This window comes from Perissodus microlepis, chromosome 3 (genome assembly GCF_051167445.1).
Source record: "Perissodus microlepis isolate ML-2025 ecotype Zambia chromosome 3, ASM5116744v1, whole genome shotgun sequence".
NCBI lineage: Eukaryota > Metazoa > Chordata > Actinopteri > Cichliformes > Cichlidae > Perissodus > Perissodus microlepis.
The window spans coordinates 19,072,097-19,144,185 of NC_140463.1; the positions used below are offsets into that span (position 1 = coordinate 19,072,097).

General features: G+C 40.5%; 2 protein-coding genes and 1 pseudogene across 3 annotated transcripts; 1 reads left to right on the plus strand and 2 right to left on the minus strand.

Moving 5' to 3' along the window:
- Positions 1-17,647: 17,647 nt before the first annotated feature.
- LOC146390365 (protein-glutamine gamma-glutamyltransferase 2-like) lies at positions 17,648-27,572 on the plus strand (annotated as a pseudogene).
- A 5,174-nt stretch (positions 27,573-32,746) lies between these two features.
- LOC146390366 (tripartite motif-containing protein 16-like) lies at positions 32,747-36,183 on the minus strand. Its single transcript, XM_084923422.1, has one exon. The coding sequence runs from the start codon at positions 35,813-35,815 to the stop codon at positions 34,130-34,132; it is 1,686 nt and encodes a 561-aa protein (XP_084779548.1). The 5' UTR covers positions 35,816-36,183; the 3' UTR covers positions 32,747-34,129.
- A 17,881-nt stretch (positions 36,184-54,064) lies between these two features.
- Positions 54,065-56,461, minus strand: LOC146390367 (tripartite motif-containing protein 16-like). 2 transcript variants are annotated; one of them, XM_084923421.1, is made up of 2 exons: positions 55,289-56,461; positions 54,405-54,581 (listed from the first exon to the last, which is right to left on the minus strand). In XM_084923421.1, exons 1-2 carry the CDS (start codon positions 56,090-56,092, stop codon positions 54,525-54,527), a joined length of 861 nt encoding a protein of 286 aa, XP_084779547.1. In that variant the 5' UTR covers positions 56,093-56,461; the 3' UTR covers positions 54,405-54,524. The 2 variants fall into 2 exon arrangements, with proteins under 2 accessions (XP_084779545.1, XP_084779547.1); XM_084923419.1 differs by having other exon boundaries at positions 54,065-56,459.
- Positions 56,462-72,089: the final 15,628 nt, after the last annotated feature.

The following is a 72,089-nucleotide window of genomic DNA, read 5'->3' on the forward strand; positions in this document are numbered from 1 at the left end:
CACACATCCTCGGATGCTGAGGATCTACTCTGCCTGTCTGAGAGAGAGAACATGAAACTATTTTAAAACTTTAGGTTTCCCCATTTTTATCCTTTATCTATTTTAATTCAGAAGAAATTAAATTAAAAAGGTCTATGTACATGATGGATGGGCACGACTAAAAAGGACCCGCCTCCCGCGCACTCAGTCACCACAACTATGAAGCAGGGATTGGCTGAGCAGTAGTGGTTGTCGTGGACACTGCGCGTGATTGGCACCCTGCCGTAGCTGTGCTCCTTGGTGGCTGGCTTTCCAAAAATGTGACGAAACTTTGAGCAGCGAAAGGATGATCGCCATGACATCTGGTGGACAAGAGTACAGTAGCATCAAGCTTAGAGGAGTTTAAGTTTTGGTGCAGATTTATATCAAGAAATAATGGGGTGCATTAGATTTATCATATCATAATCATTGGAAGGATTAGTACTAGACTAGATTAAAGTAAGGGAAGTTAGGATAATGTTTAAGGTTAGGATAAATACAGGCTAATTTTGGGTCAATTGAAGATTTGGTTTAGGTTGGTTTAAATACAGGGAGTGCAGAATTATTAGGCAAATGAGTATTTTGTCCACATCATCCTCTCCATGCATGTTGTCTTACTCCAAGCTGTATAGGCTCGAAAGCCTACTACCAATTAAGCATATTAGGTGATGTGCAACTCTGTAATGAGAAGGGGTGTGGTCTAATGACATCAACACCCTATATCAGGTGTGCATAATTATTAGGCAACGTCCTTTCCTTTGGCAAAATGGGTCAAAAGAAGGACTTGACAGGCTCAGAAAAGTCAAAAATAGTGAGATATCTTGCAGAGGGATGCAGCAGTCTCAAAATTGCAAAGCTTCTGAAGCGTGATCATCGAACAATCAAGCGTTTCATTCAAAATAGTCAACAGGGTCGCAAGAAGCGTGTGGAAAAACCAAGGCGCAAAATAACTGCCCATGAACTGAGAAAAGTCAAGCGTGCAGCTGCCAACATGCCACTTGCCACCAGTTTGGCCATATTTCAGAGCTGCAACATCACTGGAGTGCCCAAAAGCACAAGGTGTGCAATACTCAGAGACATGGCCAAGGTAAGAAAGGCTGAAAGACGACCACCACTGAACAAGACACACAAGCTGAAACGTCAAGACTGGGCCAAGAAATATCTCAAGACTGGTTTTTCTAAGGTTTTATAGACTGATGAAATGAATGTGAGTCTTGATGGGCCAGATGGATGGGCCCGTGGCTGGATTGGTAAAGGGCAGAGAGCTCCAGTCCGACTCAGACGCCAGCAAGGTGGAGGTGGAGTACTGGTTTGGGCTGGTATCATCAAAGATGAGCTTGTGGGGCCTTTTCGGGTTGAGGATGGAGTCAAGCTCAACTCCCAGTCCTACTGCCAGTTTCTGGAAGACACCTTCTTCAAGCAGTGGTACAGGAAGAAGTCTGTCCTTCAAGAAAAACATGATTTTCATGCAGGACAATGCTCCATCACACGCGTCCAAGTACTCCACAGCGTGGCTGGCAAGAAAGGGTATAAGAAAAACTAATGACATGGCCACCTTGTTCACCTGATCTGAACCCCATTGAGAACCTGTGGTCCATCATCAAATGTGAGATTTACAAGGAGGGAAAACAGTACACCTCTCTGAACAGTGTCTGGGAGGCTGTGGTTGCTGCTGCACGCAATGTTGATGGTGAACAGATCAAAACACCGACAGAATCCATGGATGGCAGGCTTTTGAGTGTCCTTGCAAAGAAAGGTGGCTATATTGGTCGCTGATTTGTTTTTGAATGTCAGAAATGTATATTTGTGAATGTGGAGATGTTATATTGGTGTCACTGGTAAAAATAAATAATTGAAATGGGTATATATTTGTTTTTTGTTAAGTTGCCTAATAATTATGCACAGTAATAGTCACCTGCACACACAGATATCCCCCTAAAATAGCTAAAACTAAAAACAAACTAAAAACTACTTCCAAAAACATTCAGCTTTGATATTAATGAGTTTTTTGGGTTCATTGAGAACATGGTTGTTGTTCAATAATAAAATTATTCCTCAAAAATACAACTTGCCTAATAATTCTGCACTCCCTGTATAGGCTAAATTGTGGTTCAAATTAAGTTTAATTTAATGTTGCTATTAATTTTGGCTTTAATTTAAGCTTTAATTTCAGATTAGCATAAAGATTTATCCTAATAAATTACGGTTAAAATCAGATTGAAAGGAAGGAATTGTTTGGATACAAAAAAACTTAGAGTAAGTTTAGTTTTAGGTAGAGATGGACCGATCCGATATTACCTATCGGTCCGATACTGATATAAATTACTGGATCGGATATGGAGAGAAGTAAAAAATGTAATCCGATCCATTAAATATCAAAAAAGCACCTCACAAAACTTGCAACATGGCATAACTCAGCTCATAACCGTAGCAGGTAGCAGCAGTGTGCTCACGTGATAGAGCGGCTGTGTGTATTTGTAGCCTTGCTACCAATCCGGCATTTCATCTCCGAGGAAGTTATCCCAGAGAGAAGTAAAGCAAATGTGTAAGTTCATCTCTGAATGTTTGTAAAGCATTCCAGCATTAAGCTTAACAACCGATATATGGAGCGACTGCCTCTTCTCTCCCCCTCCCTCTCCTGCTGCTACTTCAATCATGAAACTGATCAATGATCAGCTGATCGGCTTTTCTGTCGCGAGTCCGTCTCTCTTGTTTGTTTAATGCTCACTTCGCGCCAGAAAGAGAAATCCAGCGGCTGAACAACAGCAGCACGTTTAAGTTTGATAAGCTGTTGTTAGAATTTATTTAATATTACTTTCTACACCAGGATCCTTTTCTATGCAGCTGACGGCTGGTAACTGTGCAGGGGCGGATCTAGCAAAGTTTAGTCAGGGGGGCCGATAGGGCATGAACAGGGAAAAGGGGGCACTAAGACATACTTTTTTATTCTCATTTAAAATGTCTAGCTTTTAATAAAACATTATCTGAATCTTACACCCAAAGTTTTAATCTGATGTAAAATATATAGAAGTCCATTACTGTATATAGTAACTGTTAAGTCTAATATACCCTAGTAAGCTATAGTACTTTTTCCTTTGGGAAGATACCATCTGTGCAGTCTGCAATTCTGTTGAAGAAAGATGTTGAATCTATTTAATTATTCTTGAAAAATAATTGATTTCTGTGCATTTTTTTTCACACTGCACCAAATTAAAAATTGATTACGTCAATTAAGCACCATGAGGTGGAGGGTGGGTGGTTCCCTTTTTCTTTTTTTTTTTTATGGGAGTTTTAGAACCCTATTAGTTAGGTTGCTTACTCTTTAAAATACCAGAATAGGAAGGATGGAGTAGGTTTAAGTTTATTAGATTGATCAGTATTGCTGAACTATGAAATATTTTGGGTGCAGTGTATTTTTTACATACAGGTATAACAGAATAGCTTTAGTGTATTGGTTTTTTTCTAACTTGAGTATGAACTTATACAAAAAGCAGCAAGATATTAAAAAACTGTTTTATTAATTAAAAAACACACTATATCGGATTCATATCGGTATCGGCAGATATCCAAATTTATGATATCGGTACCTGTATCGGACATAAAAAAGTGGTATCGTGCCATCTCTACTTTTAGGCCATGTGAAGATCAGAATAAGTGTAAATTATGGTTATAGTAATGCATAAAAGACAAAGTTTAAGATCTGCTTTATCCTATACATAGGAAAGATCAGGTTTAGGTAGGATTAAGCTTTTGAAAGGCAAGATCGAGGTTATGATGCATATTTTCAACAGTAGCTCTCAGTTTTCTTACATGTTAGAGTAATACTGCTATAATAATGAAATAAATCTTTCAGAATGGCTCTTTGTCAAGTTATAAGAACTTTCCAGTCAATTAATAGTATTTTTTATTCATTAATTGCTTGTAGTATGAATGAGCTAAAGCTGTCAAACTTCAGAAAATATGGTTAAAAGTTTGTGATAGGGTCAGAGGTCAAGGTTAGAACAGAGACAGGTTAAGGAGCATAGGTTAATGGTAGGTTTAGTTAATCATTTTGGAGGATTATACCTAGGTTTGATTGCGATTAGGGAATATTGGTATAAAGTCAGTTTGAGAACAGGATAAAGATTGGTTGTGTTTAGTTTTAATTAGGCTGAGTTTAATGTCAGAGAAGATAAGCTTATTGAGCGTAGGACCATGACATCACAATATGAAGCATTAAGGAGCCTGATGTTCATTTTCAGATAGTTTAATGTCTTATGAAGCAGTGGAGAAACAACTGCATGTGTGTTGGAACGAGCTTTAGAACCTCAGCAGCTGCTTTACTGGCTCTAATCAATAATGCAATTAGCTGTTATTAATGGCTTTCATAATCTTATCAATAATAAATCAGTTTCTTCAATAAATGATCCTAATCATTTACTCACACAGACACGCACAGACACACACAAAGAGAGGGATATATCCATCCTCGAAGACAGCTTATTTGTGTCTATTAAATATTTATTGGCTACACACACACACACTTCCTGTTGTTACAAAGTCCCCTAACCTGACCTTCGACCTTCACTGTGGCTGAGACAGATCACCTTACTGTCGAGTGAGGAGAAGGGAAGAAATAGTAAAGAAGATAAAGAAAGGCAAGAAAATAAAGAAATTTTTAAATAAAATTTACAATATTTGAAATAAAAGCACAGTTTAAGTTTTTTTTACTTTAATTTGGCTAACTGTACCTGTAATATGAACATTATGAGTGGTGGAATGTGATGAAAAAAAAAATATAACAAAGATATACCAGATATACCAGAAACCTCGAAGCACAGGCCGAGGGGGCGGTGTGGCAGCAATTTTTCACACCAGCCTATTAATTAATGAAAGACCAAGACAGACTTTTAATTCATTTGAAAGCCTGATGCTTAACATTGTCCACCCCAGCTGTGAAACTCAGAAACCAGTCTTACTTGTTATCATCTATCGTCCACCTGGGCCTTACACAGAGTTTCTGTCTGATTTCTCAGACTTTATATCTAATTTAGTTCTGAGCTCAAATAAAATAATTATTGTGGGTGATTTTAACATCCATGTAGATGCTAAAAATGACAGCCTCAACATGGCATTTAGTCTGTTATTAGACTCAATTGGCTTCTCTCAAAATGTAAAAGAACCCACCCACCACTTTAATCACACTCTAGATCTTGTTTTAACATATGGCATAGAAACTGAACATTTAACAGTGTTTCCTGAAAACCCTCTCCTGTCTGATCATTTCCTGATAACATTTACATTTACAATAATTGATTACACAGCGGTGGAGAGTAGATTTTATCAAAGTAGATGTCTTTCTGAAAGCGCTGTAACTAAGTTTAAGAATATAATCCACCCACTGTTATCATCTTCAATGCCCTGTACCAACACAGAGCAGAGCAGCTATCTGAACGCTACCCCAACAGAGGTTGATTATCTTGTTAATAATTTCACCTCCTCACTACGTACGACTCTGGATACTGTAGCTCCAGTGACCTCCACTAAGGTCTCTAATCAGAAGTACCTGACTCCGTGGTATAATTCTCAAAGACGTACCCTAAAGCAGATGACTCGTAATCTGGAGAGGAAATGGCGTGTCACAAATTTAGAGGATCATCATTTAGCCTGGAGAAATAGTTTGCTGCTTTATAAGAAAGCCCTCCGCAAAGCCAGAACATCTTACTATTCATCACTGATTGAAGAAAATAAGAACAACCCCAGGTTTCTCTTCAGCACTGTAGCCAGGCTGACAAAGAGTCAGAGCTCTGTTGAGCCAACCATCCCTTTAACGTTAACTAGTAATGACTTCATGAACTTCTTCACAAATAAAATTTTTATCATTAGAGAAAAAATTACCAGTAATCATCCCACAGATGTAATATTATCTACAGCTACTCTTAGTACCATTGATGTTAAGTTAGACTCTTTTTCTCCAATTGATCTTTCTGAGTTAACTTCAATAATTACTTCCTCCAAACCATCAACGTGTCTTTTAGACCCCATTCCTACAAAACTGCTCAAAGAAGTCCTGCCATTGATTAATTCTTCGATCTTAAATATGATCAACCTATCTCTAATGGTCGGCTATGTACCACAGGCCTTCAAGCTGGCTGTGGTTAAACCTTTACTCAAAAAGCCATCTCTAGACCCAGCAGTCTTAGCTAATTATAGGCCAATCTCCAACCTTCCTTTCATATCAAAAATCCTTGAAAGAGTAGTTGTCAAACAGCTAACAGATCATCTGCAGAGGAATGGTTTATTTGAAGAGTTTCAGTCAGGTTTCGGAGCTCATCACAGCACAGAAACAGCTTTAGTGAAGGTTACAAATGATCTTCTTATGGCCTCTGACAGTGGACTCATCTCTGTGTTTGTCCTGCTAGACCTCAGTGCAGCGTTCGATACTGTCGACCATAATATCCTATTAGAGCGATTAGAACATGCTGTAGGTATTACAGGTACTGTGCTGCAGTGGTTTGTATCATATCTATCTAATAGACTCCAATTTGTGCATGTAAATGGAGAGTCCTCTTCACACACTGAGGTTAATTATGGAGTTCCACAGGGTTCAGTGCTAGGACCAATTCTGTTTACATTATACATGCTTCCCTTAGGCAGCATCATTAGAAGACATAGCATACATTTTCACTGCTATGCAGATGACACCCAGCTCTATCTGTCCATGAAGCCAGATAACACACACCAATTCGTTAAACTGCAGGAATGTCTTAAAGACATAAAGACCTGGATGGCCGCTAACTTTCTGCTTCTTAATTCAGATAAAACTGAGGTTATTGTACTCGGCCCTGAAAATCTTAGAAATATGGTATCTAACCAGATTCATACTCTGGATGGCATTACCTTGGCCTCCAGTAACGCTGTGAGGAACCTTGGAGTCATTTTTGACCAGGACATGTCCTTCAACGCACATATTAAACAAATATGTAAGACTGCTTTCTTCCATTTGCGCAACATCTCTAAAATTAGAAATATCCTGTCTCAGAGTGACGCTGAAAAACTAGTTCATGCATTTATTACTTCCAGGCTGGACTACTGTAATTCATTATTATCAGGATGTCCAAAAAACTCACTGAAAAGCCTTCAGCTAATCCAAAATGCTGCAGCAAGAGTACTGACAGGGACTAGAAGGAGAGAGCATATTTCTCCTGTTTTGGCTTCCCTTCATTGGCTTCCTGTTAAATCCAGAATTGAATTCAAAATCCTGCTCCTCACATACGAGGTCTTAAATAATCAGGCCCCATCTTATCTTAATGACCTTGTAGTACCATATCACCCTATTAGAGCACTTCGCTCTCGCTCTGCAGGCCTACTTGTTGTTCCTAGAGTATTTAAAAGTAGAATGGGAGGCAGAGCCTTCAGTTTTCAGGCCCCTCTTCTGTGGAACCAGCTTCCAGTTTGGATTCGGGAGACAGAAACTATCTCTACTTTTAAGATTAGGCTTAAAACTTTCCTTTTTGCTAAAGCATATAGTTAGGGCTGGACCAGGTGACCCTGAATCCTCCCTTAGTTATGCTGCAATAGACGTAGGCTGCCGGGGGATTCCCATGATGCATTGAGTTTTTCCTTTCCAGTCACCTTTCTCACTCACTATGTATTAATAGACCACTCTGCATTGAATCATATCTGTTATTAACCTCTGTCTCTCTTCCACAGCATGTCTTTTATCCTGTCTTCCTTCTCTCACCCCAACCGGTCGCAGCAGATGGCCGCCCCTCCCTGAGCCTGGTTCTGCCGGAGGTTTCTTCCTGTTAAAAGGGAGTTTTTCCTTCCCACTGTCGCCAAAGTGCTTGCTCATAGGGGGTCATATGATTGTTGGGTTTTTCTCTGTATCTATGAAGCGCCTTGAGGCGACTTTTGTTGTGATTTGGCGCTATATAAATAAAATTGAATTGAATTGAATTGAATTGATCATGGGAGCATCAAAAATGACTTCTTGTCTTCTCAATGCATATGTTCTGTTCATTTTATCCATGACTGTCTCTCTGTTGTTGCGCCTCTTCACATCGGAAAGGAGTTCGACCTTCATCTTCTCAAGGGACTGTTCACTTTCTCCAAGTGGAAAAGAGGGGCAGTAATCCACTTCACCCCTCTTTGGTCGCTTAACGGCAGAAGCAGGGGAACATTTCTCAGCTGGCTTATTTTTCAAAGAATTCACACATACTTCAGGACATCCTACTTTGCGGAGATGTGTGCGGTAGTTTGATAACTTGTATTTGAGGCTCAACTTCCATCCCGCATAGCCACTGTGTGAGCCTTTTTCTTTTAAACATGGATGCTTCAGGATGAGTGCCTCTGTAACTTGGTCAAACTTACTGTCTGTGAGGTAGACTGTGTGCTTGCAAATTCAGGCAAGCCACCACAAGAACCATATGACACTATCATACCAGGCCTGTATTGTATTCCCTTACTACAAACATTTTTTGCAATGTGTATTTCAGATACTCCTCCTTGAATCGCTACCTTATCGTGGTGGAGGGGTTTGTGTGTCCCAGGGATCCCAGGGGCTATGTTGTCTGGGGGCTTTTGCCCCCTGGTAGGGTCTCCCATGGCAAATTGGTCCTGGGTGAGGGACCAGACAAAGAGCGATTCAGAAGACCCTTATGAAAAGAATATCGAGGGAACAGTTTACCCTGCCCGGGATAGGGTTACCGGGGCCCCGCCCTGGAGCCAGGCCCGGGGAGGGTGCCCGAGGGCGAGTGTCTGGTGGCCGGGCCTTAGTCCATGGGGCCCGGCCGGGCACAGCCCGAAGAGGAGACATGGGCCCATCCTCCCGCAGGCCCACCACCCGCAGGAGGCGCCATAGGGGTCAGGTGCATTGTGTGCCGGGTGGCGGCCAGGAACGGAGGCCCTGGCGGACTGACCCCCGGCTGCCAAGACTGGCAATAGGGACATGGAATGTCACCTCTCTGGTGGGGAAGGAGCCTGAGTTAGTGCGTGAGGTTGAGAGGTACCGGCTAGATATAGTCGGGCTCACCTCTACGCATGGCTTGGGCTCTGGAACTAGTGTCCTGGAGAGGGGCTGGACTCTGTCTCAGTCTGGAGTTGCCCCTGGTGAGAGGCGGCGGGCTGGGGTGGGTATTCTAATAACCCCTCGGCTTGCTGCCGGTACGTTGGGGTTTTTCCCGGTGGATGAGAGGGTTTGTTCCCTGCGCCTTAGGGTCAGGGAACGGGTCCTGACTGTCATCTGCGCTTATGCGCCGAGTGGCAGTTCGGAGTACCCAGCCTTCTTAGAGTCCCTGGGGGGGGTGCTGGAAGGTGCTCCACCTGGAGACTCTGTTGTCCTGCTGGGAGACTTCAATGCTCACGTGGGTAACGACAGCGAGACCTGGAGGGGCGTGATTGGGAGGAACGGCCTCCCTGATCTGAACCCGAGCGGTGCTTTGTTATTGGACTTCTGTGCTAATCACAGTTTGGCCATAACAAACACCCTATTCGAACATAAGAGTGTCCATAAGTGCACGTGGCACCAGGACGCTCTAGGCCGTAGGTCGATGATCGATTTTGTAATCGTATCACCAGACCTGCGACCATATGTTCTGGACACTCGGGTAAAGAGAGGGGCTGAGCTGTCAACTGATCACCTGGTGGTGAGTTGGATCAGGTGACGGGGGAGGACGCTGGACAGACCTGGTGCACCTAAACGCGTAGTGAGGGTGTGCTGCGAACGTCTAGCAAAGGCCCCAGTCCGCGAGATCTTCAACGCACACCTCCGGCAGAGCTTCAACAGCATTCCGAGGGAGACTGGGGACATTGAGTCCGAATGGACCATGTTCAGCGTCTCCATTGCCGAAGCTGCTGCATTGAGCTGCGGCCGCAAGGTGGTTGGTGCCTGCCATGGTGGTAATCCCCGAACCAAATGGTGGACACCAGAGGTGAAGGGAGCCACCAGGCTGAAGAAGGAGTCCTATCGGGCTTGGTTAGCCTGTGGGACTCCGGAGGCAGCCGACAGGTATCGACAGGCCAAGCGGAATGCGGCTCGGGCAGTGGCTGAAGCAAAAACTCGGGTGTGGGAGGTGTTCGGAGAGGCCATGGAAAAAGACTTTCGGACTGCCTCGAAGAGATTCTGGCAAACCGTCAGGCGTCTCAGGAGGGGAAAGCGGTGCTCTACCTGCACTGTGTATAGTGCTGGCGGAGCGCTGCTGACGTCGACTGAGAGAATTGTCAGGCGGTGGAAGGAATACTTCGAGGACCTCCTTAATCCCACTGACACGTCTTCCGAGGAGGAAGCAGAGTCTGGGGATGAGGGGAATGACCCGCCAATTTCCGGGGGCGAGGTCACTGAGGCAGTTAAACAACTCCTTGGTGGCAGAGCCCCTGGTGTTGATGAGGTCCGCCCCGAGTTCCTGAAGGCTCTGGACGTTGTAGGGCTGTCCTGGTTGACACGCCTCTGCAATGTTGCGTGGAGATCAGGGGCAGTACCTGTGGACTGGCAGACCGGGGTGGTGGTCCCCATCTTTAAGAAGGGGGACCGGAGGGTGTGTTCCAACTACAGGGGGATCACACTCCTCAGCCTCCCTGGGAAAGTCTATGCCAGGGTGCTGGAAAGGAGAGTTCGTCCGCTAGTCGAACCTCGGATACAGGAGGAACAATGCGGTTTTCGTCCTGGTCGCGGAACACTGGACCAGCTCTTTATCTTCTCGAGGATACTTGAGGGTGCATGGGAGTTTGCCCAACCAGTCTACATGTGTTTTGTGGACTTGGAGAAGGCATTCGACCGTGTCCCTCGGGGTGTCCTGTGGGAGGTGTTGCGGGAGTATGGGGTGTCTGGCCCATTGCTACGGGCCATTCGATCCCTATACAACCGTTGCAAGAGCTTGGTTCGCATTGCCGGCAATAAGTCGGACTCGTTCCCGGTGGGTGATGGGCTCCGCCAGGGCTGCCCTTTGTCTCCGGTTCTGTTCATAATTTTTATGGACAGGATTTCTAGGCGCAGCCAAGTGGCGGAGGGCTTTCGCTTTGGTGGCCTCAGAATCTCATCTCTGATTTTTGCGGATGATGTGGTTCTGTTGGCTTCATCGGGTGAGGGCCTCCAGCTCGCACTGGAACGGTTCGCAGCCGAGTGTGAAGCAGCGGGAATGAGGATCAGCACCTCCAAATCTGAGGCCATGGTTCTCAGCCGGAAAAGGGTGGAGTGCCCACTCCGGGTCGGGGATGAGTTCCTGCCCCAAGTGGAGGAGTTCAAGTATCTCGGGGTCTTGTTCGCGAGTGATGGGAGAAGGGAGCCGGAGATCGACAGACGGATTGGGGCTGCAGCTGCAGTAATGCAGACGCTGCACCGGTCCGTCGTGGTGAAGAGGGAGCTGAGTGTAAAAGCGAAGCTCTCAATTTACCGGTCGATCTACGTCCCTACCCTCACCTATGGCCACGAGCTGTGGGTAGTGACCGAAAGAACGAGATCGCTGATACAAGCGGCAGAAATGAGCTTCCTCCGAAGGGTGGCTGGCCTCTACCTTAGAGATAGGGTGAGAAGTTCGGCCATCCGGGAGGGGCTCAGAGTAGAGCCGCTGCTGCTCCACATCGAAAGGAGCCAGCTGAGGTGGTTCGGGCATCTGACAAGGATGCCCCCTGGGCGCCTCCTGGGTGAGGTGTTCCGGGCATGTCCCACAGGGAGGAGGCCCCGGGGCAGACCCAGGACACGCTGGAGAGATTATATCTCTCGGCTGGCCTGGGACCGCCTTGGTGTTCCCCCGGATAAGCTGGAGGAGGTGGCTGGGGAGAGGGAGGTCTGGGCCTCTTTGCTTAGGCTGCTGCCCCCGCGACCCGGCCTCGGATAAAGCGGATGAAGATGGATGGATGGATGGATGTATTTCAGATACAAAAGGATTTCTCTGTTTGAAAGCTTGAGCTAGCTCTTCCTTTAAAACATCTAATGGGACAGTGGATGCTTCTGACACATCCAGCAGTGGTTTATCAATACTTGGAGAGGACAGGTGATAACCAATCATAAACTGATGCTTCACAGCCAAAGACAGAGGGACGTTTTTAAAGCAACTGGTGTGTTTCATAATCTTTTTAAAGAAACTGTGCTTAGCCTCAAATCTGATGGTCCAAAGTCCCACGAGAGGCCCAAAAAGCTGAATTAGTTGTGGGTAATGCTCTATGTAGTGGTGTTTAGGCAGCAATTTGTTGTTAGGAAACACCTCTTGATACCTTTGTTGATGATCTGAAATTTTGCTCTCAAGGTAAGCAATAGACTCTTCACTGTGAACTGGAGAAACCACTAGCTCAACAATCTGTGTTAGATCCAACAAGACCTGCCATACTGGCTCATGTTCAGGGATTTTGGGGCCTATCAGAAATGGGAGTAGTCTTAACAAGCACCAGTTTTCATGGGCATTGCCCCCTATGGTTTTCCTGCTTGAAAGATTTTGTGGCAAAGTATGAGGCTTATTGGTTTTGTCTGTCCACTTGTATGGGAAATGCAATATGGAATTGTTTATAGCATCCAAGGAGATATACTTCTTTGATATCAGTAACTTGAGGCAATGTGCTATTTCAACAGGCACAATGCCTTCGAAGAGATCATGGGCAATGTCAGGAGGGTAGCCACTGACAACATGAAAAATAGAAAGTGCTCCAGTAAAAGGACAGCCTCTTTTAACTCCAAAATAGCTAGTGCCACTATCTATGGCTGCTCTGACATGGGTTTCATGTGTTTCTTTTGTTCTGAGAATGAAAGTTCCTGACCTGACCTCATGTGATGTAATTACAGCAAAAGGTGGTTCTACAAAGTATTGACTCAGGGGGCTGAATAATTACACACACCCTACTTTTCAGTTATTTATTTGTAAAAAATGTTTGGAATCATGTATGATTTTCGTTCCACTTCTCACGTGTACAACACTTTGTATTGGTCTTTCACGTGGAATTCCAATAAAATTGATTCATGTTTGTGGCTGTAATGTGACAAAATGTGGAAAAGTTCAAGGGAGCCGAATACTTTTGCAAGCCACTGTACTGCTTTCTGTAAAAAGGGAGTTCCTAGTGTCACCAAGTGATTGCTGGGGTTGTCTGCTTGTTGTTGTTTTTTCCTCTCTGTTTTTTAGGCTCTTACCTTTCAATATAAAGTGTGTAAAATATAAAGTGCATTAAAAGGAGTATTGTTGTTATTGGCAATATGGAAATAAAATGAAATAAAATTTTGAAAAATTAAATTCAATTGATTTGTACTGACGCTCAACTCATCACACTGACAGTTTGATAATAACTAAAACTAAAGTTTATTTGTTTAAGTTGAACTAGCTGAGCTGGTATGGTGTTATGGTTGTTTGTCGTCATGTATTCATTTTCAGAATAAGAAAATCATCTGGATTCTTTTCTGACTACATACTTTAACACATACTTGGGAAAAATCTCTGAAAAGATGAAAACGTACTCGACACTTCGCCTATAGTTTTAAACCTGATGCCCTCCAGATAAACACCTGCTGATGAAAGCCAAGGACAAAAGGCTTCTGTTAGGTTTAATGTATGTGTTGTAGGTTGCCATTTAAAAAGCTAGAATGCTTCTGTTTGCTATCTATGTAACTCACGCATATGACTATGTGCACGACCTTGATAAGGGGAACAAGCAGCCTTGAGAAGAACAGATTCTACCGACAACAATCTGGGAGAGCTGCACTCCCATCATATAACCACACACATTGTATAACCATGCTTGCACAGCACAATTACACTTTGTAACCAGATATAGTAGTTTCTCATAGGTAATACAGAAACAAGCTTTATGAATATTCATGTGTGTAACCAATAAAAACAACCTGCAGGTGGAAAGCAAGTTGAAGTGGGTTGGAGACAACTGCTTCCCTCTCGCGAGTGAAAACTTGAGCTCTGTGTGACCTCGTTCCTGAGTGAGTTTCTGTTTATCCGGCAGTATCAGGGGTAAAACTCTGACAGTTTCAATTGTTTTAGTTTTTTTTTTTTTTAATCAATGTATCTTTGTTCTGTTGGTGGACTAATAATACAGTAGTACTGTGTGAAAGCATTGAGCTACCTGTGATTTCTTTATGTTTGGCTAGGAAAAAGGCAAATATGTGCTTTGAATTGTGTGCAAACGTACATGGAAATAGACAATATACTCCAAAAAGAGTTTACACAACTCTATTGACCTTGAACACCAGTATCCGGTATGGCCAATTTTATTCTTCTACACAGCCTGCAATATAAATGTCTGCAAGTAGTCTTCAGGAATATCTCTTCAAGCTTCTCAAAGGATAATCAAAGCTCTTTTCTCTCTCTGCGAATGCTGGGGATGTCCAGCTTTTCAGATCCAATTACAATCAAATCACTCATAATGATTCTCTGAGAGTAGAATTCTTAGAACAGAGTTTGTTAAACATTGTCTTATGAACAGCAGAATAGTACATTTAAAAGCAGAAATAACACATAGAAAGAAAGCAAACAAAAAGCAAAGCAACCCCGGGGTGTAGAGCCTTAAAGTAAATGATAGATGGCCTGTATTTGTATAATGCTTTTCTAGTCCCTAAGGACCCCAACGCGCTTTACACAGCCAGTCATCCACCCATTCACACACTGGTGATGGCAAGCTACATTGTAGCCACAGCCACCCTGGGGCGCACTGACAGAGGCGAGGCTGCCGGGCACTGGCGCCACTGGGCCCTCTGACCACCACCAGTAGGCAACGGGTGAAGTGTCTTGCCCAAGGACACAACGACCGAGACTGTCCAATCCGGGGCTCGAACCAGCAACCTTCCGATTACAAGGTGAACACCCAACTCTTGAGCTACGATTGCCCCTTAAAGCACAAACACACACAAAAGACAGACAGGAACGAAGCAGCAGACAGAAGAGGAGCAAGTGCATATTGAACTCATCTTATATAGGAACAGAGATCACCCCTCCCGTCGTTGGGTATCCTTTCATCTCTTGTTTTTTCTCTTTCGTCTTCCACTTATGATATACATGACCCCACACCATAACTTCTTGCAAACCAATCTCTCATCCATCACTGCATTGGGTCCTTTCGACAGTTTAATGGCCAAATTGAGTCTGAAAGTCTACAGAAAAGCAGACCATTGTACATTCAACAATTTTGTTGGGCGTGCATGCCAGACATAAACTGCTATGCATGCTGAGTAAGGGTTTACTTCTTCGCCTTCTGGTATTTGAGGCGAGAACCCGAATTCCAGGTACATGCCCTGCAAAGGCCAGGTTTCTTGTCTTACGGAGATATTGAACGGGGTGTACGCTTTGGCTTTACAGTCATTTAAAGAGCCGCATGCTTTTGTCTTCCAGCCGTTTAGAGGGCCGTATGCTTTTGCCTTACAGAAAGCCCCAGAAAGGGCCACAGGCCTTCGCATTCCAAAAAGCTACATGCTTCTGTTGTACAGTCATTAAAAGGGCTGCACACGCCCTGAAGCAGTCCAGTTAAACACAGCTACTTGCTTCTGCTGCACAGTTAAATTCCGCTGCATGCCGAGAAGGGTCCTATGCACATACTTTAGCAAAGCCAAACTGAATAACCAATTTGTTGGACTAGTCACAGTTGGCCACCATAACACTATCAAAGGTTTCTTACTGATCCTCATTGTTACATTTTAAGCAGTATTAGTCAACCTGTGTTCAGACAACAAGTGGCACAAATTCTTCATTAATATATTTTAGATATAGTTAATCTAAATATGTGGGTTATGTGATTTGAACATGCAGGTTAAATCGCGATCGTGGCTCAAGAGTTGGCAGTTCGTCTTGTAATCGGAAGGTTGCCGATTCGAGCCCCGGCTCGGACAGTTTCGGTCGTTGTGTCCTTGGGCAAGACACTTCACCTACCGCCTACTGGTGTTGGCCAGAGGGGCCGATGGCGCAATATGGCAGCCTCGCCTCTGTCAGTCTGCCCCAGGGCAGCTGTGACTACAACTGTAGCTTGCCTTCACCAGTGTATGAATGTGAGAGTGAATGAATAGTGGAATTGTAAAGCGCTTTGAGGGGTCCCGAAAAGCGCTATATAAATGCAATCCATTATTATTAAATGCTTAACACAGTGACTCCCCTATATAAAAACTTAATTGTGAGTGTGCATATTATATATGAGTGTATATGATTACACACAATTTATGAAAGTAACTATGATTACATGTCTAGTGTATACAGGTATATATATTACAATAAAATCCACAACAAGAGACAAAATGAGATAAGAGATCATTGAAAATGTTTAAATGGACGAATGGACCGGGGTCATGGCTGCAGACATTGTACCGGTCTGTTGTGGTGAAGAGAGCGCTCAGTGTAAGAGTGAAGCTGTGGATTTACTGATTGATCTACATCCCCTGTGCTTCCCCTAAGTGATAGTATTTTACTTTCCTTTATATGTCTTCTGTTTTTTAAATAATTACAGGATCTGACCAAGTTCATGAGATAAGATTCCTCCTGAAACAGCCTGTTGGACAGGTTTTATGAAAGCAAGAGCTCTCTTTGAAAAAACTCGCCCAACACACTGTAGAAAAAGTTTCTCCTTAAACAGGTTGTTTGACCACATTTTTGAAAGAAAGATGTCTTTTCAACAACCTGTTTCAACAAGAATTTTTTTGTCATTAAGTAGGTCACAGCCTGTATCTTTGGGTCTTTAACCCTTTAAAACTGGTCAGAGCGGACACGCTCCGTTTTTCGCAACTACTTTTAAATCCCGGTAGCACTGCAACCACATAAGCTAGCGCAATAATTTTTTTTGCATATGAAACCGGAGGAGTTGTACTTACATCTTATACCATCAGCTTGATCTAGGTCACAGTTTCCTTCCACATATAGCTTTGCAAAAACTGCATAAAAAGCACTTGCAGCAACAAAAACATAATATTCCAGAAACAGGCTTTGCCGATCCGATCAGCTGTTCATGCTGCTTCCTACATTAGCGCGAACTATCGCATGTCCGCCATGACCTGCCCGAAACCGGAAGTGACGTCATTTTCGCGGAAATGTAGTTTTTTACCATCAGGGCCTCATGAGCCTATACTGGTGTTTTTAAAAGTTATGTTTGACTTTATGACTTTCTGTGTCATTTCTGGGATGCTTAGGACTCATATTGCACTGCTGGAAATAGTTTATTTTGATGCATATGCTGCTTTTTTGCAAATTTGCACTATAATATTTATTTTCGTTTTTCCTGCAGTATATAAAAATTGGTGTATTTCACAAATAAAACTATGAAGACACTCAAAATAAATTTCCTTTGGTGGGAAACTATTTTGTGCAACTTTTTTGTATTTACAGTTTTGAGGGATAAGCCTCTTAAATTTCTCTAACTAGAAATATGTAAAAAAAAAAAAAACGATTTTCAATTTTTTTGTAGTTTATTGCACTTTTTTGCAATTTATGTAATTACTATGCACTTAATGCATGCATATTATTAAAATCTAGGCTGTAATGGTTGTATTGATGTATAGCAACTTGAAATGCTCCCAAAAATGGCTCTACAACATGTAAAAAAATAATATAAGCTCTGGCGGACTTGGTTCTATGGTAGGTCTTAAAGGGTTAAAATGCAGGAGGCTACAGAATTGGCAACTGTTTTCAGATCCGAGCTGTTGCTTTCCAAACCTGCAACTGTTGTGATTCCTCCAATAACTGAGACGATGGCGAACAGTGAGTAGAAATTATATATTTATATAATTGAATTATCAATATATATAAATGACAGTACATTTGGAACAGATACAGTTTGTCTGAAATTACATAAAATGTGGAAATAAAATCCACATTTTACATTTTTGGTTAAAATTTTCATCAGTATAGAAGGAGGTCAGGAGAGAGGCCATCTGCAGCCATCTTTTAACATCTTGGTGGTTCTGTCATGATGTGGGGCTGCATTTTAGCCATTGATGTTGGCATTTTTGGAGTTATAAAAAAAACAAACGGCAGCCTGGCTGCCTCAGGAATTTAAACACGAGTCTTTAAAATGAATAGGCCTAGTACTACTATTGTTAATAATAACTACAGTTATTGTTATTATTGTCAAAACACTATAAGCCACAAAATGCTCAGAATTACAACAAAAAGCATATAAAGAAAACTAAATATTATCAAAGCACAGCCACCCTTTGGAGGACTTCTTTCAGCCACTACGCAAAGCTGGTGACCACTGGTCAGATCAACCAGTAAATCAACAGCTTTACTTTGACACTGAGCTCTCTCTTCACCACAACAGACCAGTGCAACATCTGCATCCCTGCAGCCATGACTGTGATACATTTGCCAATTGAAACATATTCCCTTATCTCTTATCTCATCTTGTCTCTCATCTCACCACTTTCTTTGCTTCACCTGGAGGTAAACATGTGTTGTTATTTATTTTGCACAGGGTAAGAACACACTACCAATGCAGTGTGATGACAAAGAAGGCAGTCAGCATACAAAAAAGAGCTTCGAATGTCCTTCAAGAAGCTTGAAGAGATATTCCTGAAGACTACTTGCAGACATTTATATTGGAGGCTGTGTTAAATCATTCAGTAAAAAGGACTAGATGTTACAGTCCCTGAAAATGCATTGCTTTAGATGGAGAGACTCTTGAGGGATGATGTTATGAGGAAAGACGGCCCAGATACATCAGCAGGTGTTTATCTGGAGGGCATCAGGTTTAATATGGCGTTATTTTTGTGCCACTATTCTGAGCGCACGTAAAAAAAAAAATTGAGCGCACGTAAAAAAGGTTTGCAGGTGCAAGTGTTGTATTTTGAGGAGAAATTTATTTTGAGCGAAGAAAAGCTAGATTTGAGTGAACAAAATTATCCACACACACACAATAGCAGCCCCTGTCGCTCAGTTTTTGCATTTGCGCTCGCTCGCAATGTGTTGCTTGTGTTCTCAACATTTCTGCCCATGCGCGCTCAACTCTTTCTCTACACCGTTATTTGTGCCACAAAACCAGCCAATCACAGACTTGGATGCAAAATCCCAGAGAGAAGTAAAGCAAGTGTGTAAGTTCATCTCTGAATGTTTGTAAAGCATTCCCGCGTTAAGCTTAACAACCGATATATGGAGCGACTGCCTCTTCTCTCTCCCTCCCTGCTGCTACTTCAATCAAGAAACTGATCAATGATCAGCTGATCGGCTTTTGTGTCTCAAGTCCGTCTCTCTTGTTTGTTTATCGCCCACTTCGCGAACAACAGCAGCACGTTTAAGCTTGATAAGCTGTTGTTAGAATTTATTTAATATTACTTTTTACACCAGGATCTTTTTCTACGTAGCTGACGGCTGGTAACTGTGCAGGGGCGGATCTAGCAAAGTTTAGCCAGGGGGGCCGATAGGGCATGAACAGGGAAAAGGGGGCACAAAGACATACTTTTCTTTCTTATTCTCATTTCAAATGTCTAGCTTTTAATAAATAATTATCCGAATCTTACAACCAAAGTTTTAATTTGATAAAATGTAAAATGTATAGAAGTCCATTACTGTATATAGTAACTATTAAGTCTAATATACCCTAGTAAGCTATAGTACTTTTTTCTTTGGGAAGGTACGATCTGTGCAGTCTGCAATTCTGTTGAAGAAAGATGTTGAATCTATTTAATTATTCTTGAAAAATAATCGATTTCTGTGCATTTCTTTCACACTGCATCAAATTAAAGTTGATTACGTCAATTAAGCATCATGAGGTGGAGGGTGGGTGGTTCCCTTTTTTTTTTTTTTTTTTTGCTGGGAGTTTTAGAGCCCTATTAGTTAGGTTGCTTAATATTTCTGCTAAGTACTCTTTAAAATACCAGAATAGGGAGGATGGAGTAGGTTTAAGTTCATTAGATTGATCAGTGTTGCTGAACTATGAAATATTTTGGGTGCAGTGTATTTTTTGCATACAGGTATAACAGAATAGCTTTAGTGTTTTTTGTTGTTTTTTTTTAACTTGAGTATGAACTTATACAAAAAGCAGCAAGATATTAAAAAACTGTTTTATTGATTAAAAAACACACTATATCGGATTCATATCGGTATCGGTATCGGACATAAAAAAGTGGTATCGTGCCATCTCTACAAGAAACCAGATGAGTTTCTTATTCTGAGGATGAATACCAGACAACAAACAACTATATCACCATACCAGCTCAGCCAGTTCTAGTTAAAGAAATAAACTTTAGTTTTAATTACTGTCAAAATGTCAATGAGATGAACTGAGAATTTAAAAAAAATCAGTTCAGTTGAATTTCATTAAGTTTAATTCAGTTCTATTCTTATATATTTCTATATTGCCAAATCATAACAACTGTCAACTCAAAATCAAACCACCAGTAGAACCAGGATCAGGGAGGGGCAGCTATCTGCTCCGACCGGTTGGTGGCAACAGAAGAAATGCAAATGAAAGTTCAGTGAATGTTCATGTTTTCACAGTTTTCAAAAGCCTACAGTATGTGAAAGGGGCGTTAACAGAAAATGAATGACAAATTTAAAAGAGGGCATTGCTGGACACAGCAGAGGAATCTATGATCAAAACAGTAAGATAGGAAACCTGTGACTAAAATGCCATCACTCCCACTTCTGAAACATAACTTCATGTAAAACTTCAAGCATGTCAGTTAACAAAGGCTTTTCATATAATGCTGATAATTTATTTGTTTTTTGCACCTACGATAATTAAATTTGTGCTTCTGTTGTGTTTTTTGTTGCAGGAATTAAAAAGGTGAATTTTCACTGCGTGACTAACAACACTGCTCATCGCACCATTGAAATTACAAGAAATCAGCTGATTGTTAGGCGGGGCCAGCCCTTCCTGCTGACCCTGGAAATGGCTCAGCCATTCAGTGTTGGGGACACACTCCTGCTCACTGTGGAGACAGGTAGCCACTTGAACTGGTTTTAAAAGCCAATTTTTCTACCACACTGCTTGTCATCATGCCACATTGCTTCAAAATATTACTGTAAAATAGTGCACTGATAAATAAATATATTACAATATAATGTTTAAAAGTTCTTAATATGGTAGTGTCCACATAGGACATGACTGGTATTATATTTGAACTCAACAATTAACATAACACACGTGTAACTCTACAACATATCCTTTTTATATACTCCAGCTTATTGACAGTCTATTATGGTTAGGCTCTGGTTAACAGACATTGCCTAATCATAGTCATCAGTGACCTGGTGGAAGTAAAGAGGTCAATTGAGGGTAAAGAGATTTTGAAAACAGTGCAAGTAGAGTTTTTGAAGAAAACAACAAAATAAAACTGATTGATCGCTGAAGTGTAACAAGTGCTCTTCCCCCCTTTATCCTTACGTCAGGTCCTGCTCCATCAGAAAGACGTGGAACACGTTCTCAGTTTGGTAACCCGTCTCCCAGGTATACCACTGATGTCAAAGCAATATGGAGGTATGAGATTGACAGGAGTGCTGTCCTGGAGAAGGGCTTTGTGGCCCTCTCTGTGACCCCACCAATTGATGCTCCTGTGGGGAAATACTCCCTGTCTGCAATGACAGATGGTAAAACAATCAGTCTGGGAACCTTGGTGGTGCTCTTCAACCCCTGGTGCTCTGGTGAGAAGCAGTGTTTTAGTCCTGATAAGTAAAACAAAAGAAAAAAGACAGACAATCTGTAACTAATAGAAGTTACTTTCTACACAAAGGAGTTTTTGTTTTTTTGTTTTTATATATGAACTTACCATAGAAGCTGAGTCAGTGTGCTAAAAAATTGCTAAAGATGCTTGCATTATATTTGCATGTGTCTGCAGGTGACTGGGTGTATCTCCCTGATGAAGGAGAAAGACAGGAATATGTGATGAATGAAGAGGGAACCGTCTACACAGGAACATCACACTACATAGGTTAACGGCCCTGGATCTTTGGACAGGTCAGCACCAGAGTGCTGCCATGCTTAGTCTACCATATTTGGCCAATTTATTTGTTTTGAAGGTTACGCAAAAATTGAATGTTAGTTACAAAAAGATTAGCTAGTCAATTATCTTTCAGTTTTATACTTTATATAGACCTGTAATAATTAGTATCGTGTGAAGTAAGAAAGCTGAAAATATATTTGAAAATAAGCTGAAGCATACAGTCCAGCATAATGAAAAACTAAGTACATCCCATGATTTAACAGCTTCTAGAACCTACTTTAACAACAATACACAAAGTTTTGCTTTCTGCATGGCTTTATGACTTTCTTAACTCACTGACCGTTGATATGAGGTTTTTGTGCTAATATGTTCTGTTTGGTTTTTCTCCAAATGTCATTCTGACCAAACATTTGCACTTTGGTCTCATCTGTCTTCTTCTTCCAGAAGTCTTGTGATTTGTTGAGCTGCACTGTAATGTTGTTTTTAGAGAAAACTCATACTTGTCTTTTCTAATTGTACTGTAGAGAACATCAAGATGTAACACTAATTGAGGCCTGTAGAAAAGCTCTGGGATTTTTCCAGTTATCCTGAGTATTGGATGGTTTGACCTTGGGGTGACTTGACATCTAACATCTTTCCTCTTTTATTGTGTCTATTGTGTTATTACAGCCATATGAAAATGATATTTTTACATGTGTATGTTTGAGTTTTGACAGCAACATAAAGTTACAAGAATATAACCAGACAATTATTTAGAGAAACCAGAATCATTAAAACCAGAAGGAATTAGAATTTTTTTTTTCACTTTTTAAAATAATTTTAGGGTCTTTATCTTCCTATATAAAGTGCTTTGAGGCAGCTTTTGTTATGATTTGACACTAGATTTTTTAAGACTTGATTCGAATTTGAATACGACATAAATGCACTAAAACAAACTGGTTTAAAGTATGATGAAGTTGTGATTTTTCTGCTGGTCATAGGTGACTTCTTTTAATAATAATAATACTGCATTTTATTTGTGGCGCCTTTCAGAGACCCAAGGTCACCTCACAAAGAACAAAATTAATAAAAGGAACAATAGTCATAAAATACATAAAATAAGTTAAAATTGCAAAACAGAGCTTGACAACAGATAAAATCAGCACTAAAGTGAATACTAATCAGACTAACAATATTGATGTTTCCATGATGCAGTCACTGGAAGGCAATTGTCAATAATTTTTACATTTAAAAGTTAAATGTTGGTCAAAAATAATAATCATGCAGCAATACGCACCGGTAACATATTCTGTTGGAAATCATCTTTACAATACTTTTATTTTTCTACAAGAGAATTAAGAACATTAAAGTTTACCGTTTAATTTGAAGAATATTTGAAACGCAGTGCCATGAAAAAAGTGGTCTTTGAGCTTCTGACTGGTCACAAATTCATGACAAAGATCCCTAAGCTTACAGCCAGATTAATAATAAATTATTTGGTACTGTGGCTCTAACTTGTGCTTCTTACCCAGTTCGAGGAGGAAATGGTGGACATTTGTCTCAAAATATTGGATGCCAAACTCTAACACAGAAAAGACCCAGCTGGTGACACCTCTGCTCGTTGTAACCCCATCTATGTTAGCCGTGTGATCAGTGCAATGGTAGGACACAAATTTACATACATTACAATCTACATTTAACACTTCATTTAAAAACGTACAAGTTAAGTTTTGAATACTATAATTTACTCTTGTGCAACCAATGGATGAGAAAGAATGCAGCATTTGTCTGATTTGCAGATCAACTCCAATGATGATGAAGGTGTACTAGTGGGACGCTGGGATGGAAACTATAGTGATGGATGCAGCCCCACCTGCTGGACTAGCAGCGTTAGCATCCTTCAGCGCTGGTTTAAAAACCGCTGCAATCCTGTTAAGTACGGACAGTGCTGGGTGTTCGCTGCTGTAATGTGTACAGGTACTGCGAATACTGTGTTGTTTATGTGTAGGACAGTGTCGCCATGAACTTTAATCAAGACCGAGACGTCATTTGACTTGATCATTTTGTTGTCTGTGATTTCAGTGATGCGATTCTTTGGTATTCCATGCCGTGTCGTCACCAACTTTCAATCTGGTCATGACTCAAACAATGGCCTCACTATTGATGAATATTATAATGACTATGGAGTCCGTAGCAAGGAGGCCTCCGAAAGTGTCTGGTAAGACATTCAGACAGTCAGTAAGATGTGCAAGCAAAAAGAAAACATAGACAGAGCTATTAGATTATGCAATTTAAAAACGTCTGCGATATAAACTGGAAAGTTTATCTTTCTTGTGCAGGAACTTCCATGTGTGGATGGAGGGATGGATGAAACGACCAGACCTCATGAAAGGTGGTATTTATGATGGCTGGCAGGTCTTGGATCCCACTCCACAGGAAGAAAGTGAAGGTAAAAACTATTTAGTTTTTGTTTAGAAATGAATTCACTGAGACAGATGCACAAAATAATGATTCCAATGAGAAGTACAAACAATTATTTTAAACGTTTTTGTTACATTTGTAAAGTCAGACTTTGCTTTTACTGCTCCAGGTGTATTCTGCTGTGGTCCAGCCCCAGTCAACGCTATCCTACGTGGTGACACAGACGTCAAGTATGATGTACCATTTGTCTACGCTGAGGTCAACGCTGACATTGTCAAATGGATGGTCTGTACCCATGCTTTAGATATACACCTTGTTATAACAGAACTATATGGATAGTATACAGTCTGTGTGTACAATCTGTTTTTCTACATTTTATCTCATTTAATTTTAAGGTGACATCAAAATACTAAAAATTAACCCTTTCAGCTCTTTTTTGCTTCTTATATGTTATTGTTAATTTACAGGACGTAAGACCATTAAGGAGCCCAACATTCACTCCATATTTCTCTGGCTACCAGTTCAAACTCATTCACCATCTCAAATGCAAACAGAGATCACACTTACACCATCTACAATTTAATGGTGATAGCTTCAGCCCAAAAGTTATTCTGAGTGACACACATAAGTTTAGATTTACCAGTGACTTTAGCTTATTCAGTTGTGCAGTCTTGCACAAAGCATTGACTAATTTTCTGTTGCTATGTCTTATTTCTCAGATCAGTCCTGACGGTTCAAAGAAGAAAATGTACACTGACTCCATGTCAGTGGGTCAGAGCATCTCTACCAAGGCTGTTGGCTCCCAGGGAAGAGTTGACATCACTAACAGCTGCAAGCACAGGGAAGGTAAAACAAATCCACAATGCTCATTTGCATTGCACATATTAACTGGACATATTATTTTGATAACTGTTCAGTAACATCCTAGAACAACTGCTAAATGCAGTTTCAATTCAAATGATCCCAGAGAACTTTTGAACTGAAAAACTGAGATCACAAGATGAGATCTGTTGTCTTAACAAAAAGTAAGATAGTATTAGTTAATTCCAGTATTAATTCATTCTATTTATGATCCATTAGTTTGGAACATCCAAGATGCAAGATGAAGCTAGTCCCTAATTAAATTTTACTACAAACAACTAATTGCCAGATCAAAACTAACTCAGTCACTATCAAAGAGCCATTAGTAATACCCTAAAAACTAACCAGACTACTACAGGCTTTGAGAGTTATGTTGATGAGTATTTCCCTACAGGGAGCACAGAAGAGAGAGACATCTTCAAACGTGCAGTCAGCATGAACTCGAAGGAAGGTCATAGATGTGACATAGAAGAGGCACCCCAGAAAATTCAGTTGAAAATTGAAGAGGTAAAACTCAAAATACACGGCTTGGAAAACTTTGTGTTATTACAGCATGATATAAAAAGCATCTGCTTTGGAGGACATACCTCTAGTAAGGTATAACACTATCTTAGGAAAATATGTTTTTATTTGGTATGTGTATGTTTTTATAGACCCCTTCTTGGAATGAGCCTAGAAAAACCAATCAACTTCCTGGAATGGACCTATGAAAATCAAAGTCCTCACTGCCATGTTTACCTTTGTACCATATGCAGCATGGCTTCTATTTTTTGGTCTCTTAGCAAAAGTCTCCCCTTGTAGTTGTGCTTCTGCAAGATCCATTGGATCTCATTAAATGTGTCTTAACAGGGATCCTTAAACTTTTTTAATGTTTTTTTTCAAGAAGTGGAAAATATCAAAGGGAACCAAACCTGGCCAATAGTGCAGGTGATGAGTTACGAATATGTTGATTTGGTCAAAAACCCCAAAAATGTTGGAAATGATTTTAGGCTAACTTTGACAGTAGTTGGTGATTGCTCTTTGCCCATGTGAAACCAGTGTTTAAATCATACAGAGTGTAACTGATTGGAACAGGAGAAATTATTTAAGAATAGCAGCTAGAAGCCTGGAGGCTTTCTGGACATGCCTGTAAGGATGATTTTGAACACCAATGAGCAAATAAAAGTCACTTGAGGCCTGTTTTAACTCTATGATGGACTGGCGACCTTTCCAGGATGTGCCTTGCTTGTGATACCTGGGACACACTTCAGCCTCACCTGATACAGTTTTTTGTTTTTTATTTGCAACTTGTGGTGCTTAAAATCAAAATTCAATGTTTGAAATGTTCGGAACAACGATGTTGTTTTTTTGTTTGTCCGTTTTTTTTTTCTGAAACAAAACCTGAAAAAATTGACAACATTTTGATTTCAGGGACAGAAAGAAAGTCAAAAATGGTTTTGTCCTATTTTCTCTTTAAACACCAGGAGATCAAGGCGATAAATGGCCAGGACATTAAACTGAGGCTCAAGCTGAGCAGAAAGGATCAAATCAAGAAGCCGTCGGTTCTCCATGTCAACGCTCAGGCCATGAGTTACAACGGCAATCCAGCGGGCAACATCCTGAAAATACAGCAATCTCTGCTACTGCTCTTTGGACATGGTCTGCAGTTATTATCTCATAATTCTGTTCAGCATTGAAATTTATTTTTAAAAAGTAACAAATAATATAGATTTCTATGATTTGAGGCTGCTATTTCAAACTCCACCCCAAGACTCAGAAATTAAAGAAATTAGATTGATTCAAGATGTCATTGCATCATCTCAGCAGTTCAAAAAATATACTGGTTTAAAAAACTCTTGTCAAAAAGGAAATAAAGAGAGAAATAATTAAATACTTATTTTTTTATCCATAGCCTTTTATTTTGATTAAAATTTAGTTTTAAAGAATTGAAGTGGCCACAAAAGACTTTCAGATTTTGATTTATGCTGCATAAACAAATCTAAGTTTCCTCTTTTTGTCTTAGGTCATAGGTTCGCATCCAAACAGGGGCTTGAAGTGAAATAAAAAATAAAAATATTTTATTAATATTATGTAAAAAAAAAGTTTTTCTATTGACAGTGACAAGCAAGAGTTAGAGCCAAACGCCACGCTGAGGATGAAGATTACCACGACTCCCTACAGAGTTGGACTGAAGACCGTGGTTGCCAACTTCGACTGCAGCAGCTTCAGAGACATAAAGAGCTCCTGCATCGTTGACGTTAAACCATGAAGCTCTGGCTTCATTTACAGCTCCCTCTGTGTTTCTGTTTTTTTAGTTTAAGCTGGGATAGATTAATCTAGTAAATCTTGTTATTACTATTATCCATAATAACTTTACTATAGTCAAAGGTTTGTTTTTACTTGCTGGGATATAATCAAGTAGGTGTTTATTTCAAAGATGTAAAGTGCCCTACATTTTCAGAGATATGCTTTACGACGAACAGTTACCATAATTATTAATAAATAATGAGTAATGTGGTCGTTTTCATAAAAGAAGAGGAAAAACACAAATTTTGTGATATTGCTTTGTAGCTTTTCTCTGTTTGTGCATTAATTATTATTGGGTTTAAATGATTGTGGGAAAATTATGAAGCTCTACATTTATCTCATCTCTTTAACAAATTTGAATATAACGGTGATGGGCTGAAACAACGTTTTAGGCTGTAAATTTCACTGCAGATATGAACCTTCCTTTCATATCAAAAATCCTTGAAAGAGTAGTTGTCAAACAGCTAACAGATCATCTGCAGAGGAATGGTTTATTTGAAGAGTTTCAGTCAGGTTTCAGAGTTCATCACAGCACAGAAACAGCTTTAGTGAAGGTTACAAATGATCTTCTTATGGCCTCTGACAGTGGACTCATCTCTGTGCTTGTCCTGCTAGACCTCAGTGCAGCATTCGATACTGTTGACCATAATATCCTATTAGAGCGATTAGAACATGCTGTAGGTATTACAGGTACTGTGCTGCAGTGGTTTGCATCATATCTATCTAATAGACTCCAATTTGTACATGTAAATGGAGAGTCCTCTTCACACACTGAGGTTAATTATGGAGTTCCACAGGGTTCAGTGCTAGGACCAATTCTGTTTACATTATACATGCTTCCCTTAGGCAGCATCATTAGAAGACATAGCATACATTTTCACTGCTATGCAGATGACACCCAGCTCTATCTATCCATGAAGCCAGATAACACACACCAATTAGTTAAACTGCAGGAATGTCTTAAAGACATAAAGACCTGGATGGCCGCTAACTTTCTGCTTCTTAATTCAGATAAAACTGAGGTTATTGTACTCTGCCCTGAAAATCTTAGAAATATGGTATCTAAACAGATTCTTACTCTGGATGGCATTACCTTGGCCTCCAGTAACACTGTGAGGAACCTTGGAGTCATTTTTGACCAGGACATGTCCTTCAACGCACATATTAAACAAATATGTAAGACTGCTTTCTTCCATTTGCGCAACATCTCTAAAATTAGAAATATCCTGTCTCAGAGTGACGCTGAAAAACTAGTTCATGCATTTATTACTTCCAGACTGGACTACTGTAATTCATTATTATCAGGATGTCCAAAAAACTCACTGAAAAGCCTTCAGCTAATCCAAAATGCTGCAGCAAGAGTACTGACAGGGACTAGAAAGAGAGAGCATATTTCTCCTGTTTTGGCTTCCCTTCATTGGCTTCCTGTTAAATCCAGAATTGAATTCAAAATCCTGCTCCTCACATACAAGGTCTTAAATAATCAGGCCCCATCTTATCTTAATGACCTTGTAGTACCATATCACCCTATTAGAGCACTTCGCTCTCGCTCTGCAGGCCTACTTGTTGTTCCTAGAGTATTTAAAAGTAGAATGGGAGGCAGAGCCTTCAGTTTTCAGGCCCCTCTTCTGTGGAACCAGCTTCCAGTTTGGATTCGGGAGACAGAAACTATCTCTACTTTTAAGATTAGGCTTAAAACTTTCCTTTTTGCTAAAGCATATAGTTAGGGCTGGACCAGGTGACCCTGAATCCTCCCTTAGTTATGCTGCAATAGACGTAGGCTGCCGGGGGATTCCCATGATGCATTGAGTTTTTCCTTTCCAGTCACCTTTCTCACTCACTATGTATTAATAGACCACTCTGCATTCAATCATATCTGTTATTAACCTCTGTCTCTCTTCCACAGCATGTCTTTTATCCTGTCTTCCTTCTCTCACCCCAACCGGTCGCAGCAGATGGCCCCGCCCCTCCCTGAGCCTGGTTCTGCCGGAGGTTTCTTCCTGTTAAAAGGGAGTTTTTCCTTCCCACTGTCGCCAAAGTGCTTGCTCATAGGGGGTCATATGATTGTTGGGTTTTTCTCTGTATCTATGAAGCGCCTTGAGACGACTTTTGTTGTGATTTGGCGCTATATAAATAAAATTGAATTGAATTGAAATAGATTATACAACTAAAAGCCAAAGAGGGAAATTAGCCACATTAGCAGAATAATGGAAATATTTTGGTGGTGAGCAACAGTTTGATCCCAGTGCTATTTATGGACAGTCCACTGATAATAACAAATTACTTTCCTTGCAAATGTCATATCTGTAGTTTACTCTGGAATCCAATATTTAAAACAATGTAATAGGATATATTAAAGGCAACAACAAATAAAAACAGTTTTTTGTCTTTGTCATGGTTTGCAGTTTGGCAGGCAGGAGGTAGGACCCAAACCCAGGACCCCTAAAAGGGAAGTAAATTCAAAATGGCAGCTTATTGTTGGAAAAACTCAAATGTTGAATACAACAAACTAAACTAGGAACTAGAAACTCGAACTAGGCAACAAGGAAACAAGGAAACAAACCTGGAACTGAGAACCAGGAATTAGACAGGAGCATGAGGGAAACACCGATGTGAGGGTACATGATAGGGCTGGGCGATATATCGGTTTTTAAAATATATCAATATGCTTTTGTACGAGATACAAGATGTGACAATATTGTTTATTGTCTATGTTACGTTATAATTAACTAGTGGAGCTGCAATTTCGTCCACTTTTGTCTCTATGCAGCGTTACTCTGCCCCGCCTCACTCCTTCACTGAACACAACTACCCATCCCCCATCGCTTCACCTGCAGGCAGCAACAAGATAGACACGGCAGCTATCAAAGAGGAGCTGGTCGGTAAAAAGAAAACATTTGGACATTACTATTATTATTATTACTACTATTATTTGGAGATTGTTCGGATTCAAAGTGTCAGATGAGCAGCAGAATAATGGATTCTGTAGAGAATATCGGGAAAGCGTCCCGACAAAGGTTTGAGCACTACTAGTATTTTCACCATTTACAACAGCACCATTAAGTGCAAAATGAAGAGTGTGTGAAACTGTGTGATGTATCCCAGACCGCCAAGTCTCCCAGCCTCCTGCCCCGAAACAATCAACCTTACAAAACTCATATACCATATTTTTCGGTCTATATGGTACACTTAAAAACCTTGAATTTTCTCAAAAATCAACAGCGCACCTTATGTCTGAATTCTGGTTGTGCTTAATGACCTTGAACCGATTTTATGTGGTACACGTCGCTCAAAAATCCGTCAAAAATGTTTTAGTACGACTTTTGTAAGCTTTGAAGCAGCATTGCTTGATGGACTACCCTTACGGCTACCGTAGTCAGGAGCCTGGCAGAGTAATACGTACTGTGCTTTAACATAATACAACCAGATTGTATGTAAGGACCCCAAAATGGCACCTGTTAAGAGACACGTTTAAGAAGTTGATTTCAAACTGAAGGCTGTCAGTCACGCAGGAGAACGTGGGAATAGAGCAGCTGCGAAATCTGTCTGTCTGTGTTATTATGCTCAGTGTCTTTTACGCTACGTTCACACTGCTGGTCTTAATGCTCAATTCTGATTTTTTGATCAAATCCGATTTTTTTGTCTGCTTGTTCACACTACAAATAAAATGTGACAGCAAACACGCTCCTGTGTGCATGCGCAAAAGAAGATGTCACACACAACGCGCTCTGTTTAGATCCAGACCAAACAGTATTGTTTGACTGATGGCCGTTAATATAAAGACTTGTGTCGGACTTTACGTTTTCCAATTTTGCTGTAAGTTATTGTGTTATTTACATATGGCTAGTTCTAGAGACTTATTCATCATGAAGAAAACAAGACAGTCAGCGATCGATCGATTTTCCTTGCAAGGGAGGCCTCGTCTGTGTCTAACACGAAAATGACCCCAAATCCGGCCTCCTCCTGCTGCCTTTTATTGAGAGACAGTTCACACAAAACACATCACAGCAAAGCAACGCCACATGGTTCTAAGACCATTGTATGTATATGTGTGAACTTCTGTAAGAATGTGTGTGTGTGTGTGTGTGAGCTTACATCAAAAAGACTCTCACAAGGATGTGTCTGTAATAAAAGACTACAGCCCCCCACCCAGAACCTCGAGAATCTGGGGAGGGGGACAGTGGAATTCCTTTTGTAGAGATGGCAAGCATAAAAATGACAACATTTAACAATTCACTCTAACAAAACCCGCTGTAAAGTCCGAACTGGCTGACGAACGTAGCTCCAAAAGCGTTTGTCTGTCATACCAAGTGTATGATCGCGCTGTGCGCACAGAAATAGAAAGCAGTACAAAATAAATAATACAATTTTTGCTGAGATGACTGGGAGCTGTCGTTGGTGCAGCCATCTTACGGCGCAACCGGAAGAAAAAAAAAAAGATGTCATCTGCTGACATCTGGTTGAATTCACTTGTGTAAATCCACAAAAAGCAGCAGGTCAGCTGATCACAGCCTGTACATTCAGAAAATCTACTGAAGCTCTCAATAGAAATTATGTGAGTTGTGATTCTTTTCCAGACACTGAGTCATTACAACTGATTTTAGGGTTCCTCCACCTGCTGAATCCACTTTAACCCCTGACTCCTCATTTTCCTGTTTAGAGACAAAGTCGCCCTCTACAATGTAGGCAACAGAAAATAGAGCCACTTTTTATTTTCCTTCTTTTTCTCTGCTCATGAGGCAGAGCTCAGCTACTTTTTACTTTCTTACTCTGAGTACATTTCAGAGCCTGTACTTTTTCACTTTTACTTAAGTAAAGACATTGAATCAGTACTTTAACTTTTACTGGAGCATTTTTTAACACAGGTATCTGTACTTCTACTTAAATACAACATGTGTGTACTTTTGCCACCTCTGCGTATCAGCCACATTAAAGTCTCCCTCTTCTGTGGTGCCGAATGCAGAGCCAGCAGGTGGGGAAAAGTCCGGCTGAGGCAAAGCTAACTGTAGCTGCACAGGGCACGTACAGTGCTAACAGTCTGTCTGAGCTTTGTCAGAAAGATGCAGTCCTCAGCTGAGCTGCCCTGGGAACAGGAACTGGAAGTGGAGAGCGGAGCTCAGGAGCAGTAACAGTCACTGGGCAAACTAGGTTAATGGTGCCAAAGACAGTTTCAACTTGACACCGAGGTGTCACTCTGAATAATGTCTTTAGAGTTCAAACACACAGTAGCGGAGTTATCTGATTCAGGCGATACAGAGTCCACAGAAGACGAAACAGTGCTACTGTTGATCTATTTTTACTTATTTATTTATTTGTTTATTTGATGGATCCGCCTTCCCCTTGTGTTGACCATTCTCACCTGCTGGTAAGCCTCAGTCCTGAACTCCTCCTCCCTGTATGGTTGAATGTGAAGTTGCTTTCCCTGTCTGGATAATAAATCTTGGAAGCACATCTCCTCCCTCTTTTTAGTATAAAGAACCTGTGCACCTGACTGTGTTAAACATATAAATATGCATTAAAGCCACTAAAGTGTCTTATAGTCCCTGTTAACACATGCCTGCTGACACATGATACACAGTAATATGTGTTTGAATACAACCTGAAACCTGTTAATGTTCTGATCTAACAGCAGATTTCTCCACATGCAGGACAGAGAAATTCCTGCATCTGTCACACAAAAAGTGGAAAATATATTTGTTTGACATTTTAATCACAATAACAAAGAAATAAACTGTTGGTAGATCCACTTTTTACAACGAATCATCCATCAGTAAAAATCTAACTCAAATCAAATACAACAAATTCAACATTCATATAAAAAAATCCAACCCTGCAGGGATCAAACATCTGATCAAACACCAGGGTTGGACACAGACTTTCTAATCTGACATCACAAAGTTATTCTGAAGCTGTAAATCTAATTAAAAACTCCCCAAAACTACTATGAGAAAACCCTTAAAAGGTTCAGTGATAGAAGAAAAATCCTTTACATCTAAAATCAACAGAGGTTCCTGATAAATAGACTAATAAACAGAGAATAGCTGAACAGTTTCTGTGACACAGACGTAAAAATGCATAAATGCTCCATGATTTTCATTTCTATCCATCATCTTGAACACTGACTATAAATGTGTCCACTTCATTATTGTGTGATTTGGTTTCTTCACGTGTCTCTGTATCTGAAAAATGACATTAAATGTCATCACTCTAAATACAATAATAACAATATAAAAAACCTCAAAGAGTAAAATGTTTTTTTGTTACATTTTAAAAGTTCAAACCTCAAAGACATTAAGTTTACAGTCATATATGATCAAGAAAATCAACAATCTTCACATTTCAGAAACTGGAACCAGCTTTAAATGTGACTAAAATAACAATAAAACAATCAATTCTCTAATCATTGACTAACTGATGAATCACTGCAGCTCCAATATATTGTTGCATTTGACAACCCACTACAGCAACTACAGAATAAAACCACTAACCAGACTGATGACAGATTTCAAACATGCTGAATATGAAGAGTAGTATCATTTAAACTCACATGATTATCAGCCATAAGAACAAATTCAGATTTATATTGATGTAAGGTATATAAATGTAAGTACAGTTTGAATCAGTGCAATATTATTTTCACACATCAATGGACCACTGAACTTCTCAGCTTCTAAAATGTAAAGCCTCATTTAGAAACTACACAAGTACATATAATGGTCAGGGATCAACATGAACCTGTCTTCTCTATTTGACTTTAATCAACTCTGCAGTGGCTCCATAATCAAAAAGCAAAAGTCCAGAAACATAAAGTCCAGCATAGAGCGGCTGAGTGAATGTGGTCTGGACTCTGTGGAGGAGAGTCATGGTTTCAGAGACGCTGTAGAAAGACAGAATACCTGCTCTGTGATCCAGGTACACTCCTACTCTGGAGGACCGAGGACCTGAGAGGACAGTTTGGACTTTGTTGTGAAGAAATTCAAAACTGTTTGTGTCACAATATAATGCCCAAGATTTGTCATTGTATCCAAATGCACACTCATCTGAGCTCCCTGTTCTGCTGATATTCTTGTATGCGACTGCTACACGAGCTACTCCACCTCTCCACTCCACCTCCCAGTAACAACGTCCAGTCAGACTCTCTCTACTCTGGACCTGACAATACCATCCAGTGAATCTGTCTGGATGATCAGAATAAGACTGTTGTTGTTTCATTCTTGTTACTTTTCTGTTCCCCTCAGATAATAACAGACGTGTGTTTGCTGTGTTTGGATCCAGTGTGATTTCACATGAATATTTTAAGAATCCAGCTCTGGTCTTTGGTGGTGACAGTAAAACATCCTCTTCAGTGACTGTCAGTGAGATGTTTGTCCATTCCTCTCTCAGAATGTCCTGTAGTTTATCTCTGGTCTCTGACACAGCTGCTGTCACATCCTCAAAGTAGCTCAGAGGACGAATATTGATGCTGGATGAGTGTGTAGACTCACTGAGTGCTGACAGTGAGGGGTAGTTGTGTAGAAAGTGGTTGTGATCCTCTGTGTGTGAGAGCTGCTCCAGCTCGCCGTCTTTCCTCTTCAGCTCAGCGATCTCCTGCTCCAGCTTCTCCTGAAGCTCTTTGACTCGACTCACTTCAGTTTCCTGCTGGGATCTGACCTGCTGCTTCACATCAGAGCTTCTTTTCTGGATGAGACGGATCAGCTCAGTGAACATCTTCTCACTGTCCTCCACTGCTTTATCAGCAGAGCCATTGATGGCCTCCACCTCCTGTTGAAGCAGCTTCACATCTTTCTCTCGCTCCTGGATTCCCTGCTGGATGTTTAGTCGTCTCACCTCGAGCTCCTTCTGCTTCTCAGTCCTTTCTGCTGCAGCTGGGACTGTTTCATGGCCTTTATGTTCATCCATTGTGCAGAGATAACAGATACTCTGCTGATCAGTACGACAGAAAATCTTCATCACCTCATCATGACGAGAGCAGATGTTCTCCTGGAGCTTCACAGAAGTTTTAACCAGCGTATGCTTTTTAAAAGTTTGAGATTCATAGTGAGGTTGGAGGTGTTTCTCACAGTAAGAGGCCAGACAGACTAAACAGGACTTGATGGCTTTCAGCTTCCTCCCAGTGCAGACATCACAGGCCACATCTTCAGGTCCAGCATAGCAGTGATCAGCTGGAGCAGCTTGGAGTCCAGTCTTCTTCAGCTGCTCCACTAAAGCTGCTAACATGGTGTTTTTCTCCAGGACAGGCCTCGGTGTGAAAGTCTTCCTGCACTGAGGGCAGCTGTGGATTCCCTTCCTGTCCTCTTCATCCCAGAAACATTTAATACAGTTCCTGCAGTAGCTGTGTCCACAGGCTGTAGTCACCGGATCCTTCAGTAGATCCAAACAGATGGAACAAGAGAAGGTTTCTCGGTCCAGCTGAACTCCTTTCTGTGCCATTTCTCCTCTCAGTGTCAGTGACTGTGTGAGTTTCTCTTCCTTATAACTGAAACTAGTCTGAGCTCTGATCTCAACAACATGTTTCTGCAGTGAATGGAGCCTGTCAGCTCTTACACGTCACCACATGTTGGTTACACCCATCTTCAAAGTGCAGATCTGAAGGGGAGGGAACGAGGAAACACGTGGACAGAGAGGAGGTGCTGTGTTTAAGAGCAGGAAGAAGAGGGAGGGTTATCAGGCTGTGCTTCACTCCAGGAAGAGGAGCAGTTTGAGAGCGATACTGTGTGTTTAACCCTTTTTATTTACTGCTCACATCAACTTTTAAGCTTGTTAACACTTTCTTCTATATAAATAAACTTCAGTTTAGAAATGTCAGAGTTCTCACTGAAGTTAACAAACAGTCCTTCAGTTTTAGTCAATGCAGGAGGATAATGATCCTAAACATACAGATAAGGCAGCCACTGACATGATGCTTATGTTGCATTTTAGTTTATGTTCATTTCAATTGTTTCGGGCACAGCAGTCCCCAACACCACCGTGCGCCTTTGGCCCGGCATGCGGATCCGGTACACCATTTCAGATAGCTGTGCCAAGACTTCTGCAGGGCCCTGCCACTGACTGCAAAGCTTGGGGGACACCCAAGTGCAGTGCACCCAGACATTATCTCCAGGCACAAAGGCTCTCCCTCGGTGCCTGGTGTCGTAAGCCCTCTTCTGTCGCACTCCCGTGCTGGCCTGGGCCTAGTGGGAGCAGTCATGGACCACCTGTAGTCGCTCCCTCAGCTTCCTGTAATAGTCCATCTCCTGTCCTCCAGCAATCTCTGGCTCGGGAGGAGACCTGAACACCAAGTCCGCTGGTGTCCTGAGCTCCCGCCCAAACATTGAGGCAGCAGGCTGGCATTGGCTGGACTCCTGGACTGCAGTCTGACACGACCAGAGGGCCAATCACGCTGGTGTTGGCTGGGGAGGATGGCGAGCTGGGTAGCCAGCGTGCGGCTGAATTGCTCGACCAGGTTTTCGCTTTTCGGGTGGAGCGGTGTTGTCCTCATCTTCTCCACCCCAACCCACCGGCAGATCTCCCCAAAGACCTTCGATTCAAAATTACACCCCTGGTCATCCAACTGAATTGAGGTTTGCAAATGTGAAAAGGGTTGATCACATTTGCAGACAGCATATTGCATTGATACTAATTCCAAGGCACTGCATGACTGGCAGCTGAGTCCCCCTAAAAGTTTAAACCTAAAATCACCCTGCTGTCCATTATTAAACCTGTCATTTATTTAGCATCATTCAGCTTCACCACTTAACATATTCCCACAAAAGTCCACATGGAGGCAATGAAGTCGAACACAATAAATAAACTGCACAGCAGGCCACTGATATTTACAGTTTTTATCGATTGCTAAAACACTAAACCCTATTGTCTGAACCAAAGTCTGAGTTGCCTGAACCCACTTATTGAATCAGTCACTCTTTTGACAAAACCATAAGCACTTTTCACCTGTTTAGACACATCTTGTCAACACATTGTCATTGTGATGCACCTGTGTTGCATAATGGTGAGCACAGGTGGCAAAAGCCAAACACAAGTAATGCTCAGGTGTCACCGGTTGAACACGACAACTCAAAATTGATCACACTTGTGGCTAATGATGTGGGGGTACATATAAGCCAGAGCACTGGTTTGTGAGGCACTACAATGGATAGACATCCAAAAAAAGGAGTTTGTGTGAGAGATGAAATCTTTCACATTTCAGATTACAGTTTTTTCTGAATGCTTAAACCCTAACTGTGATTCTTATAGCACAATTTCTAAAACTATTAATACTTATAGCAAAACCACTCACTGAGTTTGCAAAACTAAAAGCACAAACACTGCTTTGCACTCAGTTTGCCATTTTGTAACACACACTTTGCAAACCTGTAGCTACAATCCACTGCACAGCACTCTTTTTGCAGAACTGTAAACACAACTCACTGCTTTACACTCAATTCCCAAATGATCAACGCACTCCTAGCAAAACTATACACATTTACGGCCATTATTTACACTGTCTGGCACACTGTCACTTGTGAAAACTTTTTTAGATAATTAGTTCATTTTGCAATCAGCCTAAGCACTATAATACAGGTAAGCTCTGTGTGTGGAGTACAATGGAGGGAGCAGGAAGAGTGAGAAGTAGAAGAGGCCGAGGAAGAGGACGTGGAGATGAAGTAGTAGGATGAAGAGGACGACAAGGACAAGGAGGAACAAGAGGAGGACGAGGAGGGGGGAGAGGAAGGGTAAGAAGAGTAAGAAATAGAATTGCTGATGACATCAGAGCTACAATAGTGGACCATGTAATCAACTGTGGTATGACCCTGAGGGAAGCTGGCCAACGGGTCCAGCCTAACTCGAGCCGCTACACTGTAGCAAGCATCATTAGGACATTTTGAAATGAGAATCGGTTAGTACAGTCACTTTGCACTACGATCTGCCATATGCCAATGAGAAACACAACAATACCATAGATGTAAAAATACTGAAATTGTTACTTTACAGAATTGCTAGACGACCAGATGCTGGGGCAGAGGAAGCATGTTCACTGCAGACCAAGAAACCCATATAGTCAATATGGCGATTGCAAATAATCCTATACTTGGAAATAAACACTTGTGTTTGTTTTGATGTGTGTAAATAAACACCAGTACTTGAAGTTTGGATCCCTCCATGTTTACAGACCTATGACAAAAGTATGACCTCAATCTGACATGGCCTACCTTGTGCACAGAGAAAGCAAAAGCCAGATGTGTTTTGTATTCATACCATCAGTGTGCAGTTGGCGCATTGTGTGCTTAGTAGATGATGGCTTGTGTGTACTGTTTGATACGAAAACACCATTTTTACGAAGATGTGAAGAGTTAATCTAGCTGTGTTCGCTTTTGCAAGAGTACTACAATGTTTTGATAATTGGGTGACAGGTTTTCTTATTTGTGTGTAGAGTTTTGCAAAAATAGCCAATAGTTACAAAAAATGTGCTTAAGCCATCAGAAAAAACTGTAAGTCAGAGCTACTGTGATTGATCACGTCCTTGTCCATGGTATGACAATGAAGGAGGCCGGACTAAGGGTACAACCAAACATCAGTAGATTCCACCATACTCCCCCTTCCTGAACCCAATTGAAGAATTCTTCTCCGCATGGCGGTGGAACGTTTAGGAACGCCAACCTTACACCAGGGTAAATCTCTTGTAAGCAATGGAACTGGCCTGTGGTGACATGGGTGTGGAGGCATGTCAAGCCTGGATACGGCATGCCAGGTTTTTTTTCCCTCGTTGCCTGGCCAGAGAAAATGTGGCCTGTGACGTAGATGAAGTCCTGTGGCCTGACCCAGTACGGAGAAATGATGCTGTGGCGGAGTAATGCACTTATATTTGTGTGCTTCTACGTACAAGTGCTACATGTAAATGCACAGGATTTCTGTTTTTTGGCAAATTCTCTTTTCTATGTACAAGTGTTAGAAATGCCCAGGTATTTTGTTTTCAACATGCATTTAGCCTAAATAAAGATTTATTTCTACCGCTTCATGTCCTGAGCATTGTGTTTTCCTTGTTTCTATGTAGTGTTTAGTGACTACTCAGTAGAGTATTTAATTTAGATTGACTTGAGGCATGATGTGATGGCATAGTTCAGTTTTGAATTGTTTTGGGGTGAAAGTTTGGTTTTGCAAGAAGAGTCAGAGGTTTTGTGAATGCAGCTTGAAAATTGTGTTTTGTGTTCACAGTGTGGGGAAAAGGAGATCAGCTTTCCAGGAATGTGTATTAGCAATCGAGAAAAACTGTAACGTGCTGGCAGCTCATGAACCGTTTGTCTCATTTCCACCTAAAATCCATCTCAGCTGGAAAGAAAGAACAACGAGGCTGAAGGTGGAAACTTAAATAAAGAAAAAACTAACATCCTGTGTGCTGAATAAGACACAGGATTAAAATCAGTAAATGCAGCAGAGTTTCAGATTCACAATAACAAGATTAATCTGTAGTGTTTAAAAAATAAAGCTGTAAATGAATCCTGAAAGTCTGAACTCACAGCTGCAGTCTGACAGTTTTATGAGATCAGAATTTAAAGAAGCCGATCACTTTCCCTGATGGTCTCCTCGTCTCATTTTTCAGGGTGTCAATAGAAAATACCTTTAAACAACATAACCAGAAATGTTTGTATTTAATGAAGCTTGGCTCTGATGACCATGTTCAGTTTGTTTTTAGGTAAATATTTCATTTTGCCTCTGGTTTGTATTTCCAGGTATGTTTTCTGTTGTCTTATATCATCTTCTGTAAATCATCAGTACCATTTGTTATAGTTAGTTAAAAAAATAGACAGAAAATTCAGAAAAATTCAAACCCATAAAAATAAATATGTATTTACAATATGTACACAGAAAGATTCAGAAAGGCAGCGCTCTGTGCTACAACATCCATCAGTAACCAGAAGAGTAAGAAATAATCTCTCCCTTCAGGCACATTAATGATTACGGCTGTGAATTCAATCCCAGCATAACAGGAGCCTGAATTAACATAAGTCATGTTACACAGCACACATCACTTCCTGTAATTAAAGCAGCTCAGAGTCTTTTGTTGATGTGACTGATGATTCGCTCTGATCCAAAGTTGGTCCTGCACAGAGAATCCTGTCAGTCCCAGTTTGTTTTTCTGAGACACTCAACATCTCTACATCAGCATAGAGGTGTCGTCGGCTTAATTTCTTTCTCAACACAACCCACAGAAAAAAAACACTAAGATTAAAGCTACGGCTGCTGTCACTCCAATTATGATATCTTTTTCTTGTTGATATTAAAGTTGGTCTCCAAGGTTTGAGCTGATCAGCAGCTTCTGTAAAAGACAAAAAAAATCTTAGTTGCCATTTGTTCATGTCTAAAATGGATATTTGCAATTAACATACTGAATTTGAGTCATGTAAGAATAGATTATGGTAGTATTAGAGATTTAGCTGTATGAACCATAGTAAAACATTATATTCATTATTCATTTAAGTAGGTCATAGGTCAGGCTACTAAACATTCACACATAGAGCACACACAGAATTGGGAGAATAGGTCAGATGTTCATGTGAGAAGCAGAGGCGACAGAATGCTGCCGTTACTGGGACACAGTGTTGGTGAGCCAAAGCTGGGAGAACACAGTGTGAGAAGAAGTGGGCAGCAAGGACACGAGATAAGGAGGCAGGAGATAGAGAGGGATCAGGAGGCACCTAGTTTTGAGAGACAAAGGTTGTGGATGTCTGTGTTGGAGAATCATTACCCTGTTTTAGGTTGCATTATACTTCTGATTTAGAAATTGTGAAATTATTACACTGATTTGTATTACACTATACTGCTGATTTATTATTGCGAATCAATTACACTGTTTTATGATGCATTATGCTGCTGATTTATAAAGAAATACTGTTTGCAGAGAATCGTGGCCTTGCTTTCCTGATTACAAAGATACCAGAACATACTGCACGGGAGATTCTCCCTCATCTCACACAGGAGGAGAAAAGCAGGAAGCCAAGGTTGTAACTTAGGCTCACTGAGAGAGAAAGAATGTGGATGTCTACGTTTTTTATGACTTTGTCCACATCTCCCGTCCGGACGCTTGTAATGCTCGAAGTGTTTGTATGGAATAAAGAGAATTGTATTGATTAAAGTGATTGTTGATTGAGCATTAAAACACTGAGTGTTGTTCTTCTTTCAGCCCGAAGATCAAAAGAATTGGACTTTTTAACAGTCATAAATGAAAATTCCAGCACAAACAGTTCACAGAAGCTAAGCAGTCAATTTTAGCAACGCAGTGAGAGCTATTGCAAAAAAAGGTAATAATCAGCTAACCGGTGACATTGAGCTGAAACCATAATCTGTCCTTACTTTACACTTGGTGACAGTGGGAAGGAAAAAGTTGATTTCAAGAGGAACAAACCTCCAGCAGAACTAGGCTCAGGGATGGGCTGACATCTCCCTCGACTGGTTGGGGTGAGTGGGAAAAAGTCTGACACTTGGATAAAGCACTTGGAGCTTGAGACTGCGGATACAAATTTCTAGCTTATGCCCTTTAATATGCTGAGAAATCAGAGCGATGAAAAGCTGGAGAATCATTAGATTTTTACTTTTCAGCTGTCTGTAAATGAACGGCTATGTTTCAAAAGAAACCGTTAACAGCTAAATCAGGATCATTTTACTTTAATGTGCTCTTTAGTGATGTGTCAGTTGCGAACGAAACGTCTCTTAGAGCCGACTCTTTGAAGTGAATGGAGCGATCTGGCTCCTTATTGGGAGCTGTGGTTATTTTCTTTCTTTCTCTCTCCCTCTCTCTCGCACTTTTTTTTGCTTCACTCGTGAGTCTTGCGCTCGTGCTGAGCAGACGGGGGAGGGGCCGTAGTTACACTCACAGTAGCACAGGAACAGAGCAGGAGGGAAGGAGAGAGAAAGAGAGCCAGGGACAACAACAAGAGACAACATTGTCACATTAGAAAGGTTTAGTATAGTGATGGGAATTCCAGCTCTTTTTAGAGAACCGGCTCCTTCGGCTCCCAACCGGCTCTTCAGGTTGTTTTGTTGCTTTAATTAATTTATTATCAACAACAATATAAAATTATGCACAAAAGGAATTACTAATGTTAAAAAAATGTGTTTTTTTTATATATGTTTATATATAAATATATACGGTGGCCCCTAGAGACAAAGCACGTACAAACTCCAGAGTTTCACACGTGTTATAGAGGAGGAAAATCACAGCAGCAACAGCTGAATCTCACAGAAAAACTGCATTTTGAACATCAACACTCAGCTACCAGCTGAAATGAGCCTGCCTGTCCAGATGGAGGCGCTATAAGCTCACTGTTTCCTGGTGTTACATTATTAAAAGAGCGATCATGGTAATGTTTCTTCATTCACCTTCAGCAGCCGTCAGTTCAGACAGTGGGGTTGTGGGAGATGCTTTAATTTTCTGGGCCACGTTCAGACAAAATGTTCTGTGGAGGAAATCAGTGTCAGTGTGAAACAAGCTGCAGCAGCACTGCTGGATCTTTAACAAAAAGCTCAGTGAAATGGAAAATAACAAAATAACAGCCAGCTGAGCTTACCAGAGGCCTCGAGCTCCCATCTCCTCAGGACCTTGTTATAATCAGCAGCCAGATCACAGTGGTAGTTTCCAGAGTCTTCAGCTGTGACTCTGGACACATGAAGTCTGACTCTTCCTCCTCTCAGGGCGTCTCTGTCGATGTGAACCCGTCCTGCAAACTGCTCATGCTGAGACTCAGAGTCCTCCACTCCTCTGATCATTTTATAGAGAATCTTAGTGACACCTGAGTGGAAAACACACATCATGTTGATGAGAGACACGTCAGCTTGGAGCTGACTGTCCCATCTGATGGTGATGTTGTCGTCCTCCTCTGCCTCATAGACACGCTGAGTCCTTTTTGCACCTGCAGAGGAGACACAGGAGTGTCGAGTTATTTAAACAAAACCTCTCATTGTGTTTATTCTGTTCACCTAAAATTACTTCAATGTGAAACTCACAGACAGGAGTCAGACTGAAAAGTAAAAAGATCCAGATCATCGTTACCCTGTGAAGACAAAACACTTTGATTAGAGGAAGAATTTAAAAAATAACATCTGTAACCGGTTTGTTAGTTAATCAGGACATAAAACAGTTAAACCATATTTATTTCTTCTTCTTCTTACAACTGTTATGACTATTATAAAAGGAGCTGTTGATATCAGAGTGGCCTTGCTTGATATGACCTATTAATAACTTTCTTTGAGCTCAGTTTTAACGACCCTGTGTGTGTCCTACCTGTTGTGTGTTCGCGCTCTGTCAGGTGTATCCAGGAAGTCTGCGTTCCTCTCCATGAAAGGGAGCAAACATGCGAGCATGAGGTTTTCCTGCTGAGCTCACTGGATGCATTACAGTCGGACACCGGCCTGGAAAAGAAAAACGAGCCATTATACACTTTTATAGCTAAACATGTGACCGCCAGAGGGCGCTGCTCACAAATAGATAATCGAAAAACTTGTCAAGGTCACGTGTTCAGTATTGTTTAAAAATTCCTTTTTTTAGCTTCACTAAAATGATACTTGAGGGTTTTTTTTAAAAGAAAGACTCAGATTTATTTCCTTTTATATTTTTTATTTATTGATTAAATCATCAGTTAAATGTTTACCAGCTTTTTTATTTGAATAAAAAACATGTTGGTTTCTTTCCTTTATGATACAGGAAAGCCTCAAAGCCTTAAATCTGAGGACATATTTCAATTTTTATCCATATCTGAGAAAATGGATTATCTCATTGCAACATGATTTGTTTCTTTATCTGTAAACAGCGGACAAATCTACAATTTTGATTTTGATTTGATTTTTTTATGCCTTTAATGACGTAATGCTGTGTCCTCGTGGCCTCTGACCGGGGAAAACCACTGAACTATGGAGCCACTTATGTTATTAATGCTGTTTGTGTCTCCTGCCTTTGGTAGCAGGCATTTCTGACTCATGAGATCTCCGTGGATCACATTTATGCTCATTTAATGTGACACGTCGTTATAGTTAATAACGATTTTATAGTTAATAAAAAAAAACACTGGTGATTATTATTAAACCTGGTTTAATAAATAATATAACCTGATTAGTGTCGATAGTGAATACGTCATCATCGGTCACATTTAAACAAACAATAAAAGCACGACGGCAGATGTAAACAATAACAAACAACATAAGCTTTTCTTTTTTGCTTTCTGTAAGTGAGCGGGTTTTTTTTTTTTCGTTTCTCAGACTCAGCTGAAAATGATTCACCGAACAAACATTTGTCAAACCAGGAAGTAGAGCATATAAGCTAATGTGTTTCAACAACTGTGTAAGAGCTAAATAAATATCCTCATAAAGCAGCAACACTGCAGTTCAAACACTGAATATAGTTTTTGTTTATTTGAAAGGTTTAAGTGCTGAACTGTTCTTGTATTTCCAAACAAAACTGACGCAGAAGCAGAGTCAAAACACTGAAACTTTAATACGTTTAATAATAGTTAGATTAATTAATGTGCTTCCTCTCTGATCATCATTCTGTCATCTATAACCTGCTGGACCATTAAAGATCTGGGTCATTAAGAAGTCCAAACATGAAACATGAAGTTTGTTCACGAATGCCTCGTCAAAGGGGTCAAAGGACATCAGCCAAGCTGGTCAGACACAGATGGAGACCGTTCACATTTAACATTTGAGACCACCTTAGAGCAGAGATCCAGGTCACCATCAAACTCCATAACATGTGACTCATGGACAAGAAATCACCATGACGACAAGTGGCTCAGCTGAGTTGTCAGAGTCTCAGGATGAAACGTTTTCAGGGCGAGTCCAGAGTGACAAAGACGCCCTCAGAGAAGGACGAATCAGACTTCAACTGTCCAGACTCAGGACTGATGACTCGGGTCTGTACCTGTGTGAGGTGAACACTGATTATGGCTTCAGTGTTGGAAGATGTCGACTCAACGTCACTGGTGAGTTGAAGGTTTCAGTGAAAGTTATTTAATGAATGTGAGCGACTCAGATGTTTGTGTCTCTGCAGCAGTGAGGGATTGTCCTGAACCTGAGAGAAAACCTGAGACATCAAACACAGAGAGACGAGGAAGGATCGGCCTCTACTGTGGACTGACAGCAGCTCTGCTGCTTCTCATTTATTTACTGTCTGAATAGAAAACAGAATTTCTACTCTTCTAATAATGGATGTCAGGAAACTCAATCAGATCAGTCAGTAGAAACAGTTTGATCAACACTGTAAATTAGACGATTGGTGTTCACTTTAATAACATGGACAGAATAATGAGCTATAATCATAAACTCAATGGAGGAAACTTTCTTCAAGTTTACATTATTTTGAAGGGAAACTTTATCAACCTGTCCCTGATAACATGATGAAATAATCTCTATGATTATGGAAATGAAACAAAATTAGGTCATCAGCCTCACAGAGAACGTGAAGCTGATCTGAGATGTTTGGTTTTATTTGGTTTTCTGTCAGTGATTCAGTTTGCTTTTGAAAGACAGTTTGTAACGAAGTATTCATGCTGATTTGATGATGATGATGATGATGATAATGTATGGATTATAGATGGATTAAAATGCTGCACATCGTTTATGTAACTGACTCATTAATATTTTGGAGTTCAAACATTTCACTTGATAAGAAATTCAGCAGCCAGCAGCAGAAAATTCTGTTATAACAACAGCAGTGAGACTATAAATTTGTTGAACCAGTCGGACAGCGTAGGCGTGTCAGTGCAAGTAAAATCACAGTACAGTAAGTGCCTTTAAGATAACAGAACCTTTATTAGTCCCGCACGTGGGAAATTGTTGTTGTTGTTTTTTGCCATCAGAATTATTGTCTAAAGGCAAAGAAAGATGCCCAACGGACTGACTTTACCAAATGGACCATCCCAGCCTTGCCGTATTGGATTCACTTTTTATTGTTTATTTCATTTTATTTTCACTTTGCTAAATATGGGACAGACTTGACTGGGGGAAAGAAAGAGGGAAAGAAAAACAGCGGGGAAGAGGAACGGTGATAAAGGGCAATAAACAAAAACCAACAAAACAAACAGACAAAAAATACATGTATCAATCACATGGATCACCTGTTGAGAAAGAAAAAAGAGAAAACAAGCAAAAAAAAAGACAGAAATATAGCAAAACATCATCGTGATGACCTATGTGAATATAACAGTAAATACTAACTATTAAATATTATTGTGCAGCACGTAAGATCGACAGCGCACAGTGTGCTTCGAGGTAGCAGCCAAAAAGGGTGTAGTTTGTGTGTGTGAGCACCCGTGTGTACACCTGTGAGCATGAGCGCGCTTGTATTTAACAGGTTCCTTCATGTAATGATCTGCTAGAGGGTGTGGGGGCCACAGCCGCGTCCTCCAGGGCATGAAGCAGGTATGGAGGAGATCCAGGCTCCAGACATCCAGAGGCCCTCAGAGCACAAGAGACCAAGGAAGACCAACAGAGGGGCAGCCGAGCCACTATCCCAGAAAGTGGACAGTGCAAAGTTACATAGCAAAACATTAGAAAAACTCTGGAACAGGATAAGAATAAGATACTGTACACAGTAGAATAGAATAAAATTAAATACTATAAACAATAGAATAAAATAGAATACAAATACTATATACAATAGAGTAAAATACAACTTTGTCAGATATTATTCTTGATGTTGATAATTTGATGTTAATAAATTATTAACATCAAATTATCAACATCAAGAGAAAAACAAGTAAGTGAGCTGCAGAATAAACCACACAGTGATGATAGCAGGTTTGTAAGGACTTCTGAGTCCTGGAGTCTCTACTGTCATGATGATGTTGGTTACTATGGAGACCATGATTACATAGCAAGAGCCATCCCTCTTCTCCCCTCAGCGCTCTCTCACAAAGTAGCAGTGTATGTGGACTGTTCTGCAGGGATTGTGTCCTCCTACAGTGTCTCCTCTGACAAACTGATCCACCTGCACACCTTCAACACCACCTTCACTGAACCTGTATATGGCCTTCAGATCTTGTCCAGTATAATTCAAGGCCTTGTTGAAAACATAATGATAGAAACTGTCTGGTGTGAAGACGAGGAGAGTGCCAGGGTCACAGGTCATAGAACTAGTAAACACATTTGAAGGGAGTAAGTGAACATCCATATTCAGCCCGTTACACAATTCCTCCATAACCAGGAATACATAATTGTTTGTTTACTCTTGGTTAGCATAGTTAACTAAGAGTAAACTACGTATTAACAGCTGTTTTTGTTCCCGGTTAAACTGTTTCCTGCTGAATGAAAATATTTTTAATGTTAGGTTTAATCCAGAGTCAGCTAATCTCAGCCAAACCGATTTTCTCAGGAACAAATAAAACACTGTTAACATTAGTGGTGTGCAGATCGATGTTGAAATATCGATTCTTTTGATACCAGTAATTTATGTTCTAGAATTGATTCTCATATTAAAATATCAACATTTTAGTACTTTGGGGTAAATTTGTAGTTTTTAATTAATCAGAACACAGTGGAAAGAAACTGTATCATTCGGATCGTCTAAATTGGAAGGAACTACTTCCTCTTACGCCTTTCATAGTCATATGCGTATTTTACCTCCACAAACAGCCAAGAAACTGTTTGCGATACATGTGGCACGACAGTGAGTTGTTGTGGCAACACCACTAACCTTGTCGTAGAAAATGATGAGCTTATGTTGAGGCGAACTGAAGAGGAGGAGAGGGACAGGTGCTGCTAGGGCGAGACAGACGTCTCTCGCGGAGTCGCTTGAGGTTTTTTTATTTCTATATGATAATTCTGCATCATTAAGCAATAAGAACAAGTAGTCTGATGTCTTGTAATCATTATGAAGCTATATTATTATATTATTATTACAATTACATAATACAATTATATATTGGATTTTGAAATACAATGAAACATTACGTGTTTGTACAGAGTGTCAGTTATGGATCAGTATCGTCGATACCACCCTGAATTTTACTTGGTATCGTATCGGAAAGGAAATCAGTGTTTAAAACACTGTTTGAAATGTTAATGTTTGAAATAAAACATTAACATTTCAAAGTTATCTAAGAGACGTATATATCATATTTAACTTGAGTAATGAAAGACCGCGGGGGGTTTGAATCCGCTCTTCTCGCCGGGCTCCAGTGATCCTTGACCTCTTGGTTTGCTATCAAGCTGGTGGGTAACAGACGTCTTCGAAAACATCAGAGCACTTTTGGAAATATCCTGATAAATCAAGCAGATATTTAAAGTTTACAGAGATACATTCTTGCCCGAAAATAAAGTTTTGTGACCCAGAAAGAGTAATATTTAATATTTAAAAGTGTTTAGCCGCGCTCCTCCACCATTGCTGCATTTGAGTTTTGGACGAAATGTATTCTGGGATATTTAGCTGCACCAAAAACACAAAAAAATCACCACCAATGCATGCTCGATAAAACAGGCGGAGCGAGAACACATCCGGGAATTTTTTTGCGTTCTCAGCTTGATGCGTGCTTTGAATTGGAACAGTACTTGGTCTCCGATTGATGACGTATTACGAGTACACGAGAACACAAGTACGCATATTGAGACGGGGCCAATACTTCCAGGTTTTTCACTCACTTGATGTATCAGGATTACTCCACGTTCAGAATGGCTGACAAGTTAATGTCACATGATAAGCAGTCACATGTCTACAAAACCTCAACAGAGACAGTTTAAGAATTAAATCCATCCTGCTGTGAAAGCACATTTCACTGCACCTTCACTCCTCCCAGTCCACTTGTGACAGCCTGATTGCTCTTCACCGAATATGGTACAAACACAAAACTCATCGTCACGCCCCCAAGTCCTCTGACACTGGAGCGGCCAAACACACTATTTCTGGTTTCCACTTTCAAGCAAAAATATCTTGTGTTAAGGAAGCAGATCTCAGGACTCTGATGTTAATATTCCTCTACATGCAGTGTTGATCAAAAGAACCAATAATCAGTTTTCTCAGTTTACAGGATTCTCTTTGTTCTCATTATGATGGTCAGGAGGTCCTAACAGGATATGATGTTATTCATAGTGATGTCAGAAACAGTAAAGCTTTAAACTTGGATTCAATAGATTTATTTCAGTGCCTTCATTACTAATGCAACTTAACTCATCTAATAATGGAGTCAGAAAACTTCCTCAGATCAGTCAGTGGAAACCATTTGATCAACAATGTGAATGAGACTTTTGGAGTTCACTGTAACCCTTGTGTTGTCCTCGGGCCACAAATGGTCTCTAGGTGAATGTTAAACAAGTATATGGGAATCCCGAGGACAACACATGATGGACAAAATAAAGAGACATGATCCAAGAAATCACGAACTTCATGCAAGTCTGTTCATTCATGAGCTATAATCATAAACTCGATGAAGGAAACAGTTTTTCAAGTTTACATTATTTTGAAGGTAAACAGACTGTCGCTGATAATGAAACACAATGAAACCATCGACCTCACAGCAACGTGAAGCTGATTTGAGATGTTTAGCTTTATTTCATTTCCTGTGATTCAGTTTTTTACTGAATGGCAGTTTGTAATGAAGTATTCACGTTGATTTTATAATGATGATTATGTATGATAAGCTCTGATTAAGCTATAGCGTAGAACAGGAGGTGATGCTTTTCCTTTCTTACAGAATCAGTGGTGTTTGTGTTCTTCGATCCACAGTGATCTGCTGCTTTATTGTCTGATCTCATACAAACTCTCAGAGTGTAGCTGTGAGTTCAGACCCTCAGGATTCATTTAGAGACTTAAACTTTGTACTTGAAGCTTTAATGTTTTGATTGATAAGTTGAAATTGTGTTATGAACAAATGTTATTTTTCTATTTATCTATTTAAAAATAATTAATAATAGTACATGTAAACATATTTTATGGATTTATAAATGTACATTTTAAAAGCAAAACACAGCAGTGTTTGAGTCTTAAGAAGTGAAACACAACACTGACTCACACACTTGTAATCATAACTCAACGTGTCATAAATTTTTCCTGTGCGCTGCAGTTTCTTCTGTTTCATAGTTTCTACATTATTGCTGCTCCAGCTCAGCACACACCTCTGAATGACAGGAGGCAACATGACGTTTAGAGGATACTGGTGACTTATGAAAGTAGACTGGTAATAATCATTTTCTGATATTTGATACTGACTCTGCTGACTGTTGGTCTGTGTAGATCAGCAGAAATGTTTCATATAAATGTGAATTTTCAGAGTAAAACAGACCAAAGAAAACAGTCGGACACTTTCTGTTTGAAAGTTTATTAGGACATTTTTAGTTTGATGTTTCAATTCAAATGTTTTTGTTCTAAAACTCAGAGACTCAGAGAGAAAATGTGAATTTAAAAGTAAAACTCTGAACATAACCTGCTCCTAACAGTTTTTTTCTCTTATTCTGATGTGTTGTTAGTGTAATTGCTTTTAATGAATGTGAGAAACCCAGATGTGTTTGTGTCTCTGCAGTAGAGAGACGAGGAAGGATCGGCCTCTACTGTGGACTGACAGCAGCTCTGCTTGTAAAATTGTTTGCTGCAAACAGGAAAATCAAATCAAATAATAATAAAAATATTATTACACATATATTATGAATATTAATTATTAATACACTGTGATATTTTGATGTTTATTGTTATCTCAGACCTTGAAAGTTACAGGTGTTTTAGGCTGAGCCTGTGGAGCAGGATTAGAGCTGTCGCTGGTTTTGGGTTAGTGACAGTTCAACAGGTGCCTGTGAAGTTGTTCAAATTAGATCTACTTTAATAATCTGCTTAAACTGGAACCCAAAGTGGGAACTCTTCCTGGGTTTAATGTTAAACTTAAATGTTTTCACTCAAAACCACAAAAACTAAAACACTGTGCTTAAAACTGTGCTTTTCCGAGATCATTTGGAGAAATTAAAAAAAAGCCAAAAAACAAAAACGAATATTTTCTGTGCTCTGTCTCATTCCCCATGACCAGGCCATATATATAAAATAAGAAGAACCTGAGGTGTAAACAGGAACCAACAAAGTTTGTGCTAAGTTCAAGCATTTTAGCCAGTTTAACTGTGGCAGGTTGCACTCTGTTACCATTTACGTTTACCAGCTGAGGCGCAGAAAAGAGCACAGACTGGGAAACTGTCGGACCAACACAGGAAGTGTCAGATGCAGAAGTTTTACTGTGTCCAGGGCTGGCTGGGCAACACCGGAAATGTGAAAAGACAAAACAGGTTGGAACACAAACCAGTCACTAGAAAGAGCATCGGCTACAGAACACAAAGTCTTTGACTGTTTGTGCTCCTCAGCACGCACTGTTTTATTTACAGCTGTTGATGGTGTGTGGCTGGGCTCAGGCTGGGAAACCTCAGAATCAACAGGCTGAGGAGTAAAACAGTCCAGCGGGGATACAGTGCCAGTAACAGCGTGTAGGTGAGTCTGGGGTGGAATAACAGTCCTTTGTTCAGCTCAACAGCTGGAAAATCCTTATTGGCTAACTCAGAGAAAACACTGCGAGCATTACCAGAGTCTGACGGCTCAGGAACACAAAGATCACTAACGAGGACAACCGGCGAATAACTTGACACCGAGGGGTCACTCTGAATAATGTCTGTAGAGTTCAAACACACAGTAACAGAGTTTTCTGATTCAGGAGACACAGAGTCCACGGAAGACGAAACAGTGTTACTCACAGTGGTAGATCTGTCATGAAGTCCAGGATCAGAAAGCTCGAGCTGAGCGTGTGAAACACAGTCACTCTCTCCCACGGTTGCAGTCTGCTCAGCTGTACTGGAGCGACGGCGGCGTGAACGCCGTTTTCGGCCAATCTGACAATGTCTGATGTTTTGACAAACACCGGTTCAGGAAGCGCTCCTCTCCTGTTCAGGTGGAGTAGTTTAGTGGACCCGGTTTGTATAAACTGCAGTTTCCTGTTCTTTGAATTTAAATTGTTGTTCTGCTAAATGCAGTTTGTCAGTCTGAAGATATTGTAGCTGCTGCTGAGGGATATCCTGCTGTTTTGTTCTCAGTTTGTTTTCCTGTTTTGTGCCTCTCGTTTGTTCTCGGTTGTGTTGCTGTAGTTCTTTTTGCTGCTGTGTGCATTGGTTTGTGTCCTCTGCATTCAGTGTGGTTTTGTGCAGTTCTGTCACTTGAGCAGTGACCATGTTCGATGTCTTAAATGGAGCCTTAATAATTTAAAGTGAGTGTGTGTGTACCTGTTTGAGGTGGGGTTAACTGTGTATTGCTTTTCTTTGATGAAGCATTGTTTAATTTGCGTGTCTTGAAAAGTTGTGAGGTTAATGCGTTGTTGTTGCACGATTTTGCTCATGTAAAGTTTGAGGTATTTGTGGCAGGGTGTGGTTTGTGGCTGCAGGGGAGGAGCAGCGGGTTCAGGGTTGTGGTGTCAGTGAATGCTGCTTTTTTCAGCCGGCAAACATCATCTAATCATTCTTCCCTGTTTCAGTAGCACCCCGGACTGATCCAGGACCGGATTCCCTTCACGATTGAGTGCACGTTCAAAAGTGCCTGAGTTGATCTATTTTTTATTTATTTATTTATTTATTCGATGGATCCGCCTTCCTTTTTTGTGTTGACCATTCTCACCTGCTCGTAAGCCTCAGTCCTGAACTCCTCTTGCCTGTATGGTTGAATTTGTAGGTTTTTTTTAGGTTTTTTTAAAAGTTGCTTTCTCTGTCTGAATAATAAATCTTGGAAGCACATCTCCTGCCTCATTTTAGTGTAAAGAACCTTTGTTCAAAGCGATAAACTGTTGGCAGATCCACTTTACAACGGTAAAGTAAAAATATAACTCAATTCCAGTACAACAAATTCAACATTCATATAAAAAAATCCAACCCTGCAGGGATCAAACATCTGATCAAACACCAGGGTTGGACACAGACTTTCTAATCTGACATCACAAAGTTATTCTGAAGCTGTAAATCTAATTAAAAACTCCCCAAAACTACTATGAGAAAACCCTTAAAAGGTTCAGTGATAGAAGAAAAATCCTTTACATATAAAATCAACAGAGGTTCCTGATAAATAGAATAATAAACAGAGAATAGCTGAACAGTTTCTGTGACACAGACGTAAAAATGTATAAATGCTCCTTGATTTTCATTTCTATCCATCATCTTGAACACTGACTATAAATGTGTTCACTTCATTATTGTGTGATTTGGTTTCTTCACGTGTCTCCTTCAGTGCAAATAAAGGACTGTTAGAGTGTGTGCTGTGTGTTTTTCTGAAGCATGACAATCCTTTCCAACAAGTATTTCCAGCTGTTTGTCTCCACTCTGCACTTTAGTCTTTCTTCCTGTCATGTCTGTGTTTGTCCACCAGGTGTCTCCCTCAGCTCCTTTTCTCCAAATCAGAAGCATCAGATTTGTGGAGACGCTCTGCCTGCCAGACACAGCTCAGGGCAAAGAAACATATCTATCCTCCACAATATACAGGCCTGTATCATTTAGTGTCTGTATTTAAATGTATAAATGATCAAGTGTGATCAAACTTAAATCTGAAAAATTATATTAAATGTCAAACATTAAGTATTAAATTTTTGTTACATTTTAAAAGTTCAAACCTCAAAGACATTAAGTTTACAGTCATATATGATCAAGAAAATCAACAATCTTCACATTTCAGAAACTGGAACCAGCTTTAAATGTGACTAAAATAACGATAAAACAATCAATTCTCTAATCATTGACTAACTGATGAATCACTGCAGCTCCAATATATTGTTGCATTTGACAACCCACTACAGCAACTACAGAATAAAACCACTAACCAGACTGATGACAGATTTCAAACATGCTGAATATGAAGAGTAGTATCATTTAAACTCACATGATTATCAGCCATAAGAACAAATTCAGATTTATATTGATGTAAGGTATATAAATGTAAGTACAGTTTGAATCAGTGCAATATTATTTTCACACATCAATGGACCACTGAACTTCTCAGCTTCTAAAATGTAAAGCCTCATTTAGAAACTACACAAGTACATATAATGGTCAGGGATCAACATGAACCTGTCTTCTCTGTTTGACTTTGATCAACTCTGCAGTGACTCCATAAACCCAAAGTCCAGCATAGAGCGGCTGAGTGAATGTGGTCTGGACTCTGTGGAGGAGAGTCATGGTTTCAGAGACGCTGTAGAAAGACAGAATACCTGCTCTGTGATCCAGGTACACTCCTACTCTGGAGGGCCGAGGACCTGAGAGGACAGTGTGGACATTGTTGTGAAGAAATTTAAAACTGCCTGAGTACCAATATAATGCCCAAGATTTGTTATTGTATCCAAATCCACATTCATTGCATTCCGTCCCTGCTCTGCTGATATTCTTGTATGCGACTGCTACACAAACTCTTTCCCCTCTCCACTCCACCTCCCAGTAACAACGTCCAGTAAGACTCTCTCTACTCAAGACCTGATGATTTTGAGTGAATCTGTCTGGATGATCAGAATAAGACTGTTGTTGGTTCATAGATGTTACTTTTCTGTTCCCCTCAGATAATAACAGATGTGTGTTTGCTGTGTTTGGATCCAGTGTGATTTCATGTGAATATTTTAAGAATCCAGCTCTGGTCTTTGGCTCTGCTGGTGACAGTAAAACATCCACTTCAGTGACTGTCAGTGAGATGTTTGTCCATTCCTCTCTCAGAATATCCTGTAGTTTATCTCTGGTCTCTGACACAGCTGCTGTCACATCCTCAAAGTAGCTCAGAGGACGAATATTGATGCTGGATGAGTGTGTAGACTCACTGAGTGCTGACAGTGAGGGGTAGTTGTGTAGAAACTGGTTGTGATCCTCTGTGTGTGAGAGCTGCTCCAGCTCGCCGTCTTTCCTCTTCAGCTCAGCGATCTCCTGCTCCAGCTTCTCCTGAAGCTCTTTGACTCGACTCACTTCAGTTTCCTGCTGGGATCTGACCTGCTGCTTCACATCAGAGCTTCTTTTCTGGAGGAGACGGATCAGCTCAGTGAACATCTTCTCACTGTCCTCCACTGCTTTATCAGCAGAGCCATTGATGGCCTCCACCTCCTGTTGAAGCAGCTTCACATCTTTCTCTCGCTCCTGGATTCTCTGCTGGATGTTGAGTCGTCTCACCTCGAGCTCCTTCTGCTTCTCAGTCCTTTCTGCTGCAGCTGGGACTGTTTCATGGCCTTTATGTTCATCCATTGTGCAGAGATAACAGATACTCTGCTGATCAGTACGACAGAAAATCTTCATCACCTCATCATGACGAGAGCAGATGTTCTCCTGGAGCTTCTTGGAGGGGGCCACCAGCTTGTGTTTCTTTAATGGAGCCACATCATAGTGAGGTTGGAGGTGTTTCTCACAGTAAGAGGCCAGACAGAATAAACAGGACTTGATGGCTTTCAGCCTCCTCCCAGTGCAGAAATCACAGGCCACATCTTCAGGTCCAGCATAGCAGTGATCAGCTGGAGCAGCTTGGAGTCCAGTCTTCTTCAGCTGCTCCACTAAAGCTGCTAACATGGTGTTTTTCTCCAGGACAGGCCTCGGTGTGAAAGTCTTCCTGCACTGAGGGCAGCTGTGGATTCCCTTCCTGTCCTCTTCATCCCAGAAACCTTTAATACAGTTCCTGCAGTAGCTGTGTCCACAGGCTGTAGTCACCGGATCCTTCAGTAGATCCAAACAGATGGAACAAGAGAAGGTTTCTCGGTCCAGCTGAACTCCTTTCTGTGCCATTTCTCCTCTCAGTGTCAGTGACTGTGTGAGTTTCTCTTCCTTATAACTGAAACTAGTCTGAGCTCTGATCTCAACAACATGTTTCTGCAGTGAATGGAGCCTGTCAGCTCTTACACGTCACCACATGTTGGTTACACCCATCTTCAAAGTGCAGATCTGAAGGGGAGGGAACGAGGAAACACGTGGACAGAGAGGAGGTGCTGTGTTTAAGAGCAGGAAGAAGAGGGAGGGTTATCAGGCTGTGCTTCACTCCAGGAAGAGGAGCAGTTTGAGAGCGATACTGTGTGTTTAACCCTTTTTATTTACTGCTCACATCAACTTTTAAGCTTGTTAACACTTTCTTCTATATAAATAAACTTCAGTTTAGAAATGTCAGAGTTCTCACTGAAGTTAACAAACAGTCCTTCAGTTTCAGTCAATGCAGGAGGAAAATGATCCTAAACATACAGATAAAGCAGCCACTGACATGATGCTTATGTTGCATTTAAGTTTATGTTTATTTTAAATTGTTTCGCTCCCTCAAACACCATCAAAGGTGAGAGGGTGCAGCAGGTGTAGTAGTTGATATATGAGGCAGTAAACAAATTAAATGGTTTTCAAACACATTCATCTCCATAAAAATGTGATAAGTGTTTTGCAGGAATAATAAAAAGAAACTCTGATCCTTCTTTAAAAGTATTTTTCTGTTATCATGGTTGAGCTGATCACAACTTCTACAATCATCTTGAGCAGGGACGTGGCTAAATACAGGTATGTGAGAACCAGTCAATATTAGCCCTTTATTGACCAAGTATCATACAGGCTGCCTGGACTTATTTGGTATTTTTGGCCAGAAATCATACTATAAGTGAATGTTTTTGCCCCTTTCTTCAGAATAACCTCAGCTTTTTCTGGCAGTCATTTTACATTATTGTACTGTTATGACAATGGAACAACAGTTTAAAGTGGAAAAAAATGGACTATTTTTTCAGATTTTAAAGTTAAGTGGAAACTGATATTCAGCAGGAACAAAACGTAACACGACATCAACTTCAAATATGAACTAAAATAAATATGTACAAAAAAGTTTTTGAGCCTAGGCCACTCAGGTTTTTAAATCTCCAGGCATTGCCACTTCCCCACACCTGCTTCTCTGCTCATCCCATGATATAACTAAGGGAAGTTGACTTTTTTCAGACAGAAGAAGCTTGTGAACGGTTTATGCTATCGTAATACACCAAGCCCGTGATTCTCAGAAAACAATATTTCTTATAAATCAGCAGTATAATGCATCATAAAACAATATCATCCATTCACAATAAATCAGCAGTATAATGTAATACAAATCAGTTTAATAAATGTAATAGTTATCCCCTTCTTCTAATTCAGGAGAATAATGCAAACTAAAACTACATAATAATTTCACAATCTTTAATTAGGGGCATAAGATAATATTATAATCTGACATTATTAAGAGTTTATTTTTATGATTGTGAAATTACAATATATGAAATATCAGATTTTCATCTGCATTTGGGAATCCTCACCTTCAATGCCATTTTTTATTTGGTTTGGTTTCCTGTGTATTAAGTCGTGCAGCCACCAGGTGTCGCTTCTTTGTCCTTTCTTTTCAGCTAAATTCCATTTAAAGTGGAAATTTAAGCAGCTCCAGGTGCTGCCAGCTACTTTAGAGTCTTTTTTTTTTTTCTCGTCTAACTTTATCGACTCCATGTGGATATGAGCATGAGCTTTGAATTTTAACACTGAAAGAAACTTTTAGTGAACGTGGGCCCAGATGAAAAGGTGCTTAAATTAAATTTCAATCTTACCAAATAATTTTCACATTAATCACCAAAACTGCACAATAGCAAAGAAAGCGCACCATCATAAAAATTAACATTACATACTTCACTCTGACTTTGATCTGAATTCATTTATAGTTTACTGAAACAACTCACCAGTGATATTAAGCTGACATCTTCCAACACTGAAGCCATAATCCGTGTCCACCTCACACAGGTACAGACCCGAGTCATCAGTCCTGAGTCTGGACAGTTGAAGTCTGATTCGTCCTTCTCTGAGGGCGTCTTTGTCACTCTGGACTCGTCCTGAAAACTTTTCATCCTGAGACTCTGACACCTCAACACCTTCATGAACCTGATACAGGACTGAGACTTTATCACTGATGAAGAGTTCACAGAGGATGTTGAGAGTTTTGTTGGATCTCTCAGGATGGGTGGTGAACGTCCACTCCAGTGTGATGTTGTGGTTCTCCTCTGCCTGATAGCAGGTCTGTGTCACATTGACTACAAATGATCCTGTTGAGGAGACAGAGAGGGAAAGAGAGGAGCAGACACACTGAGAACTGGAACAAATCTGTTGTTGAGCTTTATTTGGAGTTCATAAAGTGAAGCTGTAAACTAACCAGAGACACATGAGGTGAGGATGATCATCTTTTCCATGTGAGAGGAGACAGAGATGAAGAGTCATCAACACATGAGGTCAGGGCTTTAACCAGAGCTTAGAAATAAGTGACATCCATAATATTTTCTTCTAATCATAGATTTAATTATATGAGATAAAGTTCACTGATCACATGTATCTAAACAACGAGTAAAACATGTGAGTTCAGTTACATGCTTTGATGTCTACCTGCTTTATGTACAAATATTAAAGTCATCTGTCTACAGCTCTGATCCTCTCTTTATCCAGTGTTATTATAATTAATAAAGGGAAGGAACAGGAGCAGAGCGGTTATCTTCAAGTGGAGATGTGAATGAGTCAGTGACTATAAGAGGAATGCAGAGTTTCCACAGTTATTTAGTTCAATTTCAAAATTAGAGCTGCATAAATTTTTTTTAATTCATTAAAGTATAAACCAACAGATACCGACAGATTTAAGGTGGAATCGTTTCTTCGTGTTACTTCATGCAGAACTGAGCTCATTAATTACTTGACACTAACTTAGTGAGCAGCGCAAATTAGCACAATAGACAGAATCACAAAAACCCGCAGATGGCCCAACATTGCACTCATTTAACGGATTTATCTGAACAAACATGTTTAGACGTCATTTCAGTGACGAGCTAAAACTGCGCATATTAGCGGCTCAAACATGGGCAGAGCTGATGAGGGAGCAAGAATCTAACAACGTGAAGTTCAGAGGCAGCCGAAGGAGAATCAGTATTCTGATATAAGGATGAAGTCCACTCACAGAGGTTTATGGAGGCTGCAGTCTTGCTGAAACACACGTTTGTTCACTTCTGGAAATGAAACTGGCTGCCTGTGGGAGGGAGGGAGACTGAAAAGACAGATTTCAGATATGATATGAGGTGCTATAGTTTGTAATAAAACTGCTCTTCCCTGGATAAATTCTGCCTCCATCCCACTTGTCAGATATATTTCTAAGACTGACTGTAGATATCAAAGCGCATAAGAAAGAAAGACAGAGAGACAGCGGACAACTATCTTTGGCCACCTGCTTAATCTTGTGCAGAGCTCCACTTAAGTATTTCTCCGGCAGCGTCCATCAACATTAGTTCTTTATGGGGACTTCACAATGAAATGGAATTTACACTAAATTCATAAACTTTTTGATTTTACACATTCAGTTTTATATTTTATCTTTGTTGTAAGATGTGTGAATGCTGCTTGTCATTTTTGTGTACACTGATTTGCAGATGTGACTTAGGTTTTCCCAGTGAGCCGTGATTCAAAGAGATAATTATTTTAATCTCCTGTCTCTATAACACCACAATGAATGGAAATTAAAAAAAAAAAAACATCTAAAAGATTTTCTATCACTATCATTGGAATCACTGATATGTTATTTGTCAATTTTAATTTATCACCAGGATAAATATATGGTTGGTTGTGAATAGCCTGTATTAGGATAGAGAATCTAGGCCTTCTGGGGTCCAAAGTGGCCCAGGATTGCATCGTGTTCCATCTAGGGTTATGATAGTTTACTGAATTACAACTAAAATCTTACAATAAATGATTTTAAAAGTAAAAAGACCCAGATCATCGTTTTCCTGTGAAGAGGCAATAGTGAACTGTTGCCTGCGCAACTGATCCTAGCGCAGACACTGAGAGATGCCCGCACAGCGCTCTCTGTGGCGACGTTCAAAATGTTTGATGTTCAAAATGATTTGAGTCAAACTGATTAATTTGTTTAAAGGAACTCTAACAGAATGAGGTCCGCACAGTGGCCACACTGAAAAGACAAGATAGATAATTACATGTTAAAAGTGAAATCACTTCCTATCTGCGTATAACAAATCTGTATTTCTGTTCTTCATTAAATATTCTGCTGAGAGTAAGCTGTGCTTCTTTTCCTCTGGGGTAAATGTGAAATGATTCATGAAGTTCTTTTATTTTCTGAACTCATTTGTTATTTATAAAACTGAAAGTGTTTCTCAATAAATCACACCTGAGAAGATTCGTGTTCATTCCCACAGTGACATCTAACCCCATCTCAGACTTTGCACCAACAGCAACATGACCCCACCTTTCAGCAGAGAGAGTGAGTGAAAGTCAGTCAGGCTCAGCTGTTTAAAGTTCAGTCAGGAATTTCTGACCCCACACATTTTCTTCACCATGCAAACTACAGATTACTATAAAATCCTGTTATAAAAAAAACAAAAAACCAAAAAAACCCCAATTGCAACTTAAAAAAAAGATTAAGAAGACAACATAAACTTTAACTCACTTATAGACACTATGATGAATTTTCATTTCTTTTAAGTCTGTTATAACCAAAAATATCTAGTTCCTCTTCTTAAAATGAGGTAAAATACAACCTCTAGATGAACGACCACACCAGCAAATGACTAAATGTGCCTAAAACTTTCAAAAGTTGTTGTTCAAACTTTTGATCTGAGTGATGAGGAGAATGAAATTCAGCTCATTGTTTTTAGTTTTAAAGCATTAAAAGAACACAGTGCTAACAGTAAGTCATGAGGAACTGGATTGTAATGTAACACATCTGAACTCTGCTCTGTTAGTAACCAGTCTGAACCATGAAGGCGTGTCAGCACCTGCAGTCAAAACATATATAAAGCCTTCACATGCTGCAGAAAGTGAAGCTGCAGACTGAAGCACAACACTGATGAAGATTTGTAAGTTTTAAATTACTTTTAAATAGAGAAAAATATTCCTAAATATTCATGGACTCTTGATGATTCTTTATTTGGTGATTTTTGGAAGTTTCCGCACTGACAGACTGAAATCGTTCTCTTTGGAGAGTCAAAACTGAGAAAGAGAAGACTGAGTAGTTTAAGGATAGAGTTCTGTTAACTTTTGCATGATAATAAAATTATGTAACCTACATGCCTTTGTAACAAACCAAAGACAGAAACTGGGAAAATATATAAAGAAAATACAATTCTAAACAATTTTCTCTCTTTGATCAGGTGATCGCAGCCTGTGACCAACATGGAAAGGTATCACACTCAACACCTCACATTAAATTCTGCATTCATTAGCTATACTTCTTACAACATGATATTCAAAATTACTGTCTGTCTACAGTAGAGGACTTACACAAAACCTTGTGAAGAGCTGGTATTAAGATTAAGGGCTGTGGAAAGATGGACACCGGTCTGGTTCTCTGTACACAGAAAAAATCTCTGATCGAGCAGCAGGTGAATGAAGTCTAATATTCAGCAGTTTTACTGTCATTCTGTCCAGGAATATGATGTTATAGAGCTAATGTCAATAAAGAGCAGCCAAGCGTAACACCTATGTTGTTTCAAGTGGGAGATGGTGGTGGGGAGTGCTGTAATCTTGGCATCTTCTGTTGATCTGTTGGCTCTGTATGAGTTTGAAGAGGGTCAGACGTTGGGAGGCAGGCGTCAGATCGGTACCTCAAAACACATCATTGTAAAAGGTGTCAGAGCGACTGCTGGGTAGTAGTTGATGGCAGTCTTTTTGGGAAGCTGGATTGTGGCTGACTTCAGGCATAGTGGGATGAAGGACTGGGACAGCAATGCCTTTAAGATCTCAGTTAAGGCCTTGGACAGCTGATCTGAACTCTCTGAGGAACCTCCTGGTCGCTAGGTCTGGTCTGTCTGCCTTTCTGGTGTTCACTGCCCTCAATGTTTACACTGTCATTGGCCATATCATCTGACAGACAACGACCCAAATGTGGTAAAGAGGTGCTGTATTTCCTCTGTGGATGTTGCTATTATCTTTGTCCAGTGAGGGGTGAAAACAACATCATTGCACAACCTGGTTGAAATACTCAGCTATGATGTGCAGTACATCACGGTAAAAGTCATGCTGGCTACTAACTGCTCTAAGCAGCTTACCCATGGCTATGATAACTTTAGCATAGATGGTGGGTATACAACCGTTACCATGATGCCAGTACAGCTGTCTACAGTCCTTTCAAAGCCTATTCCCAAGCTCAGATGATTCTGATGAGTATAAGTCAACTCACCCAACACACAGCAGTAGTTGAAAGCAAACAACCACACTCATACATATACATCGCACAGTAAACAAAGCACCTGCAGAGAGCTGCAGCATCCATGTGTGCCATTAAACCCTTTTTCCTTTACAAAAGATTTAGAAATGGACATAATAGGTTCACATTGAGAATTTTACAACATGGTAGTGTTTGTATTGAGATGTTAATCAAAAAACAAAAAAGAAAGAAAAAAAAGCACCTCACTTTCCTGTTTCGTATATTTTTGCGCGTACTGTATAATAATAAAAACATTGTTCTTCTCACAGAGTCAAACAAGCCTCAGATGTACCCATTTTCCAGCCTTGTCACCAAAATCACAGTGACCTGGACTCTATATTTACGGTTTGTAAAACAACCTCCACTCTCCACAATCATGTCCCTGTAGCACCTTTTGTATGACTCTGATTGTGTTCAATACGGATTTGATCTCTTCTGCATTTATATTTTATATTGTGATCTGTTTCAGCTGCTGGAGGATGAAATTGTTGTCTTCGTGAAGAATGAGCTAACAAGGATGAAGAATTCCATAAATCCAGAATTCTCTGACTTGTCAGAAAGTCAAAATGAGGACGAGGAGCAAAGGAGCAGAAGGGAAGCATTTCTGAAACTCACAGTGCACTTCTTGAATAAAATGAATCAAAAGGACCTCGCTGCCTGTCTGCTGAGCAGTAAGAGGATTCCTTTTCATAAATGTATTCTCAAGAAATTCTAATATTTTCTTTTGAAACATTATTTTCATTATTTTTCTTTCCATTAGAAAACCCTCATCCACACTTTGGGTATAAACTTAAATCTGACATAAAGAAGAAGTTGCAGCCTGTGTTTGAGGGGATTTCTAAAGCACGAAACTCCTCCAGTCTGAATCAAATCTACACAGAGCTCTACATCACAGAAGGCGGGAGTGGAGAGGTCAATAATAAACATGAGGTCAGACACACTGAAAGAAATGTCAGTAAAGGTGAAACAACAATCAGATGTGAAGACATGTTTAAAACATCAACTGCAAGAGACAAACCAGTTAGAACAGTGCTGACAAAGGGAGTGGCTGGGATCGGGAAAACATTCCTGACACATAAGTTCACGCTGGATTGGGTTGAGGGCAAAGCTAACCAGGACATAAAGTTGATATTCCCATTCACATTCAGAGAGCTGAATCTGCTGAAAAATAAAAGGTTCAGCTTGGTTGGACTTGTTCATCACTTTTTTAGTGAAATCAGAGAAGCAGGAATCTGTAACTTTGAAAACTTCAAAGTTGTGTTCATCTTTGACGGTCTGGATGAGGCTCGATTTCCTCTGGACTTCCACAACACTGAGATGCTGACTCATGTTACAAAGTCCACATCAGTAGATGTGCTGCTGATGAATTTAATCACTGGGAATCTGCTTCCTTCTGCTCACTTGTGGATAACCACAAGACCTGCATCAGCGGGTCAGATCCCCTCCAAATATTTAGACGCTCTCACGGAGGTCACAGGGTTCAGTAACCCACAGAAGGAAGAGTACTTCAGAAAGAAATTCAGAGATGAGAAGCAGGCCAACATCATAATCTCCCACATAAAGACATCAGAAAGCCTCCACATCATGTGCCAGATCCCAGTCTTCTGCTGGATCACTGCTACAGTTCTGGAAAATCTGTTAAAAAGCAGCGAGGAAAAGAGATTGCCCAAGACCCTGACTGAGATGTACATTCATTTCCTGGTTGTTCAGACCAAAGTGAAGAATATTAAGTATGATGGAGGGGAAAGGACAGATCCACACTGGACTGCAAAGAGTAAGAAGATGATTAAAGAACTGGGGAAACTGGCGTTTGAGCAGCTGCAGAAGGGCAACCAGATCTTCTATGAATCAGACCTGACAGAGTGTGACATTAATGTCAGAGGAGCCTCAGTGTACTCAGGAGTGTTCACACAGATCCTTAAAGAAGAGAGAGGACTGTACCAAGAGACGGTGTTCTGCTTCATCCAACCGAGTGTTCAGGAGTTTCTGGCGGCTCTTCATGTCCATCTGACATTCACCAACTCAGGTGTCAACCTGCTGGAAGAAGAGCAAACAGCCTCAATACAGGCCAAAGAGTCTTTGGCAATACACTTCTACCAGAGTGCTGTGGACAAGGCCTTACAGAGTCCAAATGGACACCTGGATTTGTTCCTTCGCTTCCTCCTGGGTCTCTCAATGCAGACCAATCAGAATCTCTTACAAGGCCTACATTGAGAGATACAGATAGGAATCATCCAAGAGAACAATCAGGAAACGGTCCACTACACAACAGTTCAAAAATAAGATCAGCTCATCTGTAGTTCTGTGGTTGCCGCCATAACAGACAAGAAGGTTCTGGGTTCAAATCCACTGGGAACTTTCTGTGTGGAGTTTATATGTTCTCATCATGCCATTAGTCAACTGATGATTTTGACTTTATACATAAAATCTGTCCTGGTTCTCAAGTTTCAGCACTGGATGAGTTGGAAAACTATTAAATCAACAAAAACAGTATCAAGTTGTTTTCTGCATATGTCAGTCATCCATGAAATGTTTAAAGTTAAGACTAAGCAGATTATAATGATTTAAAAAGAACACCAGCCTTATTTGTTTTTTTATTTTTAATTTTTCTCTCTTTGTGCCTCTCCTCTGTCGACTCTTTATGTTGCTGTATGTTCTGTGCTGGTTATATAATGCAGCAACCCCACTCCACAAATATGTCTCCCTAAATTTAGTTAATGTGTTATATTTGTATTTGAACAATAATGTGCAAATGTCAAACTGACAAATGAAAATAAATACTTGCATAAAAAATCTTGATAACTGATTAACTGTAACATAAATATATGAATATAAATACAAACATGCATACACAGAGCATCAGGTTGGCTGAATACACAGAATACAGAGTCATTAATTATAAATACAGAGTAGAGATTTTCCATGCTGAATTGTATAATTTCTATACTTATTTATTTAGTATTGAACACACAAGTGATAACTTTTATTACACTATTCAATTATATTTAATTCAATTCAATTTTACTCATATAGTACCAAGTCACAACAACCAGTAGCGGTTGCCCGGGTCGGCATCATGGTGGGGGGCGGCATCACGGGCATCGGCAAAAAAAAAAAAAAAAAAAAAATACTAATAATTACTCGTACTTATGCTGCCCCGACATCATGCCAGCGCATATCGGGAATGTCGTAGGCACCGATTGGTTTTCTGTCGCCCATTTGCTGGGAGTAAGGGCGCCCTCCGATTGCGAGGTGCGCCTGCTGCTTGCGACACAGGGAGGAGAGGACGGGGCGGCGGGGGATTCACTGGCTGGCTGGAGCAGCATCTAATAACCAACTCGCAAAATAAAACAAAATGAAAACAAACCAACAAACATGAAAACACCAGACATTATGATACAGACTTATTTGCACCGAAGTTTTTTCAAAATTCTATATGCGAAAAGTGAGCGCGAGAGCCCTCGGTGCGCCTGCTCGCTGCTGAAGTCAAAGTAAACTTTATTGTCATCTCCGCTACATAAGTCCAGTATATAGAGAGACGAGACGACGAGGCTCCAGTTACAGCAGTGCAAGTAAACAAACAATAAATATAAGAAGAGTAAGAAAATAAATATACACTTTAAGACACGTGGTAAAGGGATCAATAACAATGTAAAATTTATAATTTACAGTTTGATGATTTAAAGTCTCACACACAACCTGTCGAAAGGGGAGGGGGGCGGCTGCTTCCAAATAGAGCACATTTCATTCATAATGTTGTAAATCAAAGCCCATTATGTATTCATGATTGGGACCCTGGGTTGTGCGAAATCCCAGAAATAAACCCTAGACAAAGCATATCTGTGAACTAAGGTGTAGGTCTATCAGGTTATGTTGTGGTAATCCTCGGGTTGGGGGATGGGTGTTCATACTGGAGTGCAAAATTAAAACCAATGGAAGATGGACAAGAAAAGTTCAAAGCCATCAGGTGCTCAGTTTAGAAAAAAGAGAAAAGAGGAGGAGAAACGAGCAAAAGATACAGGTAAGCAGATGTGTCATTGGATAATGGCAGGTCATCCTGAAACAATCAGAATCAGAATCAAAATACTTTATTAATCCCTAAGGAAATAATGTGGGTTACAGTTGCTCCAAGAAGAAATGGTAAAAATAGTAACAGTAACAGACTAAACTCCAAACGATACCTTATGTTACAGATTTTACACATTTAAGAAATAGCACTAATATATACAGATCACTCAATTATAAATATCAAGGACTAACAGAGGTGATTATAAATAAATATCAAGAAAATTAGTGAGAATACTCCAGAGTAGAAAAGAGCGTGTTTTCAGCACAATATTTATTAGTCATTGTCAATTCTTTATTTGTCCTGTTCTCATTGTATGGCGAATTATGATGGCTGTTTGGTAGCCGTTTGCATAGTATGCATACTCACTCTCTCTCTCTCTTCATGTATGTGTGTGTTTCTCTGGTGAAATTCAGTATGGTTCCAACAAGTTTTATGTTAATGTACAATCCATAATATGTTTTATGTGTGTGTGTGTGTGTGTGTGTGTGTGTGTGTGTGTGTGTGTGTGTGTGTGTGTGTGTGGTGGGTGGCGGGGGGGGGTGCCAGAGGGAGTGTTCGCCCAGGGCGCCAAACAGATTAGGACCGCCACTGACAACAACAATTGCCTCATGGCACTTTATATTATACTGTAAATACAGTTGACCCCCTATGACCAAGAACTAATATGCTAAAACAGCCACTGTTGTTTTTTTTTTTAAAGTTAGCTTCTAAAAGAAATCTGATATTTCTTCCACAAAAGTATTTTATCATTTTATTACAATTATAGTGATATACAAGAATGTTTTGTGTGTATCCTAATCAAACACAGGGAATAGGGCACAACAGGTGAAGACAATAGGGGTAATCAGAGGACAGTAAAGACAGAGAATAAAAGAAATTACCAAAATAAACCAGGAAAGCAAAGATACACTAACTAAGACAAAAAAGAGGAAGGCACAAAACTGATCCCTACAACAGTAAAATGCATTAAAGAGGATGCATACTTTATTGAAAGGTGGCCGATTTTTTCACTACCTCATCTACACAAGGCATTTTGTAGAGGGTATAGGCAGTTTGTCTTATAACAGCAACGGTTTTCAACTATTCTCGAAATTTCAAATTTTTCTCAGAATGAAAAATGATGATCAATTTTTTTTCTTAACGGACCCTGACACATGTGCTCTTTAATCTCTTTGTGTGTTTTTCTTGCAACACCCAAATTTACCCTTTCTGTGTAGCAACAGGAGCGGCAACAAGAGGTTGCTGGGAAGATTAAGCAAGGCTCCTGATGACATTAAAACACATCCAAGATGTGCTCCTGTGATATACACTACAGACCAATACAGATCCCAAACAAACTTCAACACCAGCATTCCCAGTATGGTCACAATGGTGTAAATTGCCCTCTTCTTTGATTGGTCAACCCTGTCCCTGTTCCTGCTCTCTTCTCTTGGGCCTGGATGAATTAAAACACAGAGAACAGAAAAGCTGCAGAAGGAGGAGACGGTTAAAAACAATATCATGAGGAAAAAGTTCACAATGGCGAGGATGATATCTTTTATTGTTATAAAACCTGTTAATGCAAAGGAAAGCAGCCAAACACAGCCTATGCTGATTACCCTGATTCGGACCCCTCTTTCTTTCCTTAAGCTCCGATAAGTGATGGGATGAACAGCAGCCATGTAGAGCTCCACACAAGTCAGCATGTGAAAGAAAATTTGTCCAAAGCAGGCGAAAGAGAAAAAAATGAACGGATAGATTAATATGTTTAAATTATTCATGACGCTACCACAATAACTGAAGACACACGCTAAGACAGCAAACAGGTCCATGATGACGATGTTGTAGGTGAAGCAGTCAGAGTAACTCAGTGTTACTTCCATGAAGGTGGAGCCTTTTTTCCTCCATTCTTGGAGACCATGTTGGAGGATGAGGATGCAGACACGGAGGACAAGGAAGATGATAATGATGCTGAATGCACGATAGATGAGGGAGCTTGGTTTAGAGATGAGACAGTACATGTATAGAGGGAGGGAGGTGTTCATGGAAGAAAGGTGCAGATCCAAAGTGGAGAATGATGAGTTTGCTGACATCTGGAAAAGAAAAAGACAAAAAGGACAAACCACTGGAATGTCGATTAAATTGACAGAAAAATGAAACCTATTAAACCTATATCTATATGTAGTTTATATATTCAGCTTTTTTCCCTGTTTATTATCTATTTAATTTCTTCTTTAATAACACTTTGTCATTTTTCTAAATTCAGGTTTTGTGGATATTAGATGTTATACAGTTGAGGCCAAAATTATGGACTCCCCTTATGAAATTAGGCAACACTCCTGATTTTAATATGAAAATGACCATTAACAACAAGTGTTTGTTTTTTAAAGCGTAACTGTGTCCAAAATAACAAGGTCCACTAATTGTAGTAAGGATATTTTATTGATACACTGAGTTGAAACAAGAAAGGGCAAACATGAGACATCCAAAATTATTAGCCCCATGCCCATTAATAGTCAATACTTTACCCTTTTTGAGCCACAACTGTCAACAATCTATTAGAGTAGGTCTTCACTAGGTTGGCACAGGTCTCCTAAGGGATTTTGGCCCATTCCTCCGAGCATGGATATTCACTTTGAGCACTCGCCACAGATTCTCAATGGGATTGAGATCTGGGCTCTGTGCGGGCCACTCCAAGATCTTGGTTTTGGTATCCTTGAAAAACTGTTGAACTAATGTCGATGTATTTTTTGGGTCATTGTCTTGTTGGAAGACCCAGCGGTGACCTAAGCCTAGACTATGAGCAGATTTCTGCATAGTCTCCCTCAGAATGTCAATATAAGTTTCTTTTTCCATGATGCCATGCACTCGAACAAGGCTCTCTGTGCTTGAGGCTGCAAAACAGCCCCACAGCATGTTGCTCCCACCACCATGTTTAACTGGGGCAACTGTGTTCCTAGGGTTGAAGGCCTGTCCCTTTCTTTGCCAAACATAAGCAACATCCATGTGCTCAAACAGTTCCAGTTTAGTCTCATCAGACCAAAACACAGACTTCCAAAACTCATCTTTACATTTCAAAGGTTCACGGGCAAACCTCAGTTGGGCTGTGATGTGCTGCTCTTTGAGTAAAGGGGTTCTTCTGGGACAATGGCCATCCCAGAAGAACCCCTTTACTCAGTGAACTGTTTACGCAGTGAAGAGCCCTCACAACTGTGTTCTCTGAAACATCAACTTCAGAAGAGGCCAGGTCAGCAACAATCATCTTGGCAGATGTCTGGAGTTCCTTGCTGACATCTCTGACTATTTTCATCTCCAGAGTTCTTGAAATATTGCGCTGACAGCCACGGCCAGGTTTGTTCCTAACAGAATTTGTCTCCTTGTACTTGGCAATGATACAATGTACAGCAGTTGTAGACACTGTGAATTGCTTGGAAATGGCAGTGTAGCCTTCCCCCTTATCATGCGCCTCTACTATCTTCTTTCTGAGCTCCAGACTGATTTCCTTTGTCTTTGGCATGGTGAGTAACAGTACTCCCTCTCATGTGTTCAAGAGCCCTGTTCCTTGGAGTCGTTTTATGCTGATTGGATGTTGTTTATTTATTTTATATTACAAAATGTACCAAAAGCTAGTAAATACCACTGGTGAATGTTTGATTATATCAAGTTTCAATGTTGCAAACTTTGGGAAGAAGTTTAGGAAAATGTTCCATAATTCCTGTGGGGCTAATAATTTTGGCCTGAACTGCATAATGTGGAAATTGCAGTGTAGTCTTAGACAGTAAGTTTGTTGGTATGGAGTAGGAGGTGTCTCAAAATGGATTGGGCTACAAGCACTGCTATGGGTACTTTCAGGTTAGTATCTCAAAGTTCGAGTTCCTAACTTAAAATTGCAGCTGATGGCAGTGGAGGACCGGTCATTTGTGTGAGCCTGGAAGCTCCATGACACAGCAGTGAGCTGGCTGCAGCCTGGGCTATCAGAGAAATTATGTTGGGTTGGTGGTCTTCAAGCAGTTTGTGGACCTATTTCTCCCCAATCTGCCTCCCCAGATTTCAGTGGCAGCAGGCACTGTACCCATCCCATGGAGGGCCACACAGACACTGAGTGTTGGAGATGCAGGTAGCCAGGACAGGTGTTCCCCATCGCCAACGCTCCGAAACTCTCCCTCGGCTCAGGAGGGACACACAATGTTCCATTAAGGTGCCAAAGAGATATACGCCAGGTGTTGGTGGACATGGGTTGCACACAGGTCCATCAAACCCCGGTTCAACCAGGGGCCTTGGTGGAGGCAGAATGGATGGAGGTTAGGTGTATTTAAGGGGACATTCACAAATGTCCCACAGTGTCACTGCTGGTAGAGTTTAAGGCCAAAATACATAAAGTAAATGCTGCAGTTAGGTTTTGTGTGATGCATATCTTAATCCTGGGGACAAATTTGCCAGGGTTTCATTACCTGTTTTGGCAGTGTGTGGGGATGCCTTTATGACCTTTAGTGTGCAGTGTCTGCTCTTTGTATTATCTACACCAGCCCATGTTTAACCCCTGACTTTGGGACACAACATGTCTTTTTATTTTACTGTTTAGGTTCAAATCAATTTGAAGTCTTGCAGTGACAAAATAATAATTTGACCCAATTGCATTAAAGCAGAAGTAATGAGCCCATTTTGAAAATGTGAGCAATAGAAAGTGCAGATACTTTTTTAAAAATGCAAGGAGTAAAAGTAAAAAGTAGTCAGAACAAAAACAATAGTCAAGTAATGTACAGATACCTGAAACTGTACAGTAGGAAGTAGTTGTTCTCCATTACTTTTGACCTCTGCAGCCAAATGATAAAACTTGATGGTTACTTGGTGTGCTCTGAAGCAGCGCGGGCCTACATGCACTTCATATTGATTATAGGTTTTATCGAGTAAATTGTGACACTCGCATGGGGGTTTCGATTTTCCAGGTGGCTCATTATTTTTTGTTTTTTTATTTTTATTTTGTACTTTTTTCAAATTTATAGTACATACAAACAAAAATAAGAGAAAAGAACGCAAAAGAAACAAACTAAACATAATGAAACACACATAATGTGTGGGAAAAGAAAGAAAGGAAGAAAAAACAAATTATACATATATGTAAACATAGCTGTCGCGACCCGAACTGGGGTGGCCCAACATCTGTCCAAATACTCCTCCGATAAACTAAATTACGCCACCACAAAATCCTGAGAGTCAGTAGGGCACCCCCAAACTCCCATGGCCATTACAAATCCCTATAACCAATTCCAGTCAAGATCCTCTCAATTCTTGGGGAGGGGCTCCTACCAGCCGGGGTATGACCAAAGTAACCTATTGATCCCGTCCCAAAACACCATCCACCCCGCCCCTTACATCCAAACAAAGACAGCCAGACAGAGCCCGTTGTCTGGTCCTCTCCCCGACAAGTCCAGTTCCATCCAGTCACAAAAACTTTGAACCCAGAGCGGAAAATAGCAGATAGCTATATTCCAGGAGGCTGG

Excerpts from the sequence above, each read along its gene's own strand:
- LOC146390366 (XM_084923422.1), bottom strand. The coding sequence starts at position 35,815 with ATGGCACAGAAAGGAGTTCAGCTGGACCGAGAAACCTTCTCTTGTTCC.
- LOC146390367 (XM_084923419.1), bottom strand. The coding sequence starts at position 56,092 with ATGGCACAGAAAGGAGTTCAGCTGGACCGAGAAACCTTCTCTTGTTCC.